At 31.2% G+C, this 71,393-nt stretch overlaps 8 protein-coding genes and 1 pseudogene across 12 annotated transcripts; 5 read left to right on the plus strand and 4 right to left on the minus strand.

Moving 5' to 3' along the window:
- Positions 1–1,475: 1,475 nt before the first annotated feature.
- On the minus strand, positions 1,476–4,547 carry LOC114418207 (probable complex I intermediate-associated protein 30). The gene is made up of 6 exons (XM_028383444.1): positions 4,426–4,547; positions 4,224–4,337; positions 3,976–4,121; positions 3,610–3,690; positions 3,395–3,493; positions 1,476–2,018 (listed from the first exon to the last, which is right to left on the minus strand). The coding sequence occupies exons 1-6, from the start codon at positions 4,475–4,477 to the stop codon at positions 1,830–1,832; spliced, it is 681 nt and encodes a 226-aa protein (XP_028239245.1). The 5' UTR covers positions 4,478–4,547; the 3' UTR covers positions 1,476–1,829.
- Positions 4,548–5,536: 989 nt separating this feature from the next.
- LOC114417834 (cytochrome P450 704B1-like) lies at positions 5,537–8,317 on the plus strand. The gene is made up of 6 exons (XM_028382869.1): positions 5,537–5,845; positions 6,153–6,368; positions 6,479–6,775; positions 6,847–7,224; positions 7,710–7,910; positions 8,030–8,317. Exons 1-6 carry the CDS (start codon positions 5,570–5,572, stop codon positions 8,207–8,209), a joined length of 1,548 nt encoding a protein of 515 aa, XP_028238670.1. The 5' UTR covers positions 5,537–5,569; the 3' UTR covers positions 8,210–8,317.
- A 2,117-nt stretch (positions 8,318–10,434) lies between these two features.
- Positions 10,435–10,773, plus strand: LOC114419312. The gene has a single exon (XM_028384964.1). It carries the CDS (start codon positions 10,435–10,437, stop codon positions 10,771–10,773), a length of 339 nt encoding a protein of 112 aa, XP_028240765.1.
- Positions 10,774–16,876: 6,103 nt separating this feature from the next.
- On the minus strand, positions 16,877–17,702 carry LOC114418687 (auxin-responsive protein SAUR78-like). The gene has a single exon (XM_028384159.1). It carries the CDS (start codon positions 17,547–17,549, stop codon positions 17,124–17,126), a length of 426 nt encoding a protein of 141 aa, XP_028239960.1. The 5' UTR covers positions 17,550–17,702; the 3' UTR covers positions 16,877–17,123.
- A 5,646-nt stretch (positions 17,703–23,348) lies between these two features.
- LOC114418210 (17.4 kDa class III heat shock protein-like) lies at positions 23,349–24,372 on the plus strand. The gene is made up of 3 exons (XM_028383447.1): positions 23,349–23,484; positions 23,614–23,880; positions 23,968–24,372. The coding sequence occupies exons 2-3, from the start codon at positions 23,650–23,652 to the stop codon at positions 24,223–24,225; spliced, it is 489 nt and encodes a 162-aa protein (XP_028239248.1). The 5' UTR covers positions 23,349–23,484; positions 23,614–23,649; the 3' UTR covers positions 24,226–24,372.
- Positions 24,373–24,490: 118 nt separating this feature from the next.
- On the minus strand, positions 24,491–31,587 carry LOC114418208 (CCAAT/enhancer-binding protein zeta-like). 2 transcript variants are annotated; one of them, XM_028383445.1, is made up of 16 exons: positions 30,851–31,586; positions 30,063–30,138; positions 29,688–29,807; positions 29,185–29,260; positions 28,908–28,976; positions 28,639–28,719; positions 28,197–28,268; positions 27,836–27,928; positions 27,569–27,703; positions 27,367–27,450; positions 27,095–27,238; positions 26,905–26,994; positions 26,751–26,833; positions 26,192–26,566; positions 25,542–25,764; positions 24,491–25,431 (listed from the first exon to the last, which is right to left on the minus strand). In XM_028383445.1, the coding sequence occupies exons 1-16, from the start codon at positions 31,527–31,529 to the stop codon at positions 24,775–24,777; spliced, it is 3,057 nt and encodes a 1,018-aa protein (XP_028239246.1). In that variant the 5' UTR covers positions 31,530–31,586; the 3' UTR covers positions 24,491–24,774. The 2 variants fall into 2 exon arrangements, with proteins under 2 accessions (XP_028239246.1, XP_028239247.1); XM_028383446.1 differs by lacking the exon at positions 28,197–28,268 and having other exon boundaries at positions 30,851–31,587.
- Positions 31,588–34,025: 2,438 nt separating this feature from the next.
- Positions 34,026–36,246, plus strand: LOC114418211 (40S ribosomal protein SA). The gene is made up of 5 exons (XM_028383448.1): positions 34,026–34,273; positions 34,433–34,695; positions 34,866–35,063; positions 35,406–35,625; positions 35,911–36,246. Exons 1-5 carry the CDS (start codon positions 34,120–34,122, stop codon positions 36,006–36,008), a joined length of 933 nt encoding a protein of 310 aa, XP_028239249.1. The 5' UTR covers positions 34,026–34,119; the 3' UTR covers positions 36,009–36,246.
- A 2,687-nt stretch (positions 36,247–38,933) lies between these two features.
- Positions 38,934–50,406, minus strand: LOC114418212 (phosphoinositide phosphatase SAC2-like). Of its 4 annotated transcripts, none has more exons than XM_028383450.1 (16): positions 49,759–50,406; positions 46,962–47,166; positions 46,692–46,857; positions 45,804–46,029; positions 45,168–45,244; positions 44,896–45,083; positions 44,715–44,812; positions 44,470–44,603; positions 44,251–44,379; positions 43,567–43,933; positions 42,815–42,936; positions 42,559–42,672; positions 41,907–42,080; positions 40,742–40,885; positions 40,188–40,272; positions 38,934–39,530 (listed from the first exon to the last, which is right to left on the minus strand). In XM_028383450.1, exons 1-16 carry the CDS (start codon positions 49,867–49,869, stop codon positions 39,438–39,440), a joined length of 2,433 nt encoding a protein of 810 aa, XP_028239251.1. In that variant the 5' UTR covers positions 49,870–50,406; the 3' UTR covers positions 38,934–39,437. The 4 variants fall into 4 exon arrangements, with proteins under 4 accessions (XP_028239251.1, XP_028239250.1, XP_028239253.1 ...); XM_028383449.1 differs by having other exon boundaries at positions 44,251–44,382; XM_028383452.1 differs by lacking the exon at positions 41,907–42,080 and having other exon boundaries at positions 44,251–44,382.
- Positions 50,407–66,170: 15,764 nt separating this feature from the next.
- Positions 66,171–68,089, plus strand: LOC114418797 (annotated as a pseudogene).
- The last annotated feature ends 3,304 nt before the right edge of the window (positions 68,090–71,393 follow it).

The following is a 71,393-nucleotide window of genomic DNA, read 5'->3' on the forward strand; positions in this document are numbered from 1 at the left end:
TACAAAATTAATTTTGTATAAAATTAGTAAATGTCACATCAATGTAGATTAGTTACTCTTTATTTTTATTTCTCACATGTATTATTCTTTGGAGACTATTTTAATCCAAATAGAAATAGATTAAACACTGAATATAAACACCGCTCTCATCAAAGATTCAAGATTAGTTATTTATTTTGTGTGTGTGCGTATAGTGCATACGCATTGGACCAAATTTTTATAAAGAAGAAAACCAATGAGCTTTTTTTTTTGTTTGTCATTTTTATCTATTAGGCTATTTGAGTCGTTTTACTCGTTTCTTGTTACAAGGGTAACAATGAAATTTGAATATATGACTACATGCAAACCATCCAAACCCCTTACTAATAACCCAATTCTTGTGACTTGTCTATGTGTATTTTTGTTATAGTTTCAATTCATCTAATTTATGTCATTGGATTTAGATAAGTTAATTAGATAGGATATATGAATCGTTATAAATTTTCTAACATAATTTTTTTATTTTAATGGATAAAAAATATCTAATTTATATATTTAGAAGATTAAGCACGTAAAGTTAAGTGAACTATATTTAAAAAATGTTTATTTCTAAAGAATACGTTAAAGCATATATTAAGATTGAATAAAAGATCAAACAGTATCAACCTTGGAATTTCTGAGTTTCTTTTATTTAGGATCTTCAGTCACAAGTCACTGTGACTGATAGCAATGATGAGATAGCACTGATGAGATGAGATATTTGTTCTGCTGAAAAGTGCATGAGAAAAGTCATATAAAAATCAACATCCCACTGGCCTATCAACTGTTCAACTTAAGCTTTAGTCAAGATAATGAGGAGTGGGTAGTGCCGTATATTTCAAAACGGAAAATAAATTCTTCTGCCTCAATTATAGTTTCCATAATAAGTCGAAGCTATACTTGTTATTCTACAGATATCACAAGATGCTTATCACAAAAGACCAATTAAATCTACAAAAAAAAAAAAAGTTTATGAATCTCTATGCATTTTTTTAACATTCTCTATCCTGTTTTAAGCTGAAATTTATAAGAAAACAACAAAAAATGAAACTCAAGGCTTATTTGTTTCAAAGTTAAGCATCATTGATTTTATTGAAATAATTTTGAATCGTTACACTTGAAATGTGTTTTTCCTTTTCATGGAAAAACGTGATAATTGATTTTCAACATCAAAACAACATTATCTGACTCGTTAAATAGTTAGTGAAACTTGTATTTTTTGTGAGTTCAAATGAATTGTAGTCAATAATAGAGAATTTTTTTTGAAAGATTGTTATAAAATATATCGCTAACATTTCACAGTTAGAAGTCCTATCTTTTGCAGAAGGCAACAGCTAATTTGGCAAACCAGAGAGTAGCAAGTCCTATTCTATATATATAAAAAAAGTAGCATGAGAAGATCATAATTGCTGGAAATAAGCTAGCTTAAATTTAGGTATCGGTACAAGACAAACTGATAAGTGATAATGATATTTGGCTCTATTACATGGTTAGTAGTAATGCACCTTTCTATCAAATTCACCTCACTTAATTGATGACCGACAATCCCATTTTGTCTGCAATATTTTCAAGGTGACAATCAGTATTGATTTTTCTGCTATGAACATGATGAAAACAATGAATTTTGTTTCCGAAAGTGCTTCCATTATTGGACCTACTATACCACTCAATAATACCAGAAGAGTACTGCTGCTGGAATAACTACCAAATATATTTTCCATTATGAACCATAAAATGATACATTATTATTACAAAAAAAGGGCACCCTAAAAGAAGAGAAAAATTCTTGATTTTTATGAGTAATCTATACTTCATTCTGTTCTCATGGCTTTGATCCAATCAAGTTCAACTCTGAAATCACCTGGTCCAGATCTAGCACCTGGGACACCACCCTCAGCATTGACAGATAGAGACATGCCCAAAACACGGGATGGATTCATTTCGATTTGTGCATCTATAACATTCCCTCTCCAAGTAGGTAAATATCGAGCTAGAGGAATCTGGCCAATCAATGAAATTAATAAGCATATGACACCCAATATGTTGATATAGAAATCAACTAGGTACAGACAACAGCAGCAGCAAAAGCCTTATCCCACTACGTAAGGTTAGTTACATGGATCACACAGTAACATTGGACTCAATTAAAGACCATGAGTGATCCATGTTTAGTATTTCGACAAATTTTACATTAGCTGCTGAGGACCTAACATAACCCTCCTTGTTTACCCAGATTTGGGGTTGACTATGAAACAATGCCAGTGTTCGACTAGGTACCTAACCTAGCAAAAAATATTCCATCATATGTTGATATGTTCTCAACTCAATTTCAAATAGTAAAGATCAATGCCCAGCAAGACCTGGTTTATTCACTAACAACATTGATACTTTCATGATGAGTAGCAACCATGACAGATTGTGATAAAAAAGATAAAAGTATTTCTGAATATAAGCACACCGAAAATTAAATGTTAAGCATACGATCTGCAGAGCCATGTAAGACACATTTATTATGCACAAAAGCTGCCTCCTATAAAGCACAGATATGATACAACTAGAAAACAGGAATATGGCAAATTTTAAAAATTATAAGACATGACATGAATCACACAACTATAATCTAACAGATAAAACTAGAATAGAATTAACATAAAGGACACTTTAAATCAAAATAGATAATCAGTGTTTAAAAAAGTGTCATTGTAAAGACAATAGAAAGCCGTAATTTATCTCGTTATTGAGATATCCACCCCTGTTTAAAAAATAAAAGAAATACTCTTAGAACTATTCAAATTGCCCATAAAATCTCAAACATATATAGGTGTCTGATTCTGACATGTCAATGACACAAACATGACTACTGTTGTTTTGAAGTGTCTATGCTTACTTGGTTGCCTCCAATAATGCCTCAGAAGCTTTCCAACTTACATAGTCTATGATTGTGTTAAACCATAAATTTTTTAGAGATTTGTAATTGTATAATCAAAGCAAAATGGTACACTATTCCTAATCACACCTAGACCTTTCATAAACATTGCAGTGGTAAAGCTTCTAAAGAAGCAGATGGAAAGCTACAAGAGCAATGTGCATGAGCTTTCATTGAATCTACTCTGAGTTATCCAAGTCCTAATTTTCCCAAAGAAAAACCTATCACACCATAACATCAAGGTAACTACTTTTCACCATTTAATTTGGAATAACTAATAAAAAACTCTATGGCAGGAAAAGCATTCATAAGTCATAACTACTAAGCAACAGGCCATTGTATATATCACTCAAATTAATTGAGCAGACATCCTACAAAATTGCAGGTTTTCACAAGACCACCAATCATGAGTCATTACAATGTAAGCAGTGAGATGCAAATAGAACTTACCTTGGTAATGTACCAGTTGCCTTCAGGCACATAAACAAAAGCTTGCCATGAATTATCTTCCATCTGTCCAGGTGAATTGACCCAATTCTCTGTGTAGATCTGCACCAAAATCATCCCGGTCACAATACTCACAAGACCACCAAAGAAATGAAATTTAAGCCCTCTAGATTTCCTAGCATAAAATTTTGGCCCTGACAATGAAAAAGTTCACTCACCGTAGATATATAACATCTTCCATCTCCTTTAAGTTTCATAGCAATAGTATCATATGAATCCAAATCAATAAAGCCATCAAACTGCAAAGATGCAAAGAATTGTGTAAAGATAACACATTCAATATAGACTTTACACTGCCAACTAATCAGAAATCACCATGATATAATTTTAAAATAGTTATTATAAAAATCAACAATCTTATCATACTTCATAGTTCATAAATACATAACAACATAGGATAGGATGATCGTATAAAAATCCTTTACACTATCAGTACATTATAATTAAATTCTTTAATATTTAAAAAAAAGCACCAATAATCACATTAATTAAATCCAATATGCTTGTTTTTGCAAAAAAGCAACCTTTTTTGAGCGCATTCCACAGAAGCCACTCCGAGTGATGTTCCATTTAGAGCCCTCAGAGACATCCAGAGAAAGGTTCCCGGAGAAGATTCCAGAAGTTGCTCCATTTTCCGACTCAGTTATCTGCAGAGAGGCAGAGGACAAACCTGGGTAACACCGAAACATTAAAAACCCCGAAAACTAAAACAACTTAAAATGCAAACTTTACTAGAACGAATGAAGTAGTGGCATGAAATGAATCACCCCACCTCCAAATTCAGAATCAGAATACAAATGCCACTTGCTTAACTCTTGCTTGGAATTGAAGCTGAAGATGGGTCTCTCCGGTGGTGGCATCAAATCATCAAGATTACCAGATATAACTTTTGTTTCAATGCACACAAAGAGTTAGAGAGAGATCAAGCATTTTGAGAAAGAGAGAATGAACGAAGATTGAAAAACATATAGTACCTTTCTTAGTAGCATCAACTGAAGCTTGGATCAGTCTTCGCAATCTCGACATCTCTCTCTCTCTCTGTCACCGCCACCACCAACAGTGGCGACAGCTTCAACCATCAACCATATCAGTAAATGGGCCTAAGGGGCAAATGCAAGGGCCTTCTTTTTTGGGCTTCTTCAGATTGTATGGCCCAACTTTACAACCCCAAAACAAACAAAAAATATGAATAATAAAAAAATGAAAGACTAAAAATAGACAAAAAAAAATATTATAGAGATTAAAACTCAAAATCTATGAAATTCATAGGGATTTGTAAACTTCATATTATGTTTCTTAACACTAAACTATTGATTTTAAACTTTATATTTGTATTAAAATGAGAGTCAACACCTTAATGAATAAAATTAAAAACAATCGAGATTAAAATTAATTTTAAGTGAATAAAAAATGAGAATCAGTACCTAGACCCTAAAAACCAAAATGTAAATGAATAAAAAATATAGAAACTAGTATACAAAATTATATAAAGATCAATATCAAATGAGTAAATTATATAAAAACAAAAAATATATATGTTTGATTTGATGAAACGTTTTTTGATAAATAATTGTTTTCTTATCGAGGATATCATGATAGAAATACACAAGTTTATCACATTATTTTTACTTTACTAGAGTGTTCCTCCTTAAAATGAAGAGTCACTGAGGATAAGTCAAATAATCTCTATACCAATTAATTAATATGACAAATTTATTAGTTAACTTACATAGTTGTACCCTCTGTAAGCCTTTGGCCGTAATGGTAATTCTACAAGTTTAGACCAGTGGCACAAAACAAGCTTTTCTTTATCTTTCATGTTCATAACCCATAAGCATTAAAAGAATGTGACAAAGTTGCTAACACATAGCTGAAAACATACATAAAATAAACCAATAAGGTACCTAGATTTTAACTACATATGGTCTCTCTTAAATCTTAATTAATATAATGATGCACATCAACCAATCACTAAAGCATGCATCTTTTGTGCTCATTAAAAAAAAACATGCATCTTGTGTGACATTAGATTTTCATATGCAGGTCATTTTCCATGTCTTAAAAATGAAAGATAAGCCGAACCTCACATTAGTTGCTCCCTTTAGGGACCTATGCAAAATGGGAGGGTTAATGATATTGATCTGCATGGTTGTTTCGTGGATGTTCATACACAGATGGAGTCAAAGAAACAAGAAAGGCCCCAAAACTTGGCCCTTTTTTGGAGCTGCCATTGAACAATTGATGAACTATGACAGGATGCACGATTGGCTCGTCAACTATTTGTCCAAGTCAAAAACCATTGTGGTCCCTATGCCTTTCACAACTTATACTTACATTGCTGATCCTGCTAATGTAGAACATGTACTTAAGACCAACTTCAACAATTATCCAAAGGTAGTCTACATTACATCATTTCTTGCTTCAATATTAAACCTTATGGTGTGGGATCATGTTTGAATCGTATTTAATGTTTTATTTTTGAGTAAATAGTTTAAGTACTTCTACACGATCATGCAATCACAAATGATTACGTATGATAATTTTGTTGACTTTTACAACAATTACCTTAAAAATCATATCAAGGATGATTTCTAATTAATTGACGGTGTAAATTTACAGTGACAGTTTGTAGAAAGATAACACTTATTTGTATTTACATAATTAATATTTTTGATGGAAAAGTTTGTGATTCTAATTGCAGGGTGAAGTGTACCATTCATATATGGAAGTGTTGCTTGGAGATGGGATATTTAATGTTGATGGTGAGCCTTGGAAGAAACAAAGAAAAACTGCTAGCTTAGAGTTTGCATCTAGAAATTTAAGGGATTTCAGCACCAAAGTTTTCAAGGAATATGCCTTGAAACTTTCAACCATTCTCAGTCAAGTATCTTTCCTTAACCAAGAAATAGACATGCAGGTGCTACAAACATTCTTCATGCTTACAATTTTTTTTTTCAAGTTTTATTTCCACAAGTCTATGAAGTAATGGAGGCTAGAATTGGTGACGCTTCAAATGTTAATTTCTAGGAATTGTTGATGAGAATGACTTTAGACTCCATATGTAAGGTTGGATTTGGAGTGGAAATTGGAACATTGGCTCCCAATTTACCAGAGAATAGCTTTGCTCATGCCTTTGACACTGCAAATATCATAGTAACACTTCGCTTCATCGATCCACTTTGGAAAATTAAGAAAATGCTAAGTATAGGATCAGAAGCACAACTCGGAAAGAGTATCAAAGTCATTGATGATTTCACTTACTCAGTAATTCGGAGAAGGAAGGCAGAGATAGAGGATATTAAAAAGAGTGGCCAGCAAAATCAGGTAGTTTCATATCCTAACTATATAGTGAAGTTCAAACCTATATTAATTTATCATTCTTGTTAAAAATACAGATGAAGCAAGATATATTATCAAGATTCATAGAACTAGGAGAAAGAAATGCAACAGACAAGAGTCTGAGAGATGTTGTGTTGAACTTTGTGATTGCTGGTCGAGACACAACTGCAACAACCCTATCATGGGCCATATACATGGTAATGACACATGCTCATGTTGCTGACAAACTTTACTTAGAGTTAAAAAAATTTGAGGAGAATCGAGCAAAAGAAGAAAACATTTCCTTTCCTCAATGTGACAAAGAGGATCCTGAATCATTCAATCGAAGAGTTGAGCAATTTTCAAGGTTGTTGAATAAAGATTCACTAGAGAAATTGCACTATCTGCATGCTGTTATAACAGAGACCCTAAGGTTGTATCCAGCGGTTCCTCAGGTATGCATTTTCTTACACTGATTCTTGTTATAAAAATTCCATATAAAGTGAGACAAATTTTTAATGATTGCTAGAAAAATGAAATTGCATAGGTTACATTAGTTTTAGGTTAAAATGTGTTTCTTTAAGTCCCTCAATTTTCAGTCTTAGTATCTATACTTAAAAAATGATGGTTTTGATCTTTGTATTGTTTATAATTAGTAAATTTTGTCCCTTTTTATGAAACTTAAGATACTTGGGTGAACAATAACATTCACTAATTACAAAAACTACAATGATCAAAATCATCGTTTTTAGAATATAGGGGCTAAGATCAATTTTAACTGAAATTTGAGAAACCTAAAATCGAACCACATTTTACCCTTAGTTTTATTATTAACCAAAACACTTTCATATAATTTGAAAAAGGGGTTCACTAAGGTTGTTGCTTTAAATTTACTATGATTCCAAAAACTAGTTTTGTAAACATCAATGTTCAATTGTAGGATCCCAAGGGCATCTTAGAGGATGATGAATTGCCAGATGGAACCAAAATAAAGGCAGGGGGCATGGTAACTTATGTTCCATACTCTATGGGAAGGATGGAATATAATTGGGGTCCTGATGCAGCTTCATTTGTACCTGAGAGATGGTATAGGGATGGAGTTCTAAAAACTGAATCTCCATTCAAATTCACTGCTTTTCAAGTAAGTTCATCTCTTTTGGAATCTATAATCTATGATAACAATCCTAAGCTGGTAATGTGAGTTTGAACCAAGATGTGCAACAAACACCTTAGTTTTATTATTTTCCTTTGGATTTATAGGCAGGACCAAGGATATGCCTTGGCAAGGACTCTGCATATCTTCAGATGAGGATGGTGCTAGCTATTTTGTTCAGATTTTACAAATTCAACTTGGTGCCAGGTCATATGGTGAAATACAGGATGATGACTATATTATCAATGGCATATGGTTTGAAACTTACCATAGAGAGACGTTCTTGAGATGCTTTCAGCAGTACTTGATTTGTGATTGATTATGTATTGCATAGGCATCATTATTGCATGTTTGAAGTGATAGAATAAATAAAATAATAAAAATATGTAAGATTTTAACATTTTTAAACCCATAAAAATTGGAGTCAATCTAAACTAGCTAGTGAGAGCGGTTGAGATCAATTCATGGGGTAAAGAGCATGCAAAGCATGTTAGAATGCATGGAGTAACAAGTAAAAAGTCATAACATTTTTTTACACAACTATAAGTAATTTATAAAAGTAAAGACAATGATTTATAAACAGAAAAAGTCCTTGACAAATTTCATAATATCCCATTAAAACCATTCATTTCTGGTGGATGATGTTTGCTTTGTTCTTGGGTTTTAGACTTTTAGTTGGGCTTGTAAGCCTTTCTCACTGAAAAACATTGCTTTCATTATAATTTTCATCATATGAGATGGTTGATATGTTTTTTTTTTCTTGTAAATTTTTGTGCACAAACATAATACAAGTAACAGTTTCCTAAAAGTAATCAAATGCAGTAAAAGAAAAGTAATCGAATTAATAAAATTTAAGAAATAAGTTTAAACACATATATAGCAACATAATTCGCATATCAGTTAAGAACTGATGCAATATATAATATTTCCTTTCAACAATTCTAAAATAAAATAAAGATTTAATTGTACTTCTAGTCTTTTATATAAGCATGGGAATTATATAATTTTAATCCTTTATTTTTTAATTTTACCAATTCAATCTTTCAAGTATTACGAAAGTGTGATTTCAGTATCCTAAGTTTTAATTCCGTCAAGTGAATTGTCTAGGTACATTATTGTATAATTTTAGTCCCGAGACACACCATTGTTAATGTCATTAATTATAACAAATTCCAACTAACAGAGGGATAAAAAAAGCTTTTAAACTTGTTTATTTAAATTAATTATACATATATCTCTTATAATTTAAATCTTTTATTCACAAAAGAGCTTGAAACTTTCAGAAAAAACTAAAAGAAACTAATAATCTTTTTTAAAAATAAAAAATTAATAATGATGTAATTACATCATTATAATAAGAAATAATGCCTTCGCGATATAAAAATTATGTTTTATTACATAAAGATGGGTTAGAGACCTCAATTAATTCGATATAATTTACCTTATCAAAGTCAACTCTAATAATTGAAAACTATAACTCGAGTATCAGTTTGAATGCATAATAGTGAAAACTCGTATTCGTTCACTCATGTTGAATGAAATATAATTTCGCTGTTCTTGTAAAATAAATAAATAAACTATTCAGTCCAAAACGTTTCAAAAACGTTTATTTAATTATAAACGGCTACAAATAAATTCATTGCATATAGCAATGCATATACTACTGCTAATAGAATATGATCCATTGATCCTAGAAGATTCTAGTATCAAACAAAGATTTTTATATTTTTAAGAAGACAAAATTCCTGTCTTCTGCCAACTATATGAAAATTACGTCTAAGATTAGTCTAGTACACGAAGAGTACTAGGTAAAATGTTTAAAAAATAACTATATTTGGAATGGATAGAATTAATTAGGTTGCTTCATTAAATTTTTTTAAATAAGTTTATGCAATCGAAAAGTTTTAAACAGAGTTTTTGTACTCTTACCATTTTTCTAATTAACAGAAATCCCTATTCGTCAACCGTATTTAGCTTGTATTATACTATAATAATTTATTTTAAAAATTAAATAAAACATAATGACTTATTTATCATCTGTCAAGTAAAATTTTATGCAGTAAAAAAAGTAAATTTTATAATTAATATGATTTTTAAATTAATTGATTTTAATAAGAAATAATTTATATACATTTTTCTTTTTTAGTTTCTTTCATGTATTTTTTTAGAGACAATCTTACTTGAAGCACAGATAAAAAAAGTTCAACTATTATGAAAAATCTATTTACAAAATTAGTGAAATTATAAGAAATAACATCAAATAAAACAAGCATATATAGCTGCCAACATTGTTACAGCATTCAGCATCGAGGAAAATTATGTGCATGCAAAGTTCAAACGTTTTACCATCAATATCACCGATCGTCAAAGTGAACGCATAACTTTCAAAATTAACATTAATTTATATTTATAGGACATGTGATATTGTACGTAGCAAGGACATCGTCAAGTACCTCACGGCTAAAATATTTGCCTGGGCCATTATTAGAGAAGAAAGAGCTTTGATTTGGCAATGGGTGCAAGAGAAAGCAAGTTAAGGAAATGGGTGATGAGTAGTGGAAGTGCTTATTATTATAAGCGCTTAGAAGGCACTCTATTGGTACCTAAGGGTTATGTTCCAATATGTGTTGGCAAAACTGAGGATACATGCAAGTGGTTTATGGTTCACACCAGAGCACTTGGTGATGCATATTTCCAAGAGCTGCTGGTTAGGTCTGTTGAGGGATATGGGTTTAGGAATGAAGGGGTTCTGAGGATCCAATTCGAAGCACAAGATTTTGAAGAGTGGTTGATCAAAAGGTCCAAGTCCAATGAGAAGATTACATGTAAGAGGAGGGTTAAACCAATTTAATTAATCAAAGACAATTCGTTTTCTTGAGAGGCTTTAGGTTTCTTGTTGATTATTGATTGATTTACATTGATATTTGTTAGATAAGCGCACTAAATATAGGTTAAATATGGAGATGTCTATTACTAGATAAGAATTCAATTCATTCTTATGTGTTATGATTCATTTATTGTCGATCATTGATTTATATCGATTTTTGTTATAGAAAAGCACTTTTTTTTAATGTATTACTAGAAATGATGGATGTAGTTACTACAAATTAAATTTTAATTTATTCTTATGTGTTTATGATATTATATTGTATCCTAATAAGTAATAAATAAAAAATATTCGTACTAAAAAAATCTAACTTGAATAATATATATATATATATATATATATATATATATATATATATATATATATATATATATATATATATATATATATATATATATATATATATAATTGTTGTAAATTCACTAATGCATATAAAGAAAAAACATGTGGATATAGATGCTATAATTAATGCAAGTATGATGATAATTTTTATGTAAATATAAATACATCTTTAATGAATTTAATTTAAATATATTGACGGTATAAGATTTTTTTATATTTTTAAATATGTTTTTAATTGATAATTTTTTTTATATTTCAGTACAATCATAAATTATTATATAAAATTGAAATTTATTTATTTTTATAATAATTATTTTAAAAATTATATTGAAGATGACTTCTAATTAGTTTGACAATATAATAATTTTAAAACTGATAACATATCAAAATTAAACTATTTTCTTAGTTAAATTTTAATGATACATAGATGGATATGATGCATTTTTCAACTAGTGGAGTTGTTATTGGTATTTATAGGTATATAGTGTAAAAAAGTTAAATATATTATATGTTTTAAATTGTTTAAAAATAAACATTAAATAATTTTAACCTTTTTAATATAATAAATATTTTTTTAATATTTTTTTCTTCTAATTTCTTATTATGTTTCATGATTCAGTCTAAGCATCCACGCACCTGTTTCCTGTCCTGGTAGACATTATTGATTCAGTCAATCCTTAATTCTATGCACAAAGAATGTGACTGAGAGATACTTACAGTATTTGAAATGAGGAGAATCCTCAATATCCTAAAGGGGATCAAATTTACAATCAAAGGGTGCAAGGAAAACTTTATTACAAATTTTATAAAAAAAAAAAGAAGTAATGATCTTGAATCAACATAAGACACTGAATTTTCAACATTGATTCATAGAATATGTAAGATGACAACTTTACAATTGTTGCATTTTAATCGAGGAAAAAGAAAAATTAGGGGTTAGTAATAAACTACGAGTTTAACACAATATTTAATAACTATACAAGTCAAGTTCACCAACTATTGACGTCATAAATGTGATGAAGCTGTAAATAAGATCATTGGATAATTAGAAGTGCATACTACTTTTTCTCTGGCCCTACCAAATTGTTAGCAAAGACTTATCCATTTAAAAGGCATTTTTTAAATAAAGAATCACAAAAGAGAAAAGGCATCAAATAGTCCCCAGAAAAAATTGCGGATAATAATAATAATAAGAAGAAAGCGATAGTTACTATTTTCAGCTATAATGTTTGGTTTCTAACACCTATAAACAGCTAGCACTTGCCACTTAATTGGTTGTACTCTTTCAACATGTTCCTCTAAGCATTTCGTCATGTTTCCTTATTGATTCTTCGTTCGTTGATATACAAACAAAATATTACGTACTTACAAACATGATAAGGATAGAAATTCCAATTTAATTTGTTCTTGATAATTTAAAACCAAGCAATGCATATCAAGTATATGCATATGTGACAATAATGTTGTACAATTTTGATGCCCTACACATATCACCTCACACACAACTAGTAAACTCAAATCTATACCCAAATCTTATCAAATATTATTCGACTCTATTGATGCCGTGGGCCTAAACTCTGATACCAGCCAGCTTATCACAATTTTGGTCTTTAAAACATTCCACGAATCAAACAAAGTGGCGTGTGTGGACATGATTTTTATTTTCTTATTTTTATTTTTCAGTGCATGGGAATTAGGACAATGGAAATGTTTATTATCCGTTCAAACTTCTAAGTACTATCTCGGTACAACACAAATTAACTTTATTCTTAAGCATCCATTCGTTTGAAGAAAAAAAAAACACAATAAAATAATGTGAAACTTACATTTTATATTTTACTTTAATTTAAAAATTTTATTTTAATTCACTGTCTTTCTTCTTTTTTTTCACTTTACCGAATAATGCTAAGTTTTCTCTCCGTTAATCAACACTAGTGTCAGTTCCCCATGACGTGATTTTCTTTTTCGCACTAACATGTAGGGTTGATATAGAAATGCAATAAATTTCTTGCTTGTCGAAAAATTAAAAAAATCATTTACATTTTTTAATTATATCTAACTTTAAAAATTTCATACTGCTTTATATGTATAAATAAATATGTATATGTGAATCAGTGGGCGAGGAGAGGCCCACAGTAATTGATCAAATTAATGATCTAATAGATGAAAAGACTTCAAATAAAATAAAATTGAAACTCTGCTTAATTACTCTTCTGGCCTTTTCTGTCAATGAGTAAGTAAGACAGGCTTGTTAGGCTGCATTTACAGCTGTGAATAAAGTTCTGCTGCTTCGAGACAGAAGATGAACAAGAATGAATATGTCCAGAATTATGCATACATCCCTACAGTAAAATAAACTAAAAATTAAATTCAACTCCAGCTAGAATTTCGGAGAAAACGTTGAGAGAGAAGATGCGTTGATTAATTTAAATTATAATTATGACCAAAGTAAATTTTGATTTGCTAAACTTGTGTTGAACATCTCAAGTTAACAAGTAACATATATATGACTAAAATAGTTATATAGATCGAAGAGGCTTATTCTATAAGTTAGTTTTTTTATATTGATTTTAAGTTTAAATTTAAACTTTAAGATGATATTATGGTTATCTTAAAAATAAGGAATGCTAACAATATATTTTCTAATACTAGAATATTCATTTAAACACACTTTTTAATTTTAGTTAAAATTTATCAATTACAAAATTACAAGAAATGTTCATCAAATAAGATATGAGATATATAAATTTTGTGATTCTTAATAAATTTTAACCAATTGGAGAATGTCTGATTAAAAGAATTTGTTAAAAAAATACATTGCTAGCATTTCTCTTTTAATTATTGTCGTTGGGTTCATCAAATCATTATCAGACCATTAGATCACCTTCAATGTTCAATCCTACAATTTTTTTTTTTGAAAATATCATATGAGGAGTGAATATATATTTCACATCAAATAATAATATAATTAAAATAATCTATATAAGTAGGTGATAATTCAGCTTTCATTGCGTAACTTTTTAGATTAAGTTAAACTTAAATACAAATTTTAAAAACTTTTTTATACAGCTACAAAATTTACTGGAGTTATACAGGGTATATCCATCTATATTGAAAGCATGTCAATAGAGGGATTTGATACGCTCTCTCTTTTCAATCTTGAATAAAAACAATGCTATTGACTGATTCATAAAAATAAAAAAAAAGTACTCAGGGGAAAATCATCAACTAATAGGAGTTAAAAAAAAATGCTTGCTTAGCAATATTTTTATTAGGAAACAGACATGGGACCAAAATTTGAGTCTTAACCAAGCAAGCTTACATAGAGCAACATAACATCTTGATTTCACAAGCAAAATACCTGGAAAAACAAAGACAACTGGCCAATGCCACCCTTCCAGTTCAGCACCAATTCCTACCCAACTAGCTAGGAGGACTAGATCCAGTAATTACGGTATAGAGCTTCGTTAGTATCGCATCAAAAGCACTTTTTTTTTTTTACAAACAATAACATCGAAAGCACTTCTGCTTGCGTGTATCGCTGTATTAGTTCATTTTTTCTTGTTCATTACTAATCCCCATGTTCTCATAGTATTGGATTTTGATGTGCAATTGAATTCAAGACAGGTCCTCAATGTCCAAGACCTTTTCAATCTTCGAATCATATTCTTAATGTGTGGTCAATTACACTTGTTGACAAAAAATAAGGCCAAGCATCACTGTCTTTAGTCGATCCAATTTGATGCATCAGATCTTAGGGACATCCATTAATGTTTTGAGCTGATTAAGCAATCATCAATAAGCATATAATGAAAACGTGTGTACCGAAAGCACTGTAGATTAATCCCACTTTTCTTTCTTTTCTTGTTATGCATAATTCTTATTTACTTTCCTACTTTCTGTTGTTTGGAACTTGGATCACAGCTTGGTGAAAAGTGGTTCAAATCCGGTACATCATAATGTAAGTTAATCTGTTAGCGTAAACACTTTTAGATATTATAAAAAATTGTAATGTTTTATATAAAAATTGAAGAGAATTAATAATATATTCTCTAACACATTTTTCAGTCTATTATTGATTAAAAATTATTAAATTAAAAGAGAGAATAGTTAATGGAGAGTGTACTTTATCAAAATTTGTGATTTTAATGAATTTTAACCGATGGTAAATAATACGTTTAAAAAAATATGTTAAAAATATATAATCCTCTTCAAAATAAAAAATAATAAACAAATTGTTTATAGTTATAGTATTGATATTGATATGTCACGTAAAAAAAATATTGATATGTTTTGAAAGAAGTTATTTATTCACTGTATCCAACAATAACATGATTAACATCACACTCGCGCACTTCGAGGAACATGTAAAGACAAACAATAAAAGAATTGACAAGATGTAAACCATGGAAAACTCCAGGGTACTTGTATGTCAGCATCTATAACCAGTAAGGTAGTAACGGTTTTACTGAATGGATTTTATATCGGGTTAATTAGCACTACTGTAAATTTGATATATATCTATAAGTGGCAAGGATTGTAAGAGTAAAAGAACAATAGATGAAGCAAAAACTTAAATATTGTTCACCAATGTCGGCCACTTACATTATAAATTCCAAGGGTAAACATTATAATGAGTGCCATAATTATTAATTACAGTTACTCAACTAATTAACAAGAACATCAACCATTGTCATCAGTAAAAAGTAAATGGACTCATTATCCTCTCTTTACCCCCAAGCAACCAGCACTCAGTTAGTATATCTCTTTGCTTATTGGTGCCAAAAGCCTACCTATAATATTGTCTTTATCATAGGGCCACATTCTCTTACCAATCTTGGACATGGCACGCTTAAAATACTAACATGTCACCAACAAAAAATTTCTCTCATATAAGTTAGAGCTGTTAATTCAGGCCACATCAATCTAAAGAGACATCATGGTCAATACATTTTTTAGCTAAGTTGCTTCATGTCAATTTAATGATAGGTTGAAATTTTTGCTAGCCGAGTAGGTTGTGGGTTAAACGGTCATTTATGGGCCACTCATTTTTAAAATATAAAAAATTAAATAAAATGTCATAAACTAATAAAATATTTTTTTATCATTATAAATTAAATTAATTAAAAAATGTAGGTTATCCTTTGTATTATAAAGTAATAAATTAAAATATAATGCATACTAATATAAATAAAATAGAGCGTATCAATTGTATTTGTAACAATAAACGAGCACTAGAAATTTTAAACAAATAAAATTAAATTTATCAATGTGCATACAAAATTAATCTTAAAATAAACCTTAACAATGCATATAATATTAAATTTATTGTTTATAATTTTACTACATATGTAAAAGAAAAAAAAAAAAAACCGGGCCACAGGTTGGCCAAAATTTATCATGAGTTAGCAAAATTTTGAATTTGATTAGGCTGAAATAAGTTTGAGTTTAAATTTTCACAGCTTAATCTAATTTATGTATTGGTCTAATCGAGTCTGCAGACATTTCTAACATAAGTTATGCTTAATTGAATGTTATTTTTGTTTGACTGTACCATTTTCATGCATCGATCTAATCAAGTTAGTTAGTCCATCCAATTAGACATCTCTAATGATTTGTTTTTTGAATCAGCACATACACCTCAAATATAAGTTATGCTTAGTTAATTATCGATTTTCCTTTCACTTTAGTGTCATTTTCAAGTAAAGAAACAACAAAAGGGGCATGCAAATGAAATAGGTGATTAATTTGAAGTCGCATTAGATTCACCTAAAACAATGTCATAACAACTAATAGCACTTTCATGTCAACTACAACATGCCCACTTTATATAATAACAGCAATATATATATTTTTATATAATATATAACATTTGAATCAATCTGAATTCGCAAAGCAGTCATGACCAATGGTTTTGCGTGACCACATGAGAGAAGAAACAATTAAAGTCAGTTATTATTACTAGGTGTTTGTCAGCATGCACAAGAGTAGAACTCGACCAGCTCATCCATGGACCCCAACTTGGTCTCTTCGCTCTCAAGCATCCACAGCAAGTGCTCGAACAGCACCACCTCGCACGACACCACCACCACCCCATCATCGTCATGATGATGAGAAGAAGAAGAATTAGAAGAGCAAGACCTGTCCACTAGCTCCTGAAACACGGGGTGATCGATCACTTCGGAGTTCACGAGGTACCGCCTCCTAGACTTGCCAACATAAACCGCACGAAGTTGTTCTTGTTCATGCTCGTGTTCCTTGGATGAATTAAGGGATGTTCCTTTTCCAGAGACCCCTTTGTTGGAAGAGACACTGCTGCTGTTGCGGCTGAGCCTGGTCAATGAGGGCCATCTCTTGATTGCTGACTTGAGCTTTGTTAGTTTTCCAACTTTGGCCATTTTGAGAAGGTGTTTGATGAATGCCTCAATGAGTTGAAAAGAGAGAAGGAAAGAGAGAGAGAGAGAGTGTGATGACTGATGGGGAAGGTGTGAGGGAAGGTTCAGTTATAAAGGATGGAGAGGGCTTAGTTAAGGGCAGGGGTAGCAGTGAATGATGGGATGAGAGGGGTTTAAAAACACGTGCATGGCCCACTGTTTAGGACACAGCTAAGAATGAGACATTTGGTGGAGACTTGGAAAAAACCAGTTGCTCTCTTGTGAGAGGTTTTTGGGATTTGCAAGCTTTGCAAAATGACAAATTCCTTTGCGCTTTTACATGCATGCCCTTTTTTTTTTCCTGACCATCACATTTTCCACCTTTCCTCTCCTTCCAGTTTTGTTTAATAAGAGAAACTGTTGTATGATCTATATCATCCTGTCTTTATGGTCTCCACCAATTTTTTCACGGGATAGGTACTTGAGTTTTATTTAAAAAAATTCTGTATAAATTAAAAAATCCTGTTGCATGTCACATAGAAATTTACCGAAATTATTTACACATAATAATCTTGAACTATATAATAATAATTTATTATTTTAGAAGATCAAAACTGCCTAAATTTTATAATTGTATTACCGTTACAATATTTTTATATGATAAATATTTATTTATCTGTCAATGTTAGTGATTAGTTTGTTAATTTTTATCAATACAATAAATTTAAATTTATGATTTTTTTTTTCATTTTTTCCTTCTTTTCATCATCAAGTAAATCTTATAATTTTCAATCTCATAAATATTTTAGTAACGGCTGAATGATAGTTGTAAAAAGTAAAAATAAAAAAATAAAAAACTACTTTGATTTATCATGTTTTATACAAGGATTAGGGTGACGGGAGTTACAGGTTCAGTTGGAAATGGGTGTGTGCAAGAAAAGTAAACCTCCCACCAACAAGTGACTTTCAAAGAGGCTTAAGAATTAAGAATAGAATAATATGAATTGAACTAAAAAATACCTTAAACTCAAATTTCATTTTCAAGAAAGTTGTTACTTTTTTTTACAACAAAATTTTCCGTTAGATTTAACAATTTCAAGTAATTAAGTCCAATATTATATAATAATAATAATATCAATAGAGGTACTGTCCAGGCTCCAGAGCCATGCAATCAAGTATCAACCACCATTTGTTGTAAAGCACTCTAGAAAGTCATAAGCACTATAACCTTATAATATTGGAATCTTTAATATTATATTACAAAATGGAAAGAGATAATAATGAGGATATTTGTAGGATATGAAAAATTCTTTTGGTGGTTGGACCTGATATTTTATTTTCGTTCTTATTCTAAAAGTCTTGGAAGTATTTTACAACAATACAAGCTTTCCTTATTATGATAAAAAAGAATAAAACAGACCGAGGAACAAAAAAGAGTGTGATTACGTATTGTATTTGAAATGAAATTAGGTATGTATGTTGGTTTTCTTGTTTTTGTTTGCTAATATCACGGCATTATAAAGAGCAACAAATTAAGGTGTTGGTTGGTTAGCAAGCCAGCAAGGATCGCATCAGTGAAATGCACTCAAACTGGGCAAATTCATCTACTTCCCAAACTACAAAGCATTGGTGCCCACACATCCTTGTCCCTCTTATGTATATACTTTACTAGCTTTCTTTGGTACAGAGATACCATTAGCAAGGTTCTAAATGCATATGGGGCCTAGGAACCTCATCTAACACAGCACTGAAAACTCCAATTATAGACTGTCAACTTCTCCAAAATTCAATTCCAAGGACAATTAATGAAATTTCTTACCATTAGTAAAGAATTTCTCTTATATACAAATGAATTTTGTATACAAAAATTTGTGGTATTTATGTGAGTCCACTGTAATTCAAATTCTACCGTGTGTATAATTAATCTATACTTACTAATAATAAAGGGAATATCCCATTTTGGTGTCAATAATAATAATAATAATCTGTGTGAATATTTAGAGCATACCTTATTCATGAAAACAATGAAACACTTGCATATGCAGAGTTTCTGAAGGGGAAACATAGATGAGGATGTGTCATGGGCCATATGTGTGAGTACTGTTTGTGGTCCAACACATGTGTGAGTCATGGATCACAAGAGCCTCAGCAGAAGCCGAATTCATGTACATTTCACATACCAGCCAGTGGTCCAGTAGCTCCATCCTATTCCCACTGATTAAGCCTGTGCTTGCTGTTGCTGAAACCACCTTCAATTTAAGCCAAGCCTTTTCATTCAACGTTTTTATTTGAATGGACACCATGGGTTTTCTGCTTGCAAAAGGTGATGATATTGTGCTATCAAGTTTAAAACGTTTCATGTGAACTATTAGAATCAAAATTTGTTTTTATCATAACTTCCTTGAAGATGTGTGACTGGATACATCTATGAGAAACTAAAGAGAAGGAATTCAAGAATGTGCCAGTGTTTATTTTGCTTTTGAAAAATGTGTCTAATTTTTTGTTTCATTAGTGAAACAAGAATTGGCCTCCTTATAATGTTGTTTGTAGTAAATCATACTCCTAATAATATCCTAAAAATCTTACAAGCAAATATGAGATATTATACTTATATATAGCTATTACATGAGATATTGTATATAGCAATGTTGCTGTTTCTGCAAAATTAGTTCCCTCCCCTAATAAAATGATGGTTTAATTAATAAGAATGGTACCAAATCTTTTTAACAGAATATTTCTAAACTGATCTTGTGCTTCTAAAGACTGGGATGGTGTCCAAGACAAGATTAGTTTTAGGGGCCTGGACCATCTTCTATAATAAGAAATGCATTAAATTTTAAGATCCCATATGGATTTGCTAAGTCTAAATCATGTGCCACCAAATGATGTAACGTACAAAATGTCAAAATCATTGTCAGTTCAATCAGAACTAGATAGAGCGCATTAAACAACTTATTTAAACAGAGCATAAATGCTGTTTGAGAACTAATTAGCAGACATATATCAAACACTTAGGTATTGATTTTGTTTTTACATGTAGCATACGAAAAGTTGAAGGCTTAATCCTTGTTTGTACTCGTATACATACAGAAACAAAAAGATATGAAATTATGCATATTCATGTTCCTTCTGTTGCATTTTGCTCTTTAGTGAGGATAACTCATTCATTTACTGTGCGCGTGCGTGTGTTTTAACTATAACCTTTCAACGTGAATGAAGGATAATTTTATGTTTTTTCAAACTTCAATGTCTACGTACTTTTTTTAACAAAACTAAATTAAATGAGGTAGATCCTTTGATTCTACACACTCTATTCAAAACATTTATAAGCATAACTTCTTTTGTACTTAGCATAATATTGATACCAAATATTTAGCGTCAGAAATATTAATTAATCTCTATTAGAGATTATGAGTGCAAAAAATATGAATATTTTTCTCCTAACATAATATATTTCATACTTAAGATCAAGATTTGAGATTAAGGGACAGAAGTCATTACTACTTGTGTCAACCCTTGTTGATATTTGTAAACATATATGAAGATAAATTAATTGTGTTAATTATGAAAGTTAATCCTTTGATTTATATTTTATATGCTGGTTGTGAAATAACCAAAAAAATGTATTGATCACATCTAGGTATTCTAGTTATAAACCATGTGCCATGAAAATATAATTATATAAAGGGTCATGTTAGTTCAACTATTATTGACTAGAGCATATAATAAGTAGCTTAGCATGTTAAGCAGAGCATATATTCTGTTTGGGAACTGATTAGTAGACAAAGCATAAACCACTTACTGGGGTAGTGATTCTGCTGCATATATTTTAGGGGCAAATCTTCCTCCCTGCTGATTATGTCCATACAATCAACAACAGGCATGCATCTTGGATATTTGTATTTTATTTTAATGGCTAATTTTTGTAATGTGATTAAAATGCTCATTGCCTTTTCTTTTCTTTTTTCTTTTCCTTTTCTCATAATTATACTTTGTTTGAATATTCAATAGTGAAGAGCGAAAGAGAGTAATAAGGAGTAAAGTGGAACGGATTAATATATGTGCGATCATGCCAACATTAACGTACTGGGATCCCATCATAATGGATTAAAATGGAATAGAATAAAAATGTTATTTCTTTGTTTAAATAAATTATGATGGGATAAAACATTTTTTATTCCATGATTTTTAGTAAGTAAATAGAATAAAATGGGTTGTGATTTTATTATTCCTATCTTACCCTCATTATAACATTTTAAAAAATAATAACAATCCTATTTTTGAATAAACTATATTATATAGTCATAAAATAATGTACTTAGATGGTCAGACGAGACATCTCATAAGTCATAACTCATTCACTCGTCACAAATCCTATAATCAAAAGAACTGGCCTTATATTATAACCACAAAAAAAAAAAAAAAACTAGTCTCATTCTTGAAAATTTCTTTGTACACCCAACATTTTTTTTTACACTCAACACTTTTTTGTTTTTTTTTAAATTATCCTTGCTAATAAACTAATTCATAATTTGTAACAGACTTATGGATTTATAATGTTTTACAAGAAATTTTGGAAAAACAAAAAAGTGTTGGATGTACAAGAGAAACGTTGGGTGCACAAAGAATTCCACTCATTCTTTCATAATTGAGTCATTGGTCCAAATATTCTACAATGGCCCAACGCAGTGTGTTATTTGTAATGGGGTATTGCTTCCTGCACCTCCAAGTTGCTTCCTACACCCTTTTTGAAATGTTTTTTTAACCTTTTGGATCGGCCATTCGTTCCAGAAGTCAAAATCTATAACCATTTCAGAAGCCAAAAAAGAGATTAAAAAAAGCAATCTGGAGGTGCAGAAAACAATAGTCTTTATAATCTACAACATGAGAGGGTTTAGGTTACTAGGGCCATGCAAATTGAGTCATGATCATAGGATAAAATATACTTGTGATTTTTAATAAATAATAAAATATTTAAATTTTGTATTTATTTCTTAATATTTTTTTTTTGTTTTTGTTTCTTGATAAAAAAAAAATTTATTCTTCAATTTTTTTTTTAATTCTTGATAAATTAGAAAATTTTATATTTACTTTTTGATAAAAAAAATTTATTTTTTATTGATAGTTGACTAATAACAAATGAAATAACACAAAATTCGTTAATTTATTATAGACTAAAAAAAGTGTCAAAAAGATCAAAAATAAAATTATTATTTTATGATAGATTCAATGTAAAAAAAATTATTAAAAAATAAACATAAAATTCAAATATTTATTAGAAATTAAAAATATATTTTAACTTTTTTTTAATCAGCAGCAAAAGAGATAAAGGATAAAGGGGTAACTAACCCTTACAAAACTATGAAAGGTTAAACATAATTTATGATTGATGGAACTGCTTGCATAAATTTAAATGTTCAAGTTAAGAAAGGTTAAACAAATTATAAGCCAAGGAGAGAGTTCTACTTGGCGTATAGTTTAACTTGTATTTACTGGAGTCAGCTCAGACGATTATCATTAAAAAAAAATAACCTTTTACAATTTTTAGTAATATTGACCTATACAATTTTTAGGTACTCAGTACTCACATATTACGCTTATAACTATAAGGGACCAAAAGAGGGAAGAAGGTCTTATTTAAATCTGTTTAAAAAAAAACATGAAATAGAGCATAAAGTGCATGTAGGATTAGTATCTGATTCTGACACGTACAGAGAAGAAGGGACCTAGACTTTCCACAACTATCCAGAGAATACCACGTGGTAGCAAAAATGAAGAGGATGTTTCCAGAACGTGTGGACAATCACTCTCTAACTTTCTTCACTCTTCACAAATTTCTTCTATTTATATTTCCTCCATAACTCACTCCTAAACAATCATATCATCAGTTATCTAGATAATCTTCATCTAAACATAAAAGTCACTTTCCCCTGCTAGATTCTCGCTAGTACAATCATAGGTTAGTAATCCGTCCCATGATGTTTTGTTTTTTCTTTTTGTTCTGGGGTTCTGTGTCTTTCGTTAGATGTTCTGGTATTTGCTAAGTGTGTTCCTTTAGCTGATGTGTGTATTTTTGTGGTGAGTTCAGAATCCGAGTTTTTGTGGGTTGCATTGTTGTGAGAAGATGAGAAGAGTTGGTGGTGATGTTTTGAACGTGGATTTGGCTGCTGCAGTGAACAACCTCTTCAATCTTCCTGAAACTATGGAGAAGTTCATGTTTCCTTCTTCTCGTGCTCATGATCACCACCATGAAACCAGAGGGGTCTCTAGCATCATTCCAGTGGACATTTTGGACACTCCCAAGGAGTATACATTCTTTATGGATGTTCCTGGTCTCTCCAAGTCTGAAATTCAGGTACATACGTGATGTCTCACTCCAATATTCTTTTCTTCCCCTCCATTAATGTTATGGTGCATTGGCATGTGTGTATTTGTTTTGTAGGTGACGGTTGAAGATGAGAACACACTTGTTATAAGAAGCAATGGGAAGAGGAAGCGTCAAGATGGAGAGGATGAAGGGTGCAAGTATCTTAGGTTGGAGAGGAGAGGGCCTCAGAATTTGCAGAGGAAGTTTCGTTTGCCTGAGAATGCTAATGTGTCAGCCATTACAGCTAAATGCGAAAATGGGGTTCTCACTGTGGTTGTTGAGAAGCATCCTCCTCCCCAAAAATCAAAAACTGTTGAAGTTGCCATTGCTTGAGCACCCATGATTTTTTTAGTTTAGTTTGCTTTTGTTGTTGGCTTGGCAGCTAATATTAATTGGCAATGTAAAAAGTGTTTATAGTATGTATGTGCTTTTGAATATGAAATTTGATTAATGACAGTTCACTTCTCTCTCTTTTTTCTATCATAATTGTATCATTTATTATTTTTATACTTCTTTTACTAGGTGGTGATATGTATTAATATTTTTTTTTATCAAATTATAGCTTGCTACAAGATAAATAACCATCAAGGAGAATAGATAAATAACAAAAGTATATTCTCACAATCTTAGATAAATAGTTGAATAATACGCAAGACATTTTTGAAATACTAATTAAAATTTGATTCTTAGTTGACAAAAATGGTACACTGCCCAAAAGATGGATCCAAATCCAAATTAAATAAATCGATGAATACAGGGGGCCATCAAATTCAACAGCCACAAGTAAAAATGGTACATAGTATACTTCCTGGCTGATTTGAGATTCTCAAAAAATTGTTGATGCTTTGCCATAGCCGTCTATTATTTTGGGGATTCAGCTTATTACGTTTTTCTTTTCTTAGACTTTGATTTGTTTTTCTTGGAGGAAGGTTTCTTCTCAGTATGGTCATCATCTTCCATTAGATGCTCAAACTCTTCATAACTTGCAAATGGAGACACACCACTCTTACCACCCCTTTTATGTTTTCGTTTTCTTTTGCCAACTTCCTCCTCATCAGCATCAGAGGCATCATCAACATCTCCAACCTGAATATCAATGTTGTCGTCGTCGTCATCATCAATTGGAGCATCATCAGTCTCTTCCTCATCAATATCAGAGGATATATCTATATCCATCTCCGAATTAATCTCTGCATCACTAACATCACCAATCAAGTCCTCATCTTCCTCATCGGCTACTTCATCCAAATCATCATAATCATAGTCACTGTCTGGTCCCAAAGTTGGATCAGTGGAATCCAACAGATTCTCAATCTCTTCATTGTCACTCTCATCCCCACCATCAACTTCACCATCATCAACATCAAACAACTCCTCAGCTGCTTCCTCATCAGCTGACTTCTTTTTCTTTTTCTTCGGTTTAGAAGACAAACTCATTTTGTTTGTGTAGAACTTGTGGAAGACGAGATCCTCAGGAGGTACATCTTCCTCAGCTAGTGAAAGAATTTCTGCTCCAATCAATTGGTTGTTAACATCCATCTGCAAAATAAAGAAAAAAGTTAACAAGCTAAATCAGAAAGCTGGAAAATGGTGCATTGTTGAAAAAGCGGGCATATAAAAATGGTTGATTAGAAAGTCGAAATTTTTACCTGCTTGGCAGGTTCAATCTGAGAACCACCATGCCATGTGCTTTGTTTCGCTTTCTTCTCCATGAATTTGTCTAGGAAAGCAGTCATAGAGAGGTCATTTAAGGGATTTCCGTTATAGACAATGTTGGCCCCAGAAAGAAGAGTTTTGGCCATAGTAGCAACTGAAGGGTGTGCATGTGAAGCAAGCACCATTAACTCCCACCAACTTACACGGTCTGCATTGCTGTTGGGATGGACAAAATATGTAAATTTACATGTATAAAGAAAATAAGATCACGAACAAAGATATGACTCCTCTAAACTGTGAAAATGCACTTAAAAAAGATAAAGTAAACTTACAACAACTGATTAGAAAGTTAAAAATACATGCATCACAAATTCTAAAGTGATTAGATTTTTCAATAACGAGTTCTGAGTAAGTAAATTTTATTCTCTAAACTGCTACCCCTCACTTTGAAGGAGTCAAATTCAAGTTCAACAAAAAAGATATAAATACGATTGACATATAAATACCCTTTTTATGTTGTACACTTGTACTTTTGTTGTCAGAAGACATATACATGAAATTGCTTTGGACAAACAATTGCGGAAATCTTGTATATATGATATCTGAAATTATGATTAGTGTGAAAGCAAATTAAGTAAATTACCAGTACAAAGGCTCTCTGTGTCGTGGATCATAGCCTCCAGGAAGGGAAGACTTGGGAGATAATTGTGACTGCTGACCTTTATCAGATACAGATTTTGATTTTTTTTGTTTCTCGTGTTCTTTTTCATTCTTTGCAAGCAAAAAATCTGCATCCTCTGAAGCATCATCATCCGAATCATCATCTTCAGAAGATGCTGGAAGATCATCTTCACTTTCAGAAGAACTGGTGTCAGAATTGGCATCCTCACCATTCTGAACAACTCCAATATCATTGTTCTGATTATTTGATAGACTGTTAGGCTCATTATCAGTTTCTATCACATCTTCAAAGTGTTCAAGTTCCTCATCAACAGACTCGTTCTGCAACACCATGTTCCTATAAGACAAGTGAAGAGAAGATGATTTTTATGATTAAAAAAAACTGTACTTAGCAAAATTATCGGTGCAGAGAAACAATGTAGAGATAATAGATATGTTTTATGCCCAATGGATATAAATCTTCAACACACAATTATAAAATGTAGTAGTAACAATAGCAACGACACAGAAAAAGTAATTACCATAAAGGTGGTCTGGCTTTAAGGAGTTCAGAAAGAAGGAAAAGACATGCGCAAGCATATTGTGGTGGCTGCTGAAGTGCGATCTGAACAAACAAAAATCAGTTGTGGTATCAATAAAATGAAAAGGGTAGGGAAAGTGCAGCTTAATAATCACCTGCAATAGACGTTTAGAAAATGCAGCTACACGCCTTAAATTAACATCCCTTTTCATTGCTCTGAGAAGAAGTGCAATAAACATTTCTGCCTGAGGACAGACACGTTAGAAATTTCTACAGATGATTGAAGAACAGCATAAGCACATGCATTTCTTATCACCAAGGCAAATGTAAAAAGAGTTTGCTTGCCTTGGATGTATACATGGCAGCCGGAAGCAAAAGTTTAGAGTACAAAGCACGGTAAAACCGATCACTGGCTATCTGATTTTTGGATGAAATTTTATCAAGAAGCATCAGTGCTTGAACTCCAACATTGAAATTCTTTGAATGAACCTGAAAGTTTGCAGTTTGACTTAAAATATATAGAACCAAATCAGGTTACAAACTTACAATGAACATGTATGCTAGCCATCTGTAACATACAGCACAGAGTGCAACTATGCTAACAAATTGGTAATTACCAATTGGAAAAGTACTGGTGTTTGAATGTCAACAATGTCATCAGCTTCATTACTTGAGACAAAAGGAAATGCTCTATTCACTCCCTGTACAATAAACAAAAACCCAGATTATGATGGAATTTGACATGATAAAAAAAACAACCACAATCATTATGATCAATATCAGTTCATAAATATTTAAAGGTATTATTATCATACTTACAGTTAGGAGAGATGATAGAAGACGAGAGTCCAATTCCACATGTGATTCTGATGACTCTCTTGATTTTTCTTCTTTTGGATTTGCCTTGCTGCTTTTATCAAATTTTTGGTTGCTGCTTGTGCCAGAAATTAAAACCTGAAGATCTCTAATTGTAAATCTTTTCCCCATTTAACTATTTTTTAACTCATGTAAAAGAACCAAACATCATCATGATATTTCAGTTCAACATAAGCTTAAAGAATCAAGGATCCTAGGGAAAGTCAATACCTTAAACAATGCAAAATATACATCTATAAGACGTTTCGCCACTTTTGGTCCATCTCCTTTATTTGTGAGACGAATTTGGCTCAAGAAGTTAACCTAAAAGTGTAGAAAAAGCCGTCAATGAGATTCTTCAGTCAGACAATGTCTAAATGGATTTTGATAGATCATAGAGCCAAAAATCTAATTTCCAAAAGTCACCTAAAATGAAGGGGTACTTCTGCAACTGCAGAAAAGTGATTTCAAACATATATTTTTGCAATACAGAATATTGTCATTGTTCATGAAACAAGGAGAGAAAAAAATTACAGTGCATTTTATTTGCAGTGATGTAAGGAAAACAGTGAGGAAAAAATTTAGGACATACGGCATGGTACTGTGAACGTGGTCCTAAATGAGGCCGAAAGAGAAAAGAATCCACCTCGTTAATAACCACAGCCTGTAATGAAAAAACATGAATTAACAAGAATCAACGACACTATTAATGCCTAAAACAAATTAGGAGGTATATAGGAGCCTTAATGTCAAGAATGTATCATGTATGTAATGTAATTGCCAAAAAAATAGAATGGAACCCCAAATTGGAAATAGTCATAACTTCTAAAAAGGAAAATGAAATAAATGAAATCATAGCAGACATCTCTTCAAAAAAAAAAAAGAAATCATAGCAGACATGAAAGTTTTTCGACTTGTAATGTTCCTTCAAGTATATATCAAATTATCAATTCATAGATAAACTTCAAATATTGGTTCAAACATCAACTATAGATACTCACAGAACTAAAAGTACAAAGGTTGAATGTTGATACCTTCATGTTTGGGTGGTCAGACAAAAGGTTGGACAAGTGAAAGTCAGCATTAGATGCTGCCTTATTATCTGGATCCCCAAGCTGAAGTGATACCAAAGCCACCACCCACCAACAAAGCAAAAGAGAGAAAGGCCACAGTAAAATAGAACAGTCTTAGTAACAACAGCTTGTAGTAGTTCTAGTGAGCTCACTAACCACCTATTGTAACTAGACCAAATGAAGATCAAAAACAATAAATTCAGACAGGTAATAGCTCATTGTTAACTCACTTTATTCACAAGTGCAGAAAGTAGCCTGCGTTCTTGCTCTGACTTCCGACTCAGTAGCACATATATGGCCTGCACACATATGTTGATATATATCCTCCAGTGGTCAAGACAAAATGTTTATTAAGTTGATAATATTTGCAAACCTTATGTTATAGAAATGTCAAGTCACTTTGTAACTTGAAAGGGTGAATATCAAGTCAAGTCTAAAATGGGAACCCAGAAAACACACACACACACACACACACACACACAACCAAAGTATAAAAAGAAAACCAACCTTTAGTGCCTTGTTTTTTAGAGCAGGTAGCATGTCTCGTGATGCTTCTTCAAGTGCAACAACAAACCGTTCATATCTGAGACATAAGAAACTGTTCAGTGCATCACTAACAAAAGCTTGAGTGGACAGAAAAATGCAGTGTCATTGACAATTGGAAATATTCCTCAAGCAAAATGTGTACTGTAAAGTGAAGCAGTGAAGTTTTGGACTGTCTGATACTAGTATTAGTAAGCCCTTTCTCCTATTCTTCCATGGCAATATTATGACTCCTCAAGCAAAATATTATTTAATGTGTCAAAATGCTCATTAGAATTCAATATTCTTATAATGAAGGAGCAAATAATTAAATGTATGCAAAGCATCCGAAGTTTAGGAAACAAAAGATGCACTTCATAAAATTCACTAGCAATTAGAATTTACTAAAGAAATCCTTAACAGAGTCAAATCAAAGAAATTGATTTAAGATGAAAATGTGGAAATGAACAAAGTGTTCTTACACATACCTCTGCTTCAAACATTCCTCCCAATACCAGAAAAGGAGAAGGGAGTAACCATCTTTAGTCTCAGGAACATGATTTAGGGGCCGCTGTATCAAGGTCTTCAATTTACGATCTGGTAATAAGCTGCAAGAAAAATGGAAAAACAATGTAGTAGATCAGAGCACTGAAACCTCGTGTGATATTAGAACAAATAGGGGCTACTATTGGCAGAGTAATGTGAAAGGCAAAGGAACGATTGGAATATATTATTATCTATCGAATTTGATTACTTTCCACAACTTCAGTCCCGAGAGATTTAGTCTCATTCTTTAAGAATTTTTTCAAAAGCTATTTATATCATGATGATTTTTTTTTCATAACGGGGAGGGGGGAGCAGACCTTGCAATAAATAATTCTTGCAGAGCTTCGAAACCTGTCAAGGCATGGCGCTTTCCAACCTTGGATGTCACCATTCCTAGATTAAATATCAAACGTTGTCAATTGCTTAAGTCTAAAGCACATATGGGGAAGACAAAAAATAATATAAGCTCTACTGTAAAGCCAAGGTATGAATACATACAGAGGCAATCTCACTTCAAACACAGATAATTGAGAAGGAGAATCATCTGCTTCAGATTTGGGTAACAACTAACAAGCAGAGGAGAGTGCTGCTTGGAAATAGATCAATTTTTCTTTTATAGCATTAAATATGTTATATAGGTCACATTCACAACGTAGGACCACTAAGATTTCAAAGTGCGGGGGAAACAGATTTTAGAAGGCATCGTTTGATAAAAAGATACGTGCGAGATAAGGTGACCAAATGGCCAAAAACTTGGAAAGAAAAATCCCCCATTAAGCAAATAATAGCACACGCAAGATGTCATACAAATCATTCACCTACACAAATAAAGTTCCACCAGACCCATGTAAGCAAACAATTAAGCTATCACATTGCTTAGAAGAACAACTCGAACTAGAAATATTCACACACAAGTCCTCACTGAACGCTCATTGCTTACTCTTCAACTCACCTACTAACAAACACTTAAAACAATAAACCCAATGTAAACACTTGCATGACACCTCAATCAAACTAGCCATAAATAACAACACACCAAAAACAAAAATCCAATCAATAAAACTAAAAACAAGAAAGAAAGAAAAAAAATGAGAACTCAACTAACCCAAAAGAGCATCAAGAGAACGCAAGTTTGCAATTGGATTATCCCCCACAAGCACAGCAAAAGCAGAAACTTTATCAGCAGCAGTCCCTGACCTCTGTGTTGAAACCAACATCTTAATATCACTGCTTTGCCCTCTTGATGACTCATAATCCTGAACAAACTGTGCCATCAACCTCTCCCCCAATTCCCTCTTTTTCTCCACAAACCCTTTCCACTCTCCCACATCCCTCACCTCCACCTTCTTCCCTTCCCCAATCACCTTTCCTTCAAGTTCAGCCATGTCCTCAAACCACACTCCCAAACCACTTGGCTTCATCAAAGGAAGCTTGGGAAGGTTCCTGAACTTGTTGAACCCCTTTTCCCTGTTGAAACCACTGTCCAGCGACAGAACAGGGGGTTTCGGTTTCGGTTCGGTTTTGGCGTTGCGCTTCTCGTGGGGTCCGTTGTTTTTGCCAAAAGTTTTGTTCTTTGGATTATGGGGATTTTGGGGCGTGACTTTTTCAGGCGTTTGTTGCTTCTTCGGGAGCTTGTTTGGCTTGGTTTTGCGGAAATCAACATCGTTGAAACCTGAGTGGGGTTGCGAAGTGGACAAGCCGAGCTCGGAAGCGAAGGAGGCGACGTCTTTGAGGAGGTCAACGTCCTCTGGTTTCTTTGACTTGGTGGAATTCGATTTCACCATTGTTGCATGTGGAACGAAGGAAGAACCAGTTCAGAGTTTCGGAGAAAAGAACGAAATAGAATAAATCAAGTAGGTAGGGTTTAAGAAACCGTTGGGCCTGGCTCACATAAAACCCAACTTTTAGGCCCAAAAGACTTAACTCATGTATTGCATCCTAATTATCTACCCAATACTCATTTCTCTCCACGTTTTTAGAATGAGTATTTGAAAAATTGTAAACTTTAGGAATTCAGATTTATAATAATCCAGCAAATCAATTCTAGAAAGCTAATTACGTTACATGTTTGAATTAGATTCTAGGATTTAGTTTTTGGAATAAACTAATTACGAGTAACTGTAACTTCTGCATCATTTTGTCATTTTGACATGGTTTTGCTGCCTAAACATAGATCCAATACGTATTTTCAAACACTTTCTGAATTATTAAATTAAAAATATACAAAACCTACGAATCCAAACCAACTTAGTTATTAAATTATTAAATTAAAAATATACAAAACACCACAGTTTTTTGCTAACTTTTAACCATAATTTTTTTCCCTTCTTTAATTGTTGTTTTTTTATCTTAAATTTGTCTATGTTTTCTGATGTTAATATAATAGTTTATTTATATCTAAAATAAAATAATATATTAGTATTAAAATTATTTATTTTATTAATCAAATATTATCACAAATCAATCTCTTAAGAGAACATTTAGTTATTATATATTTATAAAACTCTAGACAAAAATAAATTATAATTTTTATAAAATAAAAAATATTTTTTAAATGCTCGAGCTTGATTGAGAAACATGATTACAATTAAAAAAATTGCAATAACATTTCTTAGTGTGTTTTGAAAACAAATTTTTGAAATGTCAAATTACAATTTCAAAACTTTTTTGGAACATTATTGTTATTGCCTAGCCTATATCAATTATTAATTATTAAAAAGATAAATGTTTTTTATTAACACTTGCAAAATTATGCTATATAAAGATAAAGGTTTGTATCAACTCTCTTGTCAATAAAAAATCCTAACAATTATTGAATTATGTTATACTTCAGTTAGTCATTCCATCTGTCACCTTTCACCATAACCACCATATGATCTTTTTTTTTTTTCCTCTCTCCTTTGAATCTTAATTTATTACCACAATTTTATTATTACGGTTAGATAAATATTTTTTAATCTAACCATCATATATTCACGAATCATTAACGAGAAATTAGTCACCGCTTTCGAATGAACTTCGTGCCAACTGGTAAAAAAAAGCAACAGAGGTTCTGATCAATGTGAAATTTTTTAAAATTTATTACAATTTAAAAAATGAAATCTTTATTGGACCTCCTAGTTTATATACATCAATTTTTGGAAATTGTTTAGGACACCCAGCATTTTTGCTGGGCATCCAGCAACTTACATGAAAGGACTATAATGTCCTTCATCCTTTGCTATATAATCAAACAGTGGTTCATCTGTATGAGTCATTATTCTCCCATAAATGCTTCTTCTTCCTCGTTTATTAAGCTTCCTCCCTTCTTCTTCGGCTTCCTGCTTCTTGTTCCATCTTCGCCTTGGTGCTTCTTCTTCTTCTACTACTTTATCTTTCTCATTTTCAACATTCATATCAACTTCTTCATACATCATATTATCATACATTCACTCTCTTCGTCCATCTTAATAAAACATTTAACAAATTTAATTCAATGACAAAAAATTATACAATCACCTCATTTGTTATTGACACAAATATAACTGTTTACAAAATATTGTTGTACTGCACATTTTTATTAAAATGTCATATAAATCTAATAAATGCAGCATTCAATAAAATACATAATTGAATTAAAGATGTAAATACATAATCATTGTTATAAAAATTTGTTTAATTATTAATCATTAGTATTTTAATTTTTATGCAATCTAATGTTATTTAATTATTAATCATTAGTATTTTTTTCCACCATTCTAATTACTTAATACATTTTTTATATCACTACAAAAATTAATATCACCATATCAAATTTTCTGAAATGACTACAACTAATGCAATCGAAAAACAAAATTAATAATAATTAAATTTACGGATTAACAATCTGTGTAATCATATGGATTGACAATCCGTATGTGCATCCCATTTTTTTTTACTTACCTCTCCTTTCCTGACGACGAAAACCGACCGAAACTCACCATATACTCCTCACAAAAGCATGTACACCACGGGAGACCAAATATGCTTGCAAACTATCGGTAACGGAAGCAAGTTACAATAAGTGATGGAAATCTTGTGAAAAAAAAAATGGTGCTGCATAAATAAAAAATTCATGCTGTTATTTAACCAAAAATATCATAAGGGTATTTTTGACATTTTGGAAAATTCCTGGGTTCTCCAAGCAATTCCCTCAAATTTTTTAATTGGGCTTGTTAGTCGACTGGCCGTTAACCCGAAACAGAAAAGCCCAGTAACAAAACCCATTAGGGTTTCCGGTATATTAGAAATGCAGCGCAGCTTCACCCTGCAAAGTGTTTCTTGTAGCATTCAGTGAAACACTAGCTAGGGTATTGGGAGCTCTCGTTGTTTCGGAGTTAGGGACCTTACGCAGCCATGGCCACTGCTACGAATGCCGCCGCCGCCCCACCACGCCAGCTCTCCCAGAAGGAAGCCGACATCCAGATGATGTTGGCCGCCGACGTCCACCTCGGCACCAAGAACTGCGACTTCCAAATGGAACGTTACATCTTCAAGCGCCGCAACGACGGTAACTAAAACCCTAGCTCATCCTCTCTTTTCATCGATCTCTGACAATCGCATGTTAAACAATTTAAATTCCAATGGATGTATGTTTGAACCTGCAATAGTTGTAATAGACGGATTTGATTTTTGATTTGCTGTGTTGTGCTGTGGATTTTGGAATTAGGGATTTACATTATTAACCTTGGGAAGACGTGGGAGAAGCTTCAGCTAGCAGCTAGGGTTATAGTTGCAATTGAGAACCCCCAGGATATCATTGTTCAATCTGCAAGGCCTTATGGGCAAAGAGCGGTTCTGAAGTTTGCTCAGTACACTGGTGCTCATGCTATTGCTGGAAGGCACACTCCTGGTACCTTCACCAATCAGCTTCAAACTTCCTTCAGCGAGCCTCGTCTCCTTATTCTTACCGATCCAAGAACAGATCACCAGGTTAGTACCCTATTTTCATATGCAGTTATATGAAGAAAAAAAGATACATTTGATTCTAGTCACATGTGGTTTGATTGATTGTTGATGTAGTTTATGGTGTGATTGTTTGTTTAGGGTTGTTGTATTGCCCGTGTTGTGTTGTTAATGTATGTTTGTTGGTTTGTGTGCAGCCTATTAAGGAAGCTGCTCTTGGGAATATTCCCACCATTGCTTTCTGTGACACCGATTCACCTATGAGGTACGTGGACATTGGAATTCCTGCCAACAACAAGGGCAAACACAGCATTGGTTGTCTCTTCTGGCTCCTTGCAAGGATGGTGTTGCAGATGAGGGGTACCATTCGCCCTGGCCTCAAATGGGATGTCATGGTAAAATATTTTTTTGCTGCCATTTCTAAGTAGGATTCCAACCATATTCAGCGTGCTTATTACTTTTTGTGTTTGATGTCTGACTTATGAGTTAAAATATGATCTTCCAATTTTCATCCTATGGTTATAGCTGTCTATGTGAATGCATTAAGATTCCCAATGGCCTAGAACTTGGGTTTGTAGGATTGGTGTTTTTGATGTGTAAAGTATGTGTAGTTTATGTTTGTATGGCATGGCATTTTGCCCACTCTGTTTAACATCTGGGGTTTAATTTGGAGAGAGCAAATATTTTTGTGCTGGATTTTTTGAAGTTTATTGGCTTAAATTTTTTCTTTGGTGCAGGTTGATCTGTTCTTCTATAGAGAACCAGAGGAGGCTAAACAACAAGAGGAGGAGGAAGCTCCGGCGGTTGATTATGCCATCACGGATTTCAATGCAGGTGCTATTGCTGCTGATGGCCAGTGGCCTGGTACAATTGATCAATCATGGAGTGATGCAGTTCCTCAACCTATTCCAGCAGTACCTGGTGTCAACTGGGGGGCACCTGCAGAAGCACCTGCTGGTATGTGATTAATGTTATTAAGTGAAGCGAGACAACACTGAATGAAATTTTGTGTGCTGTCTTTCAGCTATTGTTTTCTGCCTTTTGTCATCTTTCAATTCTTTGATCCTTGTATTGATTTCTTCTAACGTGATTGTTACTTTGATGTTGATTTTGTCTAGTTATCAATTCTCTTGTATTTAACTGGTGAAATGATGCAGAGAATATGTGCTTCCTTTGCAGTGTTAATTTTTTAGGTTTGACTCTTAGTTTTCATGTTTTGTTGAATAAAAGTTTCTCTTGCAGCTGCAGGAGGAGATTGGGGGGAAGCTGTTCCACCACCACAACAAATCCCTGTACCTCCCTCTGGAATTGATACTGTCCAACCATCTGGCTGGGATTAAACTAGTGTTTTTTGATGCTATGATTTTGCCCCGTCCCTCAATTTTAGTTTACCTGTCTTTCTTTGAAGTAAAATATGGATTTTTTTTTGTAGCAAAGGAACTTGTTTTTCTATTTTGTTATGAGTGGCAGAAATATTATTATTAACATGGTATATTCGGGTAAGATTTTATTATGTTTTGATGCAGTCATGATTCATGTGTTTGGTAATATGATATTTTGGCCCCCTTTTGTTTACAATTACTGATACATTGATATACTGTGAATGCCTCGCTATTGTAAAACTGGATTTCGATGATCAATCTAGGAGCTGCTAACCAATATTCGTTTAAAACAATGAAAAGGCTTCATTTTTAATTTAGTAAAATCCCTTTTTGGGCATGTCATGAAAATAATTTAAGCTTTGAAAGGGTCATAGCACACTATCCACGTTTGAAAATTACCATGTCAGTGTTTTGTTTATACTATATTTGAATTTGAACAAGTGTCGCTGCCTTTGTAAATCATTCTCCGTCGCCTCTGGATGTTTCCCTATTTTCGAGAAAATGTTTTTGGGTAATAGATAGCGAATGAGTTTTCTGTAAGATGGATGGATGTGAAGCTCGTAAATCATAATGCTGAAACTTCTCAATATAAACGCTTTGGTGTCCTTACGTATGCTGTTAAACAAAAGATTACGCCAAATGGAGTAAAAAAATGCAGATTAGGAATGTGCAATGCCGACTTGGTAACCTAGAGAATGGTGGCTCTATTTTTACGGAGTTAAATTGACCGAGATGCAATTTTCAATATAAACGTAAAATGTCTTTCTTTCAACGTACTAAAAATGATAAAATGAGTTCGTCCTCTATGGCTCTCATGTTTAATGGAGAGTATGTTTATGATTTGAATATTTCATAATTTGTTATGCATGGATGATCACATGGCCACATTTTTTGGGGCAAATCTTAGACTAGGTTTAAATTTGTTAAACAATAGTAATTTAAAAAAATGGATTTTTTTATTTATTGATAATATACATGCATGTACTTTCTCTTACATTCCACTTTCATCCCATTTCTGTCTCTCTCTCCTATGCATCCTAATCTCATCCCATTGGTAAAACACTTTCATCCCATTTCTTTTCTTAACTTGAATCAATAGGTGCCACTTGACAAATTGAAGTAAAGCATGATGAAGGAAAACGGTAAGGTGCAATAGTGAAAGGTTGTTGGATGCTAATCAAAAGATGCATCTAACATTCAGTCGGTGTTTTACTTTTGCTAGCTTTTGAGATCTACATCCAACAATACATAAAGCTCTTGAGAAAGGCTAGAGTGGAAATTCGCGTGAGAGAATCCAAATTAGCACTGGATCATAGTTAAAATTGTGCAGCATAATTGTGAGATCTGATTCGATCATTGATTGATTCGATTGAGATAATGGAATAAGTGATCCAACTGATCGGTTAGTAATTGACATGATTTGACTTGGTATATATTAAAATTTTAAAATTATATATGTATCTATTATATATAAGTAAATAACTAACATTATTTGAGTAAGAAAAATTTATTCATACTCTAAAATCTAAAATAACAATTAGTAATAGTGAGACATCAAAACAACGTCCTAAAGGTGATTCATTTTTTTTTTTTGTAAAATCAATCGGATCAAATTAGTCTAACCGGGATCCGGTAACCTAACTGGTCGAGTTTGGTCAGGTCATTTCAGGTCAATTCCATGAACGATCTAATGGAGAAACTGATCCGGTTAGACCACTTGATCCCAGTTGGACATGTCTAACCAACTAGACCAAACTGAATTTCACAACTATATTGTGTAGCCTAAATATGTCTGATCCTATATTAGTGGTTCAACCGTGGCGTGCTCTCATTCTTTTCCTTTTAATTCATGCAAGGCCTCACATATAATTATCACCTAAAATTATATTCCTAAAGTTGACACTGCTACTTGAACAGCTTGAACAAAAAATATCATTTATCTTCATATCCTCTCAAATTGCTTGAGACATGATAGTATAAATATAAAAGTATGTTTGAAGGGATAAAAAAATATAAAATAAAATCACATTTTGCTTTTTAAAATAAAATATAAATTATAAGCTCCGAGTTTAGTTTTACTTGGACCAACGATAAGTATTTTTTTTTTCCTTTTAAAATTGCAAATGAGATTAAAATATTTATTACACCATAAATATCTAAATAATAGAATGAACATCTTGTTTTATTTTATTCTATTTCATTGCGTCATATTTGCTTTAATTCAATCCATTATTAAAAATCTATCACTAAAGGTTGACTCAAATTACAACTACAAGATACCTTCCCAAAAATGAAAGGAAGAAAACATGCGAGAAATATTAAATAGCAGACACTTTTGAGTCAAAGATTAGGCTCTATAATGTAATGTTGAACAAAATTTCCTAAGAAAAATTTCAACCAGAAAATTTTATTAAACATTTTTTCATTAAAATTGTGAATTAATTTTCTAATGCAAAAACAAAGAAGCCATGTTGCTTACAAAGGCATTAACAAACAAAATTAAAAGTTAAAATACAAGACACGAGATTGGCATTTGTTTTATTGCATTATTGTGGGAGCACAACACACGAACCACATTAGGCTCCATTATTATTAATTTATGAAGTCTTCGACCACAATACTTTTAGCTTTCTCTTAGAAGAAAAGTTGGACCAAATGCTTTTTCTGAAGAAAAAAAAATATTAAACAGCTAAACTTTTGTTAAAAATATAACTTTTAAAAAACTCTTTCTTCTCTCTCTTCACCCTCTCAGATTTTAAGCTAAAAGCTATAAAACAACTTCACATAGTTCTTATTTTAAACTTTTTTTAACGAGTTAAACTCAAGTTCAAAATAACTCTTGTATTATAAAAAAGTTTGACCGGGCAATGCCAACACTTGGAATTTCATCATGTCAACTTCCCATTCCCTCACGTTTTCTAGTCTTTTCAAACAAATTAAACTACAAGAGCTAATTTAAAATTTAATAATAAAAAAAAGGATAGGACTTTGCAGCTTGATGATGACAAAAGCTGAAATATCCAAGGAACCAAAAAAAGTTGACTGCAGATAATGTATTGGGCAGTTATAACCTGAGAACCAGCTACGGATTTTTTTGTGTTTTTGAATTTAAATTTTATACAGGGTGGGTGATTATGGTAAGTTTGTGAAGGCACAAAAATGAATTACCTATAGACATCTACCATTACCTAAATGATGCTCTATCTTTAAGAAAAATATAATCAGTAACTCAAATGTTGCCCTTGAACAAAACTCAGCTTTGTCAGCTGCTGCCACTGCTATTTGCTTTTGGATGATATCTTACCATTTATTTCTGTACAGAAAGTCAGGAACCCTCCACCTCCACATCCTTCGGATGTGATGATAAAAGTCGAGCATTAAATTGCCTCAAATAAAAAGCATCTCCCCTTGAGTTATCCAACGTTCAAAGCTTTCACTGTATTTGCTATCTTTGTTGAGTTCTTCTCCACTCTGCCTTCCCTGAAATACAATGAAACCAAATTTTAGTTCCCAATTGGTTGCATCCTAGGAAATAATGGACTAAGTCAAAATATATAGTTTTGCACACCGTATTTGTGCCATATTGGTAGTAATAGTGGACAAAAAATGGGATTTAATTTTGATTAACTATCATTGTAAAACTTCTTTACACAAACAATACCGATAACATGTGTTGTCATGAATTTTACTATGACATTAATAAGAAGTACCAGATAGATCAAACTCTTCTAATGATGTGACAATGGGTGATTGGATGATAAGGTAAAACGGTTTTTTACACAAACGGATGCATATCAAAATTGAATTTAGACAAACAAATGTACATAACCAATTTGATACTGAAAGTATTTAATGCTGAAGTTTGTAGAGAACTTGTGGATAAAAACTGAGGTCTTCAATTGCTGAAACTAGGACAACCAAATCTAGATTCCCAATACTTGCATTGTCAAGTAGATGTTCTAAGTTCTGACCACAAATTCACAAGTAATTGTGTCATTGATACTTATTCATAGGACTTAAAAGAAATACAGAAAGGCCTTTTTCTTCTTAACTAACTACAAGTCAACGATATTTCCTTAGTGGAAGCAAATTATGTTATTCTGTAATGATATTCTGCAACTAACAACATATACTGACCTTAATGCTGGAGCCAGATTCACTTGCAGATGTCTCAGTAGTTATTAGTTCATTCGCAATATTCTCCGAGGAGATGCTGGTTGACCTGTAACATCAACAATGTTGGCATCAGTCAATAACAAAAGCTTGAAAATATAGACTAATACCTAATTCAAGAACTAGGTTTTTACTCCAAAATATTGATATTACTTAAATTTCTTGACCGTGTTATTCAAATAAACACCTCAATCTAGAAACCTTAACCAAATAATTATACTAAAAAGGAAAAAAAGAAAAAGAAAAAAGACTCTAAGTCTTCCTTGTTCACTTTCAACAACAACAACAAAGTCTCACACCACTAGGTGAGCATTCATTAACAAATAACAACATGAGCTGTGTCATAAAAGCATTCTTTTCATTCACTCACCCAAAATAACATATGCCTCTCTACCTTTGATCAAAGATTCAAGGAAAGCATAAAACCAATGGCAAAGAAAGACCATATTTTAAAAATCAACAAGTGTCAAAGTAAAACGGCATGGGTATATGATTACTAATCAAGGTTTCAAAACTACCTTTCAAGCAATTCCTCTTCACAAGAATTTCCAGAAGAAGAAAGCCAGTCCACATCAAGGAAATTGGAGCAGTCACATGCATCTCCATGTTCATCATAACAAATATGATCACTCTCACAATTTTGGCCATTGACATATATCTGCCTGTATGATTTGATAAAACATAACTGTCAAAAGATTTGGATAGTTTGAGTCGTAAATCATATCAGGTCAAACTATGGATCACACAAAAATGGAATTTGGTTACTAAGGTGCCTGACTGATTCTCCTCTACATTCTCTTTTGAATGGCAAACCAAATTTAAAAGAAACAAAACAACTAAAATAATAAGTTATTAGGTATTAACAATTTAGGAAGAAAAACTTGGTAATAGAGGCACCAGCTTATTATTTTACACTTTAAAAATTGCTTCTAACAAATTCCTGCCAGAAGAGCACAACTACAGAGCACTATTATTAACTACTCCCATGCGTAACATGAGTAGAAAAAATTATATTACCTAGTAAAAAAAGGTGGTGACCCATGTTAAATAAGTTTCATTCCCATTGCTGAAATCCTATTCCTTTCAAAGTGGGGAACTTTAAAATATTCATAACAGTTGAAATTACAAGGATTTAAAAGATACTGTGAGTAATACTCTCCTATTTAAAAAGAGAACAAATCAATATATATATAACGAAACTTGAAAACCACTCCTAACACAACATCTATTCTAAAAAACAATTAATAATGAGATTGTTTCTATATATCCTAAAATTATAATTAATAAGGGAGGATTTCCAGGGGCTGCACAATAATTCCTCGTTAAAAAAATAAATAAAAAAAATCCACACAATGATAAGGTTTACTTGAAACCTCTAACTTTCCCTCCATCCAAAAATATTTTTAAGGAAATACTTTTAGACACCAGATTCCATTGGCTTAATCTACCCTCCTTTACAGACCTTAATGCTGTACAATGCATGTCCCAATTAATTGCATGATTCCTCCTAGAACTCCTAGATTGCCCATCATAATTGAGTTGAGGGAGTGCAATTTGAATCAGAGACCTGGTTCTGTCTAGCTCTTTGAGCCAGTGTTATTATCAGATTTTCAGCAGGTCTGTCTTTCAAAGAAGTTACATTATATTGCTTAATTTAGCACGCAAAATGCTAATTTAGAATACCTGCAATGACAGATATCACTTCCACAAGTATAGATATCTGGAGTAGAGCCCGAAAGGAAACGCTTATCAGGTTTTTCAGACGAGTTCTGATCATTTGTAACATTCAAGTTCCTAATTGTAGTGTCACTTTCACTGAGAATGTTACCATCTGATAGTGATCTTTTAATAGTTGACCTACCAAAATAAAGGGTTAGCCTCGACAATCTTCTGACAATGGAAGACATTTTAAGACAATATCATTTAATAAAACCCACAAGGCACAAATAACTTGTATTCATTTGCTTTCATCCTCAAAAGAGAAGGATAAATTTGAGATTACACTTTGCCTATATAATGTTGTCCTTGCATAAATCTTAACTCTTTAAGTCAAAGCTAAAAAACATCTCACTACCTCAAAACTACTTAAAATGTTTTAAAAGAGGCATTCTGCATTCCTCAAATCATCAATCTCTCTCTATATGCTTGTCCAATATTTCAGTTTTAGAATTATGCTCAAAGTTAAAGACAGATCTAAATAGAAAAGTATACTACTGAAATTTGACAAAATATCAAAAGTTCATATACACCAATTAAATTCTTGAAAATTAAATATTTAATGCTTCATTAAATGAAAAGGACAAAAACTGGTGCAACTCAATAATCCACTCTTTACCTAACGCTGTCATCTGCTACATACAGACCATGTTTCTTGACAGTGTAATGCTGATCCGAATCTAGTTCCCATAGTGCTGGATTTCCTTGTTGGGGTTGAAAATGCCCCAAGAGTCTGAACCAAACAAAATCAAACACAACAATTACTAAATCATTATAATACAATCACATATATACATAACTTGTGTTTGCTGTAAACCATATTACATATGAAAACAGTTGTAAATACAACTAAAAAATTGGCTTATTTGACTTACAAGTTAATTGCTTTTTGCTTATCACCATCTAAATATGTGTTGTTATAATAACGCTGTAGTGTTCGAATAAATTCCTGGGATTGAGCTGCTGCCTTCCATTGACCTCTTCTCTCAGAAAATATCTAAATAGAGATACCAATTGCAAAATACTCAAAGGAGTGAGCAGCAATCCGACAAAATTCCATTGCAAGGAAAATAGGACAAGAGACAAATTTAGATTTCCTTTAAAGCTTTGGGAAAATTCTGATGGTCTGTTTATAATAAATTAATCCATAGATGCTTGACCTATTTCGGTATTTTTAAATGCATCCCTATACTATAAAAATTTATAATTAGGTCCTTAACAAATAAATCCTTTGTAATTCAGTATCTAGAATAGAGTTCCGTCAATATATAGAAAATATTCCTGATCTCTGTTATGAATTTTAAAAGTATAGGGACCTAGTTAAACAAGAATCATGTGATGTAATAACTGCATCCATATAATTAACCAAACCTACAACAAATTAAACCCTACCTACCGCAGAAGATTGCGAATCAAATAAAAAGACATATTTTTATTGGATTTTGAGACATCCTAATAAAAGCAATAAGCTTTCAGAATTAGATTAACTTATGTCATTCTGTATTCAATGTTAAGCTTAAGATAAACTCATGCAGATCCTAAATAAAATAATTATGTGCAGAAATTCTGATCCCAAATTACATTTCAAAATCCATAAAGTCCAAACTCCAGAAGGTAGAGAGATTACCTTATTGTGTGCTGCAGAACCCCCATATTGAAAGGCTAATGTGTCGCCCATGGACTCATAGATTTCCATTAATTCCTTGGCCAAAGGGTTATCAAGATCGATATACGGGGTTTCAATAAATCCTAAAGCTTGTAGCTGACATCCAAGCGCAGCTAGTCCATAAGTATATTGAGCAACATTGGTACGATCTAAGCAGTCTATGCAATTAGTCCTCAAGACCCCAGATTGAAGCATCTGGGGTTTGACACTGTAATCTTTGTTCTCATCACTACTACAGTAACAATTGATAATTTCTGTTTCTTTATCAACATTATCCTTGTTTATACTAGCTTGTTCTGTGATGCAGTGATCAGTGACATTGTTATTCCTGCATTATATTAAAAACATGATCATCAATAAACGATGGAAATAAAAACAACCATTCATGAGTTTTTACCTAACAGCTTATGCTTTTGGAAGACTTGGTCCATAACACAGTAGCTTTTATGACCAAGAAGTTTCAGCACAAGGTAGTGTGGACTTGTGCATTGTCCATGCTTCAAGCTCAAAGAGCTCTTGCATGGGCTCATATGAGATTAATTAAAAAAGAACATGAGTTTTCACATATTAGTTAAAGCTTTTGAGTAAGTCCATGACAAAAAAATAAATAAATAACATTGAGGCAAAATGTGTTATGCTACTTACTCGGTGTAGGAATAATGCGAAAATCCATCTAGCCTCACATTTGATGTCACTGGACAATAGAAGATGCCAGTCAGCTTCAGCGCATATGCAGCCACTTTTCCCAGTTGTCCCAACACATTAGTAGCTTTGCTGCTAAAGGTGTTTGATCTAATAATATCAGAATAACACCCCAAGAATAAACCTGTAGTGGTTGGACAATATAAGGGAAGTGAAAGTTACCATCTTGAATGCCTATGCAGATCCCAATGAACGAACCTCAGGCGATTTTCGCCTTTCAAATTTTTATTAAGAGACCTAACAGCATTCGCAAACTCGGCTCGCAGAATAGTTTCTCGAGGCTTCTTCTCACGTGTCTTAAACAAACAAAAAAAAAACAATATATAAGTAGAAAATCTTTTAGTATATACACAAGACAAAGAAACCAAGCTTGCTCGATGGTTCCTTAAATATGTGGAAATGCCTACCTTTATCAAGTTCAGTATAATAATTGGATTTCCATATCTCTTGACAAGATTTTCAAAATGAAGTCTTGTGGCTTCAAAATTAGAGTCCTTCCTTGATACTAGAGAAAAGTAAAGAAAATGAGCTGTCAGCATATATTTCAAAACAAGTGAGTAACAAAGGAAAGTTGCTTCTATATCATACATATAATGTCAGGTTTTATATTCAATCTAGAGGCTTCCTGAGACCAGAACAGAGGGATTGAACCCCGGATCTGCACCACAGAACTGATTTGCATTGGCCGTCCACCACGAGCATCTGTAAAGACTATCTGCTCTGTCTCAACATCATTAGCTACTCTACCCTTTTCATTCACTCCGCGTTTCAAATATCTGCACCACAAGTGCATAGATGTGAAATAGAATGCAATTTTAATCTTAACACAGACTTGAGAAAAAGCTAAAAAATGCACAAACCTGGTCCCAGCATAATGCCGTGAGCGCCTAGCAATGATAGTCAAGTTGAACTCATTGTCAGATATAGAAAGTTTGACCTACACACCATACCATAAAATGAACACTTGTCAAAAAGATTACATCAAATGTTTTCTGAGAACACATAATACTAGCACTCGCTATTAAAGTAAATCTAGAAACCAATAATACAGTAACCATTAAAAGTTACCCAGCAATAAGATGTTAGAAATAATTCCTATAGTAAGTTTAATCAAACCTTGTGTGTGGACTTGAAGAATGAATTTCCCAATATACGAAAACTGAAAAACTAACAACTTATGGTTTAATGGCTGCAGCATTAACTCTACTAAATAAAATGCTAAAATAAGATCAGTTTCACTTTATAGAAAGGTACAGTAATCATTATTGATCAAGTGGAAATTAATAAATACAAGCAAGAGAAAATTGTTTCCAACAAGTTTCAGATACTCAAAAGCATATATCAAAGATTAACCTCATTGTAGACATAGAAAACAAAAAATAAGAAAGAAATAAAGGAATTCATACAAGCCACTAGCATCACTATCAGCTACTGTAGTTATCTTCCTTCACAACTCAAACATATTTATTAGCCTATAAAGCAAACATCAAATGTACCTGCTTAAAAAAACCATACACTAAGGCTACAGTCCAGGAAGTATTCTGGAGATTGTTCCTAATTCCACGAGTTAAGAACTCATTCCAAACAAAAAGGGTTTCATAAAGTGATTGTCCTGTTGTATTATGATCAGATAAGTTCCGTTGAAGACTAAGCATGACATTGTAGGAGTAGCTGAAAAAGAAGTCCTTTGTAAGATCCACACTGCATAGAAGCTTCTTGTATCTAAGTCACCACAGAAGAAAGAGCAAAGTCCATTAATAAGATGGTTTATGATAAAAAGAAATAAGTGAAACAAATTGACATAAAAAAACTACTTGTGAAGACAATAACTCTAACCAAACCTATTAAAAAAATTAAAAGAAAGTGATCTCCCAATTGAACTTGAAACCCTGGCAATACCTTGTCTCAATCAAAAAGTTACATTTACATCATAACAGCAATGAAGATTGCGCCTGTACATTTGTAGGAAATGAACTGACAATAAATGAAGAACAAGAAAACAACAAAGTAGGTATCCACTATACATATTACATGACTCCAAAATCTGGCAGAAGCATTATTGATTCTAGTTAATAACTAAGACAATTAAAGTGTACCACAGAAAGATGAGAAGGTTGATCTGAAGAAGCCCACATTGTGGATACACACTGAAGAGAGACAATCAACAAATATAGTACAAAGAAAAAGTCTAAATGTATAATTTCAACACAAGTATGCTCTAACAGAATGTTTTCACTGCACAATATAATGAACTCAAATTAAAAAATTGTAATTCATAACATCTAAGTACAACGGACAAGGTATAGCTGTCAATGCTACTGTCTACATGTCTCTTTAAATGTACCATAGACACATTACAATTACATGCAAAATTGACTAAAGACCTGTTCTCATCCTTAGAATAAGCCATTTTGGACCGCTCAATAGCATGAGGAATTGGAACCATTTCGCTCTTTGTGATAGCATATATAGTGTGCCCACAGATTGTTCCGATCTTTCTTCGTTTTGTTATGAGCAGCATGTAATATGGCTCAAGAAATTTGATAAATCCTAAATCAAAAGAAAAAACTGAATTTATACTGATGAAAAGTGTGGGGAATGAACCTACGGATATTAATAACAATTTAGATCTTATACAGAAGATAGAAAAATACCGATGATTCCATAGCAAGTTGTTACAAATTTAAGCCCCCCTGTTGACTTGTTTCCTTCATGTATCCGCCTCAGAAGGTCACAACACTCAATATCTGAGTATAATGTTGAATCTTCAAAGATATTCAATTCAGATGGCTCCAATCTGTCAATCTTTAAAACCCTCCAAAATGTTCTGTTTTTGTCTCTTCCAATCATGTAAAATTTCTGGGAGTAGAAAAATGGTAAGACCACAGCAAAAAAGCGAAAAAATTCCGGGTGTAGCTATATTATGTGCACAGAAAAAAGTCAAAAGATAATATGCATAAAGGAAAAGTACATCTCAACTCACAATTTTGGTAACACAAAAAAAATATCAATTAAATTTAATCACACTTATTTTCAAAGCAATTGGGAGAAATCTTAACTTCTAACAGGGTGACAGCCTGGTCCAACTCAAAAACCACTTATCAGAAATAAGAACCTCTTCCCATAATAATCATTTATTGCACACTACACACTTGCGTGAAGGGCTCATGGTGCCATTGTGCAGTGGAATAAAAAGTTCTAAACACAAACTTAAATGTCAAATGAGAAATAGTTTTACTTAGTTTCAGATTTTGAGGGTGGGTTTTAAGCATTATGTAGTTTCCAATATTATGCCAATGCCCATGTAGTGCACGCAAGGTAACAAACAATTGCACACATTGCACATGCAATACCAAGGTATATGAATGAGCAAGGCAATATGTGTGTTATAGTTTTATTTCTCCAACCAAAAACTGAGGGCAATTAGTAACTACACTTTCTATAAACCCTAATGACTTTGGCAAGCAGTGTTCTCTCATAATTTACAATCTTTTTTGTCTGCACAATCATTACTACAGTTTGCTAATATCTGACAGTCTAAATAAATATATTCAAAGTAGAAAAGAAAAACTACACTAATTCTACCAGATTAAAAAGTTAGGTAAATTTGAAGTAAGAAGCTACAATTGCTTGTCCAGCAATTTCTTTTAGGTCTCATTTCCTAAATAAAACAATTTAATGCAATCATTTTGGTTCCTTTTTTTACCTTTGCCCCACTTTCATCAAAGTTTCTGAATATTCACAATGCTTCTCAATTTTTCCAGATTGAGCAGAATAAGACAAGAATGTACAAGCAGTGGCTTAAGACAGAAAACAGAAACATGTGAAAGTGAGAGACAAATGAAGGTGACACATCCATGAGAAGATTAACATGGAGTGAAATTTAAGGAATAACTTCACATTTTTTTCCTTTTAGGTCTCATTTCCTGAATAAGAATGTAACAGTTTAATTAATTAAATCATTTTGATTCCGTTTTTGACCTTTGCCCCATTTTCATCAAAATATGTGTATTTACAATGCTACTGCTGAATGGATGGGAGTAAGACAAGAATGGACAGCAGAGGCTTGAGACAGAAAACATAAACTTGTGAAAGTGAGAAACAAATAAGAGTGACACATCTAATAAAAGATTAACATGAGTGAAATTTAAGGAATAACTTCATCACATTTTTTTCCTTTAAGGTCTCATTTCCTGAATAGGAATGTAACAGTTTAATTAAATGATTTAGGTTTCTTTTTTTACCTTTGCCCCTTTTTCATCAAAATTTCCGTATATATTCACAACGCTACTGCTGTATTGAGGGGAGTAAGACAGGAATGGACAAGCAGTGGCTTGAGACAGAAAACAAAAACATGTGAAAGTGAGAAACAAATGAAGATGACACACCTATGAAAAGATTAACATGGAGTGAAATTTAAGGAATAACTTAATCACATTTTTCCATTCACGTCTCATTTCCTGAATAAGAATGTAACAATTTAATTCAATCATTAAGGTTCCATTTTTTACTTTCGCCCCTTTTTCATCAAAATTTCTGTATATGTTTCATATGGCTACTCAGTGCTGGATAGAGAGCAGTAAGACACAAAAGGACAAGCAGAGGCCTTCTCATCCTTCTGATAACAAATGTTAGCAATTCAGAAAAAGCTGAAGCCATACTAGACCAGATGCATGGAATTGATGGGAAAAAAACCCTAGTTTCCCTTTTAAAAAAGATTAGAAGTATGAATGCCTGCATAAACACTAAATCAGTAGATATCATAGGCAGCTTTAACAGTAAGATCCAACTAATATAGTCCCAATAAACTCAAAGATTTGGCCAAAAATGAACATAAGGCAACGTATACATAGTCAACAAATATAATTTGAAAACAGTGGCGGTATAGAAGTCCACAAACCGTTTTTCTGTAAAATCATTTAAATCTGGCATTTAATTTTTTTTTTTTTTTTGCACAGCTAAATCTGGCATTTAATATTTATCCTCACAAGCATCATGATTGAAACAAATGACAGTTACAAAATAAATTACAATAATTCAAGCCAGGAACAACTCATCAACGTATTCTTGTGAAATGAAATCCATGAGAATCCAGACAAGACAACAACTCAGAAAACCACTTTCACAGAGACGTGTCTAAATCCCAATTGAAAAACTCCCCACAGAAAAAAAAAAAAAATTTACACATAACTAGATTCCTTTTTCCAATGAAAAAACCATCATGATTCATGATGAGTATATGCAAATGGACATGAATTTGACAAGGAAAACAAAGATAGAAATAGAGAAAATCAAATTTAATCAAACCACACAAAACAAAACAACAAACAAAGAGAAACATATTAGCGACACAAAAACTCATATCAATCTGGATCATGTTCAGAAAATACTGTATTTGTAATGCAAACATGACACATCATTGATGAGCGAAGAAAAAGGTTTATTATTTACCGAGCGAGTCTCATAGAGCCTGAACTTCTGCATATAACAAGACTTAAGTTCAGCTCCATCTGCAACAACAACACTGTTCTGCAGCTTCTCCTTTGTTGAATTTGAATCCATCTTCACAATTCAGATCCCGAGCCTCAGAAAGCTCGGGTTTTCCAACGAGATCACCAGCAGAAAATTCCAAAAATAGAACACCAACAAAGAGCTTCTGCTTCTGTTTCGCTCTTCAAAACACACACACACACAAAAACAAATACAACACCGCCCCCCCCCCCCCCCCCCCCCAAAAAAAATAAAATAAAATAAAATAACCTTACATCAAACACAAGCTCCGGAATACACACACCCCACAAGAACTACAATTCAAAGCTGAAAACTTTACATCAATGGTACACATAAAATTCTCTTTGCAAACACAATGACACCAAGAAAATTAACAAAAGACAAAAAAAATGAAGAAAAAAAAGAGGTGAACTGAATCTGAATCAGAAGCCAGGAGAAAAGGGAAATAAAACAGCTTTTTGATGAATCAAGAGAGTGAATGGTTTTGGGGAAATGAGAAGCAGAAGAAGCAGCTTTTGGGTCTCAGAGATGAAAAGGAAGTGAAAATGAGATTGTCAGGGAAAGGAAGCAGAGAAGAGAAGAAAGCCCCTGCATCCACACAAAAAAATAATAATAATAAATAAAAAGAAAAGAAAAGAAATAAAAATGAATGAAATTTATAATGAGTAATGAGAAATGCAAAGTAGAAAAACAATTTTAAAGGACAGAAAATTGGAGTTTTCTTTCATTTGCGTGTACTCATTTTCTCTCTCTACCTGGTTCCAAAAAAATTAGTCAGCGTGTACTGTGTGAAATGTGTGATGTCTTTCTCAGTTTCTCTTCTTTTTCTTTATTATTTCCTTGAAGCTTCATTCCATTTTTACACCATGACCAAATTAAGATTTGAATCATGTTGATTTGGATTTATTAATTGTGTAACAACTATTTTCTTATATTTTAATTATACTTTACCATAACGTTTAGTAAAACATGATGCATGTGATTTAACTGAAATAGAAAAATATAAATTCAAAATATTTTTAAAATAGCATTTAATTTATAAAATATTATTTTATGGATAGTAAAAAAAGTTCAGTTAACTGAAATAATTATGTTCTGTTTGAAAAAGTTTTTTCATAAATATTTATAAGAGAAAATTAAAATAAATCTTTCCAAAAATTAAAGTTAGCTTATTTACATGTTAAAAATCAGTTTTTGGACAAAATAATATGAAAGAGTTTTTATAACTACTTTGAGCTTAGTGTATGAGAAAAAAATGTTTCATTTTATTTCTTTTCCTACAATGCTTATGAGAAAATTCATTCAACAAAACCTTAACAACGATCAATCTTGTTGAAAATCAAATTATCATTCTAAAAAACGTCACTTATTAAAAGTTTAAATTTTAGAATTATTATTTAAAGAAGAATTTATTTAATCATCATCTTGATATAAAAGTTGGTCAAGCAATTATTAGCCTTAATCATAAGCAAGGCTGAACCAAAGGTAAAGCAATTAAGCTCAAACTTTGGCCCATTAATAAAATAATTATCTGTGTTTATAATTAAGAAACAAAATAATTATTTATTCTTAGTTTGCTTAACATAAAAAGTCAAATGTTAATAAGTGATCTTAGGACATTAATTAAGGAATTAAAAAAAGAATGATTTTTATTAAAATACGTAAATTATATTGTTTATAATTTTTTTATAATTTTTATAATAAATATTTTTTCATTTTACTTCTTTAATTAATGTCTTACAGGTATTAGTTAACAAGGCCCAACAAAAAGTATTTCATATGTTTCACAAAAAGTCATACGGAAAAAAAATCAATATATAGATTTTATTGAAAGTAATACTTTCTTAAAAATATATATTTTAGACCTGAAGAGTCATGATCATAAGTGTAACTTCTTTATAATAAATCAAAGTTAAATTAATAAATTCTTAAAGTATAATGAAATATAAAATTATATATAAGAGAACATTTTCCTAAACTTCTTGAATGGTTGGACGTGTGGTCTTCTACGAATTACGTAAATTTTTTCCTTTTCAATTATTCAATTATTGTGACTTACTGACTTGGTTAAACTTTATAGTTTGAAAACCATATAGTAGGTTACTTGAAGCAGAAAAAAATTACTCAAATTAAACGGATCAGTAATATCCTACCAAATTGATATGTGATGTGTACATCATATTAAAGAAACGAAGAAATAAGAAACCAGTAAAAATGTAATAAGGACTAAGTTACTTTTTTTTTTGAATTTGAATCTTAAAATTTAGAGAAAAGAATTCTGACATTTTCATTGGTTCTATCCGATTTAAATATGAATAAATTAAGTCAAACTTAAATAATTAAAAAAATAACATTTAAATTGAGTATTTGTATATATCATATGCATAATCTTTATTACACGCATAAGTTCAAAATACATGGAAAAAAAATCAAATTACTTATATTTTTACAAATTATAATTGCTCTCCACACATTTTTATATTTTAAAAACATTAATTGTATAATTTTTTGGTTGTCTACACCAACGATTTTTTTATAAAAAAAAGTGATAAAATTAATACTTATTTATACTCTCTTTTATCTCTTAAAAAAATTTATATTCATTTTAAAAAATTATCTTATGAAAGCAAAAATATTTTTTATGGGGACAAAAGTAAAAGTTATTATCTATATTCACGTAAAAAAATAATCTTGTGCAAACCATTACTCCCTTACCGTACCTTTCAATGTTCATACGTCACGGGTAATTGTTTAAGACCAGTAAGATTCAAACTCAATAGTATTAATTACTGTAATAATTTTGCACTAATTTATTCACGCTCAATGATATTAACCACGATTATGTAAAATTACTTGCAGTTTAAGTTTATACAATAAACTTTTAAGTTGAATCTTTTCTAATTTATCTAGTCTTACCATCTTTTCAAGAAGAATAAAGAAAAGGGCATTTTGGCTCATGACTATTATTCAAATCATTCACTATGATTATCATTGTAAATAAAAAAAAGCGTTTACTTCAACAATGGCATAGAATATTAAATTGGAGAGAAAGAAAAAAGATATATTGAGTTGATTCCACGCAGAGAAGGAATATCCTAATGTGCCCTTCGGATGGCTTGGAATACAAAAAAGCCACCAATCATTTATGTTATGCTTATTCTTATGCACATTCTTCTTTTCTTCTTCATCACGTATTTGCTCAATTTCTCACTCTTGCTTTCCTACCTCTCATATCTTGTTCAAATCTAACATCCATCTTTTCAATACAGGTATAAAAAAAATATAGCATGCATCTATCTATTAAATATACAAATATTAGTTAATTTCATACCAAAAACATGTACGATAAGATTAAAAAAGAGAGGGGAAAAACACTTCTACATCAGTTTAATTTTAATATTTTCTTCTTCTGAAAAATAAAATCGATTTCATACAAATTTTAACATTTTTATTATCATTTTGAGACAACCCATTTCACTTTTTAATACTCGCAACTTGTAAATTATTTCCCTTAATTTTTTTAATAATTTAATTTATATGCACTATCAAATTATTTTTTACACAGTTTTTTAGTAGTAATGAAATAAATTCTTATTAGGTATTTGCATAAAAAATATACAGACAATATATATATATATATATATAGACACGTTCATATAAATAATTGAATCAAATATTTGTTTAAAAAGATATGAATTAGTTCAAATATAAAATATATTAAGATAAATTCTTAAGTTACATATAGAAAATGATGAGACCAAGAAACAAACTTCATTAACTTGATTCAGAGAAGCTTCTGGAATCAGAACAATAAAAAAAATGTGAAAGTAACATGTCTGACCTAGCCTCTTTCCAAAATGCAAGGGCTTCCAAGCTCCAATGGAAATTAAATCTTAAATATGATGCCCCAAACATTCCACGCAAATAAAAGACAATTATAAGGGCTTTCAAGCTCCAATAGAAACTGTTGGGAAAACTCGGACTTTCTCGCTTCGTGAAGTTAAGATAGGCACTTAGTAATTAAAGGTAGTAATGAGAGCACACGATTATAATTCTTCAATATGGAGATTCTTCCACTATACAAAATGATAGTAGGGTTACAAGGATGTGTTTACAAAATTGTCACACTCTATAGTGACTCACTCAAGCTTGAGGATAGAGACTTCCCAAGTTATTTATCTCTACTTGGATCTATTAGGAATGAAGGCTCATACCCTTATTTATACTACTCCACCTCCACAATGAATGGTGGAGATTACTTGTATCCTAGGGTGGAGATTAATTCTCTAGAATGCTCCACACATTCTAGGAGTCTCTACACTCTTCTACTCTTTTCCATATCCTATCATAAGGTTCCAAAAGGTTCTACACATCTCTAGAATATTCTAGAGGTTTCCACATTCTTTCACAAGCTTCTAGAGAGTTCTAGACTACTCTAGAGTTCTCCGGGACGTTCTAGAAAATTCTACACTTTTCTAGAAAGCTCTAGAATTTTCTAGAACCTCTCCAATTAAGGAGGGATCCCAACAAATCTCCCCCTCCCGACTTAATTGGGGGGTAGTAGCAAACCGGCTCCTTGGATACCTTATGTCAATGTGCTTTGGTCATTATGCAAGGATTGCTTCTCTTCTTGCATGGCTCTTCTCCACTCCACCAATTCATAGGTGTTATTCTCATGCAAGGATTTCATCTCTTCTTGCATGGCTCTTCTCCATTCTTCAATTTGTAAACACATCCTTGAACATGTCTCCATCATGAGCGACATTATCCTCTATCTTGAACTGCACGAGCTAATGACGGCTCCGGATGAACTTGACTCTTGATACCACTGTTGGGAAAAAACTCGATGGGAGGAAATACCGGGGAGATTCTTTTACCCGATGTGGGACTTCATCTCACACTTGTACTATAACACATCTCCCCCTCAAGTGTGAGTCTCTTCCACATGGAAGCCTCCCCCTTCGAGCGAAAGTCATCATCCTCGAGTATAGCCATTAGAGCCTACATGCTCTAGCTACATGCGGTACTTGCACCGCCGCTCCATCTGCGGGACACGCTGCCTGGACTCACCGCCAGGAAGACTTTCAATACAAGGGATCCCCAAAGCTGAGATCCATCACCGCCATCTTACTCGTCTGAGCCGATCACCAAGTCGAACAACCTGGCTCTGATACCACTGTTGGGAAAAAACTCGATGGAAGGAAATACCGGGGAGATTCTTTTACCCGATGTGGGACTTCATCTCACACTTGTACTATAACACATCTCCCCCTCAAGTGTGAGTCTCTTCCACATGGAAGCCTCCCCCTTCGAGCGAAAGTCATCATCCACGAGTATAGCCATTAGAGCTTACATGCTCTAGCTACATGCGGTACTTGCACCGCCGCTCCATCTGCGGGACACGCTGCCTGGACTCACCGCCAGGAAGACTTTCGATACAAGGGATCCCCAAAGCTGAGATCCATCACCGCCATCTTACTCGTCTGAGCCGATCACCAAGTCGAACAACCTGGCTCTGATACCACTGTTGGGAAAAAACTCGATGGGAGGAAATACCGGGGAGATTCTTTTACCCGATGTGGGACTTCATCTCACACTTGTACTCTAACAGAAACTAAGTCTCAAATATTATGCCTCAAACATTTAGTGCAAATAACAAACAAATATGAGAAAATAGGATATTCCCTTGATGTATATTGGTTTCTTTGACTTTGTTCCACCAAAGACCTTGTTATTTTCTTCTTTTTAATATGTTTTGGGTTTGTAGCTGATCCTCACAAGAAATTGGAATGCTAACATATGAAATGTCTATTTCTTTTGTGTTGCTTTGCAGGTCTTCTTTTGTCTATAAAAAATCCCTTAATGAAGGTCACAAGAAGAGTTGAAGCTATGAGAGGTGTTTCCACTTCCAGAGCTTAGTTGGAGTGGTGGCAGGCCTGGCAGCCATAGCCCCCCATTTATTTTTTCTATTTAACAACTATATGAATTTTTTACTATATATTAATTTAACTTAATTGGCCCCTTCAAAATATATTGGCAAGATCCATCACCTTGTGTTATCGTGCCAATTGATACTCAAATATGTAAAATGGAAACAAAGTGATATATGAATTATTATCTGTTTCGGATGACCAAATAACTTCAGATAATTGCGTATAAAACGCCACTTAAGTTGGCCATATACTTTCTCTAGGTCTAGCTTTAATAATAATAAACCCTTCTTTCCCCTACTATGAATTAGAGAATAAATGGTTTCTACAATAGCAATGATGTCATCCATAGTATTTCTGTGTTGAATAAAACTACTTTTGAGCATGATTAGGCCACACAAGCTAATGGATCAAATTTTTTATTTAGACTATAATGAATGGATTTAAAACAATACATTAATCTATTTACGATCTATTAAAATTTCATTGAAAAAGAAGCCAACCCATCCCTGATTTATTTAATAAAGTTCCATCCATTAACATTTTCTTATGGATGGTTATTCAATTCATCCAAAAAAAATTTAAAAATATAAATAAATGTTTTTTAATGATTATTTCAAAAATACTCTATCTTTCAATACAAAAAAAGTACTCTATCTTTTTTATCCACAAAATAATTTGTAAAATAAAATTTATAAATTAGTTATTTTTAAATTTAAACTATTCCGAGTAAGTCATAAAAGTATATAAAATTAACTATTCTATAAATTTCTAGTATTTAAATGACATTTTAAAAATTCAGTATAATTTTTTAGTTAAATTAACTATTAAAATATAACAAAAATTTATTATTAAAAGTCAATAATTCAGGTGATTATTGGTTGACAAACAAAGACAATAACGATCATTTGAAGAGATATCACACTCAAATTATTATCTACAGAAGATAATATTTTTTCAAGATCATATTTGTTATTTATTAGAAATAATTCTATTCAAGTGAAATAAAATCAATATAAATGATAAAACTTTTTTTTTCAAATATTTAACACGTACTTACAAAATTTTTATCCTATGTTATATTTCTTCATTCCCTTTCCTATTTTCTCATCATTTTTTACGCATTAGAGATTTTTTCTTTTTTTTATATATGTGAAATTTTTGTATCCATAAATATTAATTTATTAATTTTATTAAAAATACTAGTTAAAAAATTTAAACCTTGACCTTTATCTCTCCCTTCTCTCTTCACTCTTTCCAAAGTTTCAATCCTCCTCAATCGACTTTATATCTCCTTATCCTTATGTGAAAAACTAATTAAATAAAACAATTATATACAATTCCCCTTTTTTCCCCGAAGGTAAAACATGAATATAAAATGGCTCTTTTCTTTTGCTATTGTCATTGTTTTTCTAAGAATATTTGACTTGGGAAAGGTGTGAACGACTACTGGACTTACGGTTTAAGCTAAATAATTTATCATTTTCACACAATAATTGGCATTGGTCGGTACGTACATAATTGAAGGTATGCTAAACGTGCCTAATAAATTTGTCATAAATGTTTATTCGTTGAACAATTAACCGTTCAACTAAACTATTTCTTCAATAAATAAGGCTTTTCCTATAGTATTCTTTTATGCTTAAAATGTGAATCAACGTTGTTAAGTTTGAGTCACATTAAATATGAATTACATTTAGGCTAGTTGATCCACACATTAACAAAGGATTGAGTTTAAGTCATTTAATAAAATAATGACTTAATAAAATAATTATATACATATATATATATATATATATTATAAAAAATATTTATTGTAAAAAACATAAAAGAATATCACAAAGTTATAATTTTGGGCATCCTAATAATTTTAATTTCTTAACTAATGTCTTGAGGATAAGAGTATAAATGAGCTGAAAATAGGTGTTCAAATTTAACTCACTTATTTAAATGAATTTAACTAAAAGTTTGTCCTTGAATTTGTTTAAAAAACTAAAACTTAAGCTTGATTTGATTTAGTTTGTTTCATTCATTTATAACATTATTTTTTAATTTGCAAAAAAAAAATCTTCAATTATTTAACTTAATCAATTTAGCATTTAATAAAACATGTTAATACAAGATAATAACCTAAAAAAAACAAGTGATATGATATTGTGAGACTTATGTATTTTTATTATGGTGCATAAATTAATGAGCTATTAATGTCGATCTTTGAAAGTTTAGGCTTAACTTATTTAAATAATGAGTTTAGTCTTAAGTTAAATTTACTTATTTAATTAAAAAATCGAACATTTAATAAATCAAGTTCGATTAGCTTACTAATAAGTTGATTCATTGACACTCCTACCTAAAAGTCTTATTAGTAGTTGTCTATATATATTTGTGAGTTTATTGAAATAGCTCAAAATAGTAATAACTTTCAAATGAACACCAACATTATGTGTTTAATAAAAGGAAAAAAAGTGAGATAATAAAAAAACAATAAAAATAATGCTACTTATTTGCAGTTAAATAGATAATAAAGGATAATATTATTATATACTAATTATAACTTCAATTGTAAATGGTTGCATGATTTAAATATAATATTCTTGCTCTCGTATAAAAATATTTCTCACACTAGTTACATCTCTTTCTTTCTCTTTCTATATGATTGGGTGTTTTTGGTTTAGATGATGAAAATTTTTTAAAAAAAAATAGAAAGTGAAGATTTTTTTTTTGAATTAAAATAAAATATAAGAGATATAAGACTTATCAAAACTCACATAATTTCTTCTCTGTTTATTATCTTTTCTCCTCAATTAAACACATCCTTCATTTTTGTTTTTAAGTAAGATGGGACACAAAACAATTAGACAAGGTATTGAAGTGATTGAGTTTAACTTCTCAACAAAATAATTATATATGTCAATTTATTAAAATTACTTAAAAATAGTAATTATTTTGAAAAAAAAAACACTAGCATTATGTTTAAGTAATAAAAAAGAGGGATAACAGACAAAAAAGGAAAAATATACAAATAATGCTACATTTTTGTAGTTAAATAGATAATAAATAATAAAAAATCAATGTAGTATTAAAAAATAAATTTATATTTTTTTCTTTACTTCCTTCCATCCAAATAAACAAACTTTTAACACGGTTATTTAAAGAAAATGTTGCTTTATTATATTTAGGATCCGTCTGTTTCAGTAAAAGAAAGTGAAAAATGAAATTAAAGATGATAAAATAAGATAAAATTTATATTTTTATATTTTATTTTAATTTAAAATATTTATCCTCACTTTTATTTTATTTATCTTTTCCTCTATATGTGGTGGATGCACGATGATGAGAAAGAAGAGAAAGAGTCTCGAGGGTTTTAATAAACGTGGCCAGATCTTTCAACGTAATTGTCGACAGCTGGCATAATGACGTGGCGCTACATGGACATCTCATCTTATACCACGTGATGTTTACGTCTTCACCCGACAACCACGTGTCTTTTCTCTCATTCCTATCCCCACTCGCCACACGCGCGTGAGATTCCACCTTCCTAATTAATTTCTTTCATGATGCAAACTAGTAACAGATCTTCAAATAAAAAAAAATACTAGATTTTGATATAATAGGGTCTTCAAAGGTTGGATTGGATCGATAGTTAAATTTATTATTTAATCTAATTAAAATTTTACGGGTTAAATTGAATTGGCTTGTATAATTTTTTTATAAATCAATTCGAATCAATCCAATCATAAATAAGTTAGATTAATGTGATTTAAATATTTTTTAAAAATATTTCTTTTAAAATAATAATTTATTTATGTCTAAAGTTTTATAATTATATAAAAACTAAATATATTTAAAAGAAATTAAATTATGATAATATTTGATTAATAAAATTAATGATTTTAATACTAATATAATATTTTTATTTTAAATAATAATAAAATATTATATTAACATAAGAAAAATAAAAAAATAAGACAAAAATAAAAATAATAACTTAAAAAATAAAAATATGAATGATTTAATTTAATAATTTAATAAATTATATGAACTAAAAATTAGTTGAATCAAGTTTAAAAATATATAATTTATTATTCAATTCATTTATGATGAGATCAATTGAATTATTTCATATTCTATCCAAACACTTGAAAAAAATCAAACTATTATAATTGAGTCGATGTCAAAAAAAATGGAGAAGTAAATACTCCTAAATTGTATACTTTTGAAACACCTTTATCCCATTTTCATAGTTAGTGTGAGAACAGTTATAAACTTAATTAAGTGAGTCAATGTGTTCTTTGTCTTCCATTTCTTTGATGATGTAAACCAAAGAAATTGCATGAAATTGTCTCACTCTTGGTTGTTTCAGAACTCAATAATTATTAATTAAAGCTTGATCGGCGCATAGGTTAAGTTAACTGAAACACCTTTTAATTTGGTAAGCTTTAACCATCACAAACATACATAGCAAACGTACTTTTCAAATTTTAAAAAATTTCCATAGAATTTTCTCTAAAAATCAACATGTCCAAAATAACAAATATCTATCAGATAAGTTAACCAAAATCCATTGAACTTCACATATATATCAAATCAAACGATATTCGTTCATAGGATATTATATGATATAGTATAACTTAAAATATATATTTAGTACAAAGTATTTATTTAGTACAACTTAAAATATATATCCAAGACTCCATACAATGGCATACTGTACGAGAATTAAAATTATTACTAATACCAAAGAACCATCAAACAATAGGCCTGCGAAAAAAGGAAAAATATTTGTGGCATGGAACGATCTAAATATGTTAGCAACGTACTACCTTTTTTTTTTTTTTTTACAGAAAGCAACGTACTACTTAGTTATTTTAATTTTTTCATACTCAATAACAAATAAGTTAAAAAAATTAATAGAATTTACTCAAATGGTTTTAATATATAATTTGTGCATATAAATCAAATAATTTTCAAATTACCTATATCAAAAGAGATACTTTTGTCACCCGTAAATGCTTATATGTATGTTAAAAATCACTGTATAAATGATATATATCAGTGCCTAAAAAAATTTGCTTTCAAAAGCTCTTAACTTTTCTATTTAAGATTTGATTTCCAATTATGTGTGCAGAAAATACTTTACTGAGAGAGTTACTCATGATCTTTCTATAGATTAATTAATCTTCTACTATCAGTTAAAGATACCTTTAGTCATGCCTGAAAAGAAATTAAAAAATAAAACAAAACAAATTAAATTCAAGTTAAAATTGTAATAAAAAACTATTAGATTTTTAAAAGTAAAACATGTTTAAGCCATTAGGTTAATGATATTCACTAATCAGTGATGTATAATCATTGGTGTAATATAAGTTTTATATAAAACTTAATTTGTAAATAAAACTATTAATGATTTGGTCAGTTTAATATAAAAAATTTTCTTGGTCACCTTGCCAGATCGGTGTGTTGTTCTAAGTTGATTTTGTTTATTAGTTCATTTTTTTTAATTTACATTTCCTATGATTATAATGTAATCATGCTTGAAAATTCCAATCATGTTTAATTTTGAACGTAAAAGAAGAAAAACAAAAAAACCTATGTGTGCGGCCCAATGTTTGGGTACTATGTTAAAACAATTTACTCGGTTCAATTAATTGAATCAGCTATTTGGTTTTCTTTATTGTTGTCTTGTACTGTACATTTAGAAAAGTAGGTTTGTATGTATAATAATTGTATATGAGATCTTCTTGTTCACGTTGCTCTCATTCGTTCTTTGGCTTCTTCAGCTTCAGGTGACATTGTCCACGTTTGACATGACCCAAAATCAACATATACACTGCAGCATAGAGCTAATCAATAGAGAGAGAGAGTGGCAATTATTGAGAACGTGGAAAGACAAAGGCAAAGGGAGGGCGTAACATGTCAAAACAAAGCTTTTCATCGATTCTTTTTAATTATACAATAATAATAATTGACGGGTGGATGATATATTCTTGAATTTTAGATGAGAGTTGAGAGTGAAAAGCAATATATAAATTATCAATTCAATTATTACGCGGCACTACTATTCAATAGACACAAAAAAGGATTCAAGCTCATTCATTACCACTTACATACTTTTCCACTAGTACCTATACTATTCCTTTCTTTATGCATGCAACTCTATGAATTAATTATATTATATCATTTTAGCCACCGTAAAGTGAAATCCATGTCTTTATCACCGATATGGATATATGGCAACAAATCAAAGCCGCCGCTGCATTTCCCCTCCTTAGCATCTTATCCCAATTCCCAAATAGCCAAAACCCTATAATACTTGTCAAGTTTACCAACAAAATAGTACTTTGTTTTTTAAGGAATTTGCCACATGAGGGTGGAACTGAGGCAGCAATTGCTTCTTCCTTTTCTTTTTTAAATATTCATTGCAATTGTTTGGCCTAATTTTATGATGTAGATAAGGGAGAACTTTGCAAATCACAGTCTTATTGAATCCATTATTGAAAAAATTCCTTTATCTTTGCTCTAGACCAAGTCCTAAGCAAACCCAACTTAACTAGTTGGTTTAAATTAATTGGTTAAATAAATTATGTAAATTATTGTAAATTTTTTAATAGTCGACTTCAATTTTTACGAATAATAAAAAAATATATCCAACTTAATGGACTTGATCAATATATTTTTAGCAACATGCACAAAATTGTAGAAGACTACATAATTTGACTTATTATTAGTCTACATCCACATCTTATGTCAAATTGTTTGATAAATTTGTTTAAACTTATCTTGCAAAGAAGAGTATAATAGCATCATTCATGAAGTAACATTTTCCTAGAAAAGTCATGTGTATTTCCTGTTATATTAGATGTATATTCATTGTCACATCAAATTTTCACGAAAAATCATTGAACAATCTCTAATCGGCAATCTTAACCAAAATAATTGACATCTAATAATTTCTCTTAGGCCATATCAAGATATAATTGTAATTAGCTAGCAATGCTAAAGTTAATTACCACACACTTAAGGTGAATCACCTTTTCCTGCAATCCTCACACAATTATGATATAACGTTCCATTAATTGCACTTAATATTCGGTAACCAATATTGCTGGTTTTCTGCCATTAATCACATGTATACGGGTTTTGGACCCCCTTTGTACCCACATATATATAATTTATACTAATTTTGTTGATTAAAAAAAAATAGTATGTTACGAGTGTTTTTTTTTTTTTTTTTTCCCTCCTCCCTTTTTAGCACCTTTATTTTATTACTTCTACACTACTATTATAAGAACTCATCTAGAATTCAGTTTAGCATGAGTTCAATAAGATTAATCTTTTTTTTTCTTTCTTTTGTACATGAATAATATCCCGAATACTTATCTATATTGTATCAGAGCTTTCAAGCTTCGTTGTGCACTTATGGCAATAAACTCGTGTTGTGCATTTTGGAAGTCCAAGTTAATTCTACTTTTTTTTCAGGAAAAATAAATTCTACATTACTTCTATCTCTCAATCGTTATTTTTAACTGTTCTCGGGTTAAATAATTAAATATGTATCAAATCAAGTAGTAGCAAGAAATTAATTAAAAATGTTATTTAAAGTGAGATACAATATACAGTATAATAGTAGCTTACAAAATTTAGAGATAATAATGACCCATCTTTATTAAGAAGTTAGGATCGAGCATCATTGTTGTATCTCATTGTAACAACTTTTAATATTATAAATAAGATGGGACATGTTAGACATTTAAATTTGGATAAATAATAATTTTTATTTTTAAATGTGTAGAACGCTAACAAATTTATCCTTAAATATGAAAATTCAAATTTTAGTTTCTAAAAGTAAAAAAAGTGTGATAAATCCATCTATTTGTCAATTTCCACCTGTTATGGTTAATGAAAGAACTTATGGGATACATTTGGGAACAAATTTATCAATGTTGTACACATTCAAGATAAAAATGACTATTTATTCAAAATATAATTTAATCTTCATCTTTTTCATTTTTTAATTATTACAAACATAATATTACAATAAACACTTAAAAAGAAAAACAAGCATAAATTAGAATAAACATAATAAAAAACAAAATATTGATTAATAAACATAACATATCTATTGCTCAGAAATTTTTATTGTAAAAACATTAGGTAGTGAAAAAATTAAGTTAGGTCTCATTTTTTTAAGGATTAATTTAATGGTTGTGTATTTTTGTTTGAGTTTCGGTAAGGTATTGTCACATTAAATTTTTTAGAATAATAGATAGATTATGCTTATTATTATTATGTTTCTTCTAGTTTATTTTTATTTTTTTTTATTTTTTTAAGTGTTTATTATAATGTTATACTTGTAACGATTAAAAAAAAGAGAAAGACAAATATTAAATTATATTATGGATAGATTGACATTTTTGTCACTAAGTGAGTAGATGACAAATTCGTCTATGAATGTATCACATAGGTTCTTTCATGTATTTTTTTCACTTTCAAGGAATAAAATTTGAATTTCCATCTTTCGACAACAAATTTATGAATGCTCTATACGTTTAAGGACAAAAATAACTATTTATCTTTTATATGATACAAACTTTTTTTTTTTTTATTGCGGGAGTACCTTAAAAGTGTCTTTTTTCTAAGTACTAATTTCTCTCGATTTATAGTTAAACGAGATTCTATATTCATTTATTGTTGCGTGTATTAAGTTTTATTTAAAGTTTAAACTTTTTTTTCATCAAATTCAAGATCATTAATCACATTAAAATAGTCCCTTCAGTATACGTGTGGTTATTATTATTTGATCTATACCTGGTAATGAAAAAAAAAATATTTTTGAGGATAGGTATAGCTAGAGTGATAAACAGGGGAAAGGGACTTGTGTAAAATTATTGGAGAGACATATGTAACCAGCAAGTTATGTAAAGTTTGTTGTTCGTGTTCTTTAAACGGTTGCTTTTACTCATCCCATTGTGGAGGGTTTCTTGTGATGCTTACAAGTTATAACCACAACGCTTCCGGGGCCAAACTAGTAATTTACTTGGTGATTTGATGAGTATAATTTACATTTTAAGTAAAATATTTGATGAATTATTGTCAAAAATATATGATGAATATAAGTTATACATGATTACATTTACTTGAAACATAAATATAATAAAATTTATATTTTATAAGTAAAATATTTGATTAGATATTAATAAGTAGCCTACCCATACCTACTATATCATAAATAACACGTAGTAACTATTTTGAAGAACTCCAGATTACCAACTTACCATGATGACACCATAAGGAAAAAAAAAAGCTTACTATGATGACATGACATGGTGATAATTTCACCATGACTAGTCATGCATTTTTTTTTTTTAAATCCTTTAGATGTCAATGTTTTCTTAAAAAAATGTTTATTTTATTTATTTTCTGATAATTATTTAGAACAAAAATGTTTAATAAATAACTTTATAAATAATTTAATTAATAAATAAATTTATATAATTAAGTACGAAAAGAACTCTTTAGTCTAGACGACAACGTTTTGCAGCAGGCGAGCAACATTAAGAAAACCCTTGTCAGATTGGTGAAGTAGAGAGGGAGAGCAGGGCACACAAGAATTTGTTGCTGCTTCTGAAATCTGTTGTGCGCAGGTGAGTGAGTGTGCATTCATATCATAGTGTTTGTTTCTGCCAATGATGATAACAATTGAATGTGTAGACTTTTTTTTTTATAATGAGTAATTGAATGTGTAGACTTGAACTCAGGTTCATGGTTGTTAAGGTTGTTCGAGAACTTCAATGAAAATTAATTTCTGAATGCCAAGTTATTTTGGATGATCACCCTTCACATTAGGGGTTATAAGGTTGGTTTGATGATAAAAGGAGAAGGAGGGAGGGTGTGAAAGGTTGAGGGTTGGATTCTTTCTGCTGACAAAAAAACTAACAATTAACAACTAATATTTACAGATAAAAAAGTTAACAATAACATTTGCGGATAAAAAAATTAACAACATTTTGAAATTTTAAGTAGTGTTTCATTCATTCACATCATGTTTCTCTGGTACGCTAATTTGATGTGAGTTGTAGATGTTTGGTATTGTGTGGAGACTCGTATTTTCAATCTGTCATGTGGTGGTTTATTGTGCAGTGACAGTTTGGGATGGAAAAATGTAATGTGGTTTTGGTTGGTCTCATATGTCATGCAGTGGGGTGGGGTGCTCTTTAATTTGTATTGCCATTAGTATATGTAAACTTAAGTTCATCTATAGGGGGTTAGACTTTATTCAAGGGGATTTAGCTTGCTTGACATATCTCGTGTAGGGTTTTAGCTTCTTTATAAATAAAAGTTTATTTAGCTGATATTGATAAAAAAAATAAAATCACATCATGTTTCTCTGAAGCCTTTTTTCTCCCCCTTTTTTAGGTTCACATGGCTTTGCGAGGGGTTTGGTAACTTCACAAGCTGATTGTTAGCTTTTGCGAATGGGGTGGAAGTAGCAGAGGTATAAGGTACAAATACAATTTCATCATATCTTCAAATTAATGTATCTTATGCTCATATTCATATTTATGTTCTTGGTAACAATAAAGTTTTTTTTCAGGTAGCTGGGGATTTTTTTTCTTCTGGATTCCTGCCTATATTTATTTATTTGTAACATTGTAGTTAATCTCTGAGGATATGTTTTTTGATGGGATGGAGTAGAATAGTTCATAAATGATGTGGTCATCATGATTCATATATGATGATATGTAATTTGATAACTGGATACTTGAAATTCCTTCCAGGACTTGGCAACTGAGATTTGATTACAGTCTTACATAATTATACATCTAATAAATTATAATAACAAGGTTCAAATTAGACTTGTGTAATTGTGTTCTTTGAAATCGATGTTTTGTCTTTGTTTTTTATTTTGCATACCAGTAAAATTTAAGTCTTTGCATTCCTTGCCTTCACTCTGCTTGCTTCCGAGTCTAGAATCCTAGATAATAACTTTAACTGAATTTTATATTGAGCATCATCATTCTCCGCAGACTGGGAAAATTTTTTGAATTACGTTTTTCAAATTTTTCCTTTCTTGTTTGGTGCTTTACAAATATCCTAGTCTTACAATTTTTTGTTTTGCCTTATTGGCTGTAACTACTGACACTTCATGCCAGTCATAGCCTTTCAACAATTAAGTTAGAAAAAGTTTTAAATCTACTCTACTTCTTGATAACCACATTTCTCCTTCTTCTTTTCTTTGCATTATACGTAGTATTAGTATTGAAGTCTAGGAATTAGTATTTTATGAACAAGTATCTTTTTCACGTTTTTTTCCTGCTTTGAATAGCAGATTCTTAATTTAGTTTTAAATATTTGATAGGGCATTAATGGAGTCACATTTGCCAATGTTTAAGGAGAAGAATCATCAATTAGAGGTGGCTACTGAGCTCATTCGTGGTCAGCATCCTCATCTGAAGGGTTTTTACAGTAAGATTGTTGTGCTCACTTGTAACTTTGTGACTAATTTTTTTTCCATAGTTGTAATTGATGATTCTCCCATGCAATGTTGTATGGGATTGAATATTGGCCTGTATAAAGCCAATAAGAAAATTAAGCTCAATGTTGCAAAGATGAGATTGTTAAAATGGATGAGTACATACAAGACAAGATGGGATGATGAATGCTATAAAGAAAAAGTTGGAGTAACACCTATCGTGAAAAAGATGTTAGAATCTTTACTTAGGTAGTTTGAGCATATTTGAAAAAGGATCTCAAGAAACTCCCAGTAAGGAAAGTAGATTAGATAAAGGTACTTCAATGGTTAGAGGTTTGGGAAATCCAATAAAATACTATCGGGTAACATTTAGAAGGATTACTTAAATGGTTTGTCATTAGCTATGATTTAGGATAGGACTTCATGGTGTTGTTTCATCCATATAGCTAACCTTCACACCTAGTGGGAAAATGCTTTTGTTGGTTCGATATTCTTCTATGAAATGCAGAGAACAAAAACCAGGGAGTAATATGCATGAAGAATATGGATCCAGAAGACTTACTAGGCTAAGGAATGCATTGGGAAGGAAGGTAGTAAAATTGAGGACAAGACATGTAACCAAACACCCTAGTGTGCAAGGTACTTGGACAGCTGCAGTGAAATACTAAGATGGAAGAAACAGGTGTATATATGAGTTCCCCTTGGTGTAATTCAAAAGATTTTTCTTCTACGGTGATTTGATCAACTTGTAAAACTATTGAGTGTAAGTGCTCATCTTGTCTGACAGTGGCAGAATTTTAAGTCATCGTTGTTTGCTTAAACACTTTATGTAATTTTTCAGCACATCCATCATTTGTTGCTCTAGTGATTTACAATCTCATAAAACTAATCATCCCAGAAGCTTAAAGCTATCATCAAAACATGTGAATGATTTTGTTGTAGATATCTAACGAGAAACTAAGTGAAACAATAGTAGTTTTCTCCAAAACTAATTAATTAGACAGCATCAGATAGTCCTTTGCCTTCTACTTCACATAGTTTCTGTTTCAGTGACTTTAACCTTGAAATAACTCAGTTGCGTGGAAAGATTAATATGAAAAGCAAGAAGGGAATTAGTGCTGAACATTAACATGCAGCAATTGCTATTGAGCTCAGCCCATTTACCCCTTCTCATACTTATTTTGGATGGATAATAAAGTGTGAAATTTTAACCCCTTTTTATAGTCATAGGGCTGCATTTATAGCTACTTGTTATGAGGCATTTCTCTTTTTCCAGTGTATTAAAAAATAAATCAAAGTAAAAAATGGCTTTATATTTCTGAAAAAGCTTGATGGATAGAACAATACTACATACAGGGGTGAGATGTAATATATTAGCATCTTAAGATAAGGTGTAGGTTCAGCTCTCTCTCTAGCTACTTGTATGTTGACAGTGTTCAACTTCAATATAGTTCTCTAAGATTATAAGGCCCTGCAACCTTGTGATCTCCATTCCACGTCACCACATCAATTTGATGATAGGCTTTTCCCGTTGGATGAGCAGCATAAAAAATCAAGTATTCTTCAACATTGTCACACAATTTATATTCTTTCACTGTCCTCTTCCCTCCACAGCTTTGAAATCCTCTGTAAGGAGTAAGGACGCCCACCCCAACATCCTATATTGCCTTCCTTTAATCCACTTAACTATAATCCATTTAACAAGCTCATTTTTAAAGTTCCAATTACAAAATAAAAGTTGCGTTGTACTTCAAACTTGCAACTGATTCGGAATTTTATAATTTATATTAATTGCAATTGATTCATGCGGTTCAATTAGTGATTCATCCATTCAATAATGATTGATTGATGCAATGACTGAATTAATGATAAGTTTGATTTTTAAAACATTGAGTACAAGATAATTTTGTTGTCTAATTAAGGTTTTAACTAATATGTTTTATAAAACATTTTTAAAAATAAAAAATGTATTTTTTTGTATAAATCTATAGTTAAATAAAAATAAACAACTCTTATATATTTAGTCAAATTTCCTTTATAAAATATCATTTCTTAAAATTACTAAAACATACTAGAAGGAACAATAACTATAAGAAAGAAAAAAGTGTTGAAAATAAATATTTATGTCTAAGATTGTTAACTTATTGATAAGTGTACCAATTTTATCAAAATAGTAAAGATTAAAATGGAAGTTCAAGTGTTGAATCAACAAGAACTTTGGTTGTATTTTAGTGATGCAAACCCAATTATTAAGCAATGAGAAGAAGTAGAAGAAGATGAAGAATTGTGAGTGTGAAAAGTAGGGTTAAAAGAAAAGAAGATAAGAAGAAAAATAAATAATATAGTTTAAATGTGAAAAGATGAAGTCAAAATGTAATAATATTGGGAGCTTAGTATGCCAACACCACTTATAATGTAATGTAATAGATTTTCTTTATGAAATCTTTGTTTTCACCCCCCCATCTACTAAATTATCATATCTTTGTTTTCTTGCACGAATGATCTAATTTATTTATCTTTTTCCCCCAAATTTCGTTGCAGAGACAAAATAACAAACTGCATTAAAGTAGGAGATGCAAAAATTCTTTGGGCAAAACAAATGTCAATTTATTTCTAGTAATGAATTTATTTTGATAGGCTTCCTGAGTTCTTTAGGAAATAATAATTTTTTAATGTACTACCCTTTAAATATTATATGGATGATCAGATCATAATAACAGAAAAGTATAGAGAAGAATCATAAAAACATAATTGCATTAAATAAACAATGATAAAAAATTACATTATAAGAGTTTTACCTCCAGGCTCCCAACAAAAGGGTTTTAGCCTCTTATAGTCATGAGAGACTTTACACTCCAGGGGCTAGTAAAAGAGGCTGGATGACTAATAGCAAGAAAGAGATGAATGACTAAAGAAAGAGAGTTTTCCCTAAGGGAAATGCTCAAACTTTGGATTTCTTCACTATTGGGTGAGACTGCACGCTAAGCCTAAACTTGTCCACTAAGTGAAAGTGCGCACTAAGCCTGAACTTGTCTGCTAAGTGAGAGTGTGCTTATTCTAACTTTTTCTTCAAGGCTTTTGCTTCAAATATTCTTCTTTTGACTTCTACTAATAAAAAATTGAATGAATGTTAATTTCTTCGTTATTTCATTAAAAACAATAGTACAGTGAAGAAATTATTATTATTATTAGTCAAAATTGACTATTAAATTAGTTCAGATTTCACAATTATCAAAGATCCAATCCATCATGTTATCAATTATAGCAAATAATTATTCTTTATTATATTATCATATTTATTATTTTATTAAATTTGTAATTTGACTCGTCCTTGATTAAAATTAGAGGTTGTTATTATGATAGAGATTATGATAATGAGAAACAAGTTATTTATAATTTTAATCTAAATTGTTTTTGACCGTAGGATTATTGTGAATATGACATCAATAATACAGATAGATCAATATATATGCAATGATCTTTATTGGATAAAGATTAATAGATCTCATTTATTAAATTATATATACGATGTACACGTAGATATCATCATTGAATTGACTCAATTGAAAATTTCTAATAGTTAATATTACCTTGATATGTAAAGAAGAAATATAAAGATTTATAATTTCCTTTGACCTAAGATTATCATAGTAATTAATAAGTTATTTGTTATATTTTAATTTCGTGCACCTAATGTTTTATGACACTAGTTGAATAAATATTAGATATGACTAAATATTTATAGAATTAATGATTAATCAATAAGGAATCCATCAATTCTAGGTAATGAGTTTAAGCTCTATGGTAGGATTAAGATCTTGGTCATGACAATTGAATGAAAGAAGAAAAAAGTTTCTAAAGTCATTCATTGACTAAATGTGTTAGCTTATTAGAATTTGACAATAATATTATACTTTAGAGTTAACCTTGAGTTATAAATGATGGAAGGAAATATTAGATTATTCTTCTATTGGTTCGTGAAGGAAAAAGATGTTACTTCATGCTATCCGGACGCTAAGGAGTGTTGCTAAATGCTTACCTTGATTGATAAATTAATTATGATTAATTTATATTGAACCTACATGGTCACACAAAGTGTTTCAATATTTACAAAAGAAAATAATTTATTTGATAATTAAATTAGAGAATTTAATTTAATCAAATAAATATTT

Source organism: Glycine soja, chromosome 7 (assembly GCF_004193775.1).
Source record: "Glycine soja cultivar W05 chromosome 7, ASM419377v2, whole genome shotgun sequence".
NCBI lineage: Eukaryota > Viridiplantae > Streptophyta > Magnoliopsida > Fabales > Fabaceae > Glycine > Glycine soja.

What these genes read in the sequence shown, in the direction of transcription:
- LOC114418207 (XM_028383444.1), bottom strand. Translation starts at nt 4,477, where the DNA reads ATGTCGAGATTGCGAAGACTGATCCAAGCTTCAGTTGATGCTACTAAG. An exon ending in AGTTGATGCTACTAAGAAAG is followed by an intron (nt 4,338 to 4,425) that starts GTACTATATGTT and finishes TTGAAACAAAAG; the next exon opens with TTATATCTGGTAATCTTGAT. An exon ending in GAAGATGTTATATATCTACG is followed by an intron (nt 3,494 to 3,609) that starts GTGAGTGAACTT and finishes ATTTTGGTGCAG; the next exon opens with ATCTACACAGAGAATTGGGT.
- LOC114417834 (XM_028382869.1), top strand. Translation starts at nt 5,570, where the DNA reads ATGGGAGGGTTAATGATATTGATCTGCATGGTTGTTTCGTGGATGTTC. An exon ending in ACTTCAACAATTATCCAAAG is followed by an intron (nt 5,846 to 6,152) that starts GTAGTCTACATT and finishes TTCTAATTGCAG; the next exon opens with GGTGAAGTGTACCATTCATA. An exon ending in AGAGTGGCCAGCAAAATCAG is followed by an intron (nt 6,776 to 6,846) that starts GTAGTTTCATAT and finishes TTAAAAATACAG; the next exon opens with ATGAAGCAAGATATATTATC.
- LOC114419312 (XM_028384964.1), top strand. Translation starts at nt 10,435, where the DNA reads ATGGGTGCAAGAGAAAGCAAGTTAAGGAAATGGGTGATGAGTAGTGGA.
- LOC114418687 (XM_028384159.1), bottom strand. Translation starts at nt 17,549, where the DNA reads ATGGCCAAAGTTGGAAAACTAACAAAGCTCAAGTCAGCAATCAAGAGA.
- LOC114418210 (XM_028383447.1), top strand. Translation starts at nt 23,650, where the DNA reads ATGAGAAGAGTTGGTGGTGATGTTTTGAACGTGGATTTGGCTGCTGCA. An exon ending in TCTCCAAGTCTGAAATTCAG is followed by an intron (nt 23,881 to 23,967) that starts GTACATACGTGA and finishes TTTGTTTTGTAG; the next exon opens with GTGACGGTTGAAGATGAGAA.
- LOC114418208 (XM_028383445.1), bottom strand. Translation starts at nt 31,529, where the DNA reads ATGGTGAAATCGAATTCCACCAAGTCAAAGAAACCAGAGGACGTTGAC. An exon ending in CACCAGTACTTTTCCAATTG is followed by an intron (nt 27,239 to 27,366) that starts GTAATTACCAAT and finishes GCAAACTTTCAG; the next exon opens with GTTCATTCAAAGAATTTCAA. An exon ending in AAAGCCAGACCACCTTTATG is followed by an intron (nt 26,567 to 26,750) that starts GTAATTACTTTT and finishes CTTGTCTTATAG; the next exon opens with GAACATGGTGTTGCAGAACG.
- LOC114418211 (XM_028383448.1), top strand. Translation starts at nt 34,120, where the DNA reads ATGGCCACTGCTACGAATGCCGCCGCCGCCCCACCACGCCAGCTCTCC. An exon ending in ATCCAAGAACAGATCACCAG is followed by an intron (nt 34,696 to 34,865) that starts GTTAGTACCCTA and finishes GTTTGTGTGCAG; the next exon opens with CCTATTAAGGAAGCTGCTCT. An exon ending in GCCTCAAATGGGATGTCATG is followed by an intron (nt 35,064 to 35,405) that starts GTAAAATATTTT and finishes TCTTTGGTGCAG; the next exon opens with GTTGATCTGTTCTTCTATAG.
- LOC114418212 (XM_028383449.1), bottom strand. Translation starts at nt 49,869, where the DNA reads ATGGATTCAAATTCAACAAAGGAGAAGCTGCAGAACAGTGTTGTTGTT. An exon ending in GTAGCAGATGACAGCGTTAG is followed by an intron (nt 42,081 to 42,558) that starts GTAAAGAGTGGA and finishes TTATTTTGGTAG; the next exon opens with GTCAACTATTAAAAGATCAC. An exon ending in AATCTGGCTCCAGCATTAAG is followed by an intron (nt 39,531 to 40,187) that starts GTCAGTATATGT and finishes ATTGTATTTCAG; the next exon opens with GGAAGGCAGAGTGGAGAAGA.